Source organism: Salmo trutta, chromosome 7, assembly GCF_901001165.1.
Source record: "Salmo trutta chromosome 7, fSalTru1.1, whole genome shotgun sequence".
Taxonomy (NCBI): domain Eukaryota; kingdom Metazoa; phylum Chordata; class Actinopteri; order Salmoniformes; family Salmonidae; genus Salmo; species Salmo trutta.
The window spans coordinates 10,343,689-10,405,969 of NC_042963.1; the positions used below are offsets into that span (position 1 = coordinate 10,343,689).

At 44.2% G+C, this 62,281-nt stretch overlaps 1 protein-coding gene across 4 annotated transcripts; it reads right to left on the minus strand.

Moving 5' to 3' along the window:
* Positions 1-9,418: 9,418 nt before the first annotated feature.
* On the minus strand, positions 9,419-44,190 carry LOC115196910 (anoctamin-10-like). 4 transcript variants are annotated; one of them, XM_029757928.1, is made up of 14 exons: positions 44,065-44,190; positions 43,462-43,477; positions 33,407-33,612; positions 32,881-33,054; positions 31,249-31,389; positions 30,306-30,425; positions 26,799-27,431; positions 26,485-26,540; positions 12,518-12,592; positions 12,110-12,274; positions 11,078-11,269; positions 10,698-10,835; positions 10,413-10,529; positions 9,419-10,304 (listed from the first exon to the last, which is right to left on the minus strand). In XM_029757928.1, exons 1-14 carry the CDS (start codon positions 44,108-44,110, stop codon positions 10,296-10,298), a joined length of 2,088 nt encoding a protein of 695 aa, XP_029613788.1. In that variant the 5' UTR covers positions 44,111-44,190; the 3' UTR covers positions 9,419-10,295. The 4 variants fall into 4 exon arrangements, with proteins under 4 accessions (XP_029613788.1, XP_029613789.1, XP_029613786.1 ...); XM_029757929.1 differs by lacking the exon at positions 44,065-44,190 and adding an exon at positions 43,554-43,703; XM_029757926.1 differs by lacking the exon at positions 44,065-44,190 and having other exon boundaries at positions 43,462-43,703.
* Positions 44,191-62,281: the final 18,091 nt, after the last annotated feature.

Genomic DNA, 62,281 nt, shown 5'->3' on the forward strand with positions numbered 1-62,281 from the left:
TAGGCCAATTCAAAAAGTTCTTTATTATAAAACAAAACTATTAATTCTAAACAAAGAAAAAGGAATGAGGTGTGGAAATGTCATAATGTAGGGTGTATGTAGGGTGCATGGATGCGTGAATATGTGTGTGTAAACATGACTGAGTGGAAACTAAATAAACCAACAAAGGAACAAACAAAACAGGATCATACCTGGAGGAGCAGGGAGAGAGCGAGCAAGCCCAAAGAGGTTAGTGGAGCAGTTTAAATACCCTGAGCCCAGGTGTCTCCAATCACGCCAGCTCCAATCACTAATGACCCTCCTCTGCCTGCAGGAGGAACCGCCCCTGCACTGCAGAGGAGGAGCCATGACAATACCAATAATTGACTATTTAGCAGTCCTATGGCTTGGGGGTAGAAGGTGTCTCAGAGCCTGTTGGTCCGTGAGCCGATGCTCCGGTACCGTTTGTTGAACGGTAGCAGAGTGAACAGTCTATGACTTGGGTGGCTGGAGTCTTTGACAATTTTTCGAGCCTTCCTCTGACACCGCCTGATATAGAGATCCTGGATGGCAGAGGGCTCGGCCCTAGTGATGTACTGGGCTGTCCGCACCACCCTCTGTGGCGCTTTGCGGTCAAGGGCGGTGCATTTGCCATACCAAGCGGTGATGCAACCACTCAAAATGCTCTCGATGGTCCAGCTGTAGAACGTTTTGAGGATCTGAAGGCCCATGCCAAATCTTTTTAGCATCCTGAGGGGGAAGAGGCGCGGCCGTGCCCTCTTCATGACTGTGCTGGGTTGTGTGGACCATATTAAGTCCTTAGTGATGTGGACACCATGGAACGTGAAGCTCCCAACCCGCTCCACAACAGCCCTGTTGATGTGGATGGGGTCGTGCTCTCCCCTCTTTTCCTTTTGTCCACGATCAGCTCCTTGGTCTTACTGACGCTGAGGGAGAGGTTGTTGTCCTGGTACCACACTGCTAGGTCTTTGACCTCCTTCCTGTAGGCTGACTCATCGTCGTCAAAGATCAGGCCTACCACCGTCATGTCGTCAGCAAATTTGATGATGGCGTTGGAGTCGTGGGTGAACAAGGAGTAGAGGAGGGGAATAAACACACACCCCTGGGAGAACTATGTGTTGAGGGTCAGTGTGGCGTTGCCTACCCTCACCCCCTGGGGCTGGCAGTATGCAAATTGGAGTGGGTATAAGGTGTCTGAGATGGTGTTGATGTGTGTCATGACCAGCCTTTCAAAGCACTTCATAATCACAGATGTGAGCGCTACAGGGCGATAGTCATTTAGGCAGGTTACCTTGAAGCTGTTGGTAATAGAGACAGTGGTTGTCATCTTGAAACATGTTGGGATTACAGACTGGGACAAGGAGAGATTGAAAATGTGAGGACACTTGCCTGCTGGTCAGTGCATGCGTTGAGAACGTGTCCATTTACATAAGTATTCAGAACCTTTACTCGGTACTTTGTTGAAGCACCTTTGGCAGCGATTACAGGCTCGAGTCTTCTTAGGTATGACGCAGCAAGCTTGGCACACCATTCTTCTCTTCAGATCATCTCAAGCTCTGTCAGGTTGGATGGGGAGTGTCGCTGCACAGCTATTTCCAGGTCTCTCCAGATGTTCGATCAGGTTCAAGTCCAGGCTCTGGCTGGGCCATTCAAGGACATTCAGAGACTTATCATAAAGCCACTCCTGCATTGTCTTGGCTGTGTTCTTAGGGTTGTTGTCCTGTTGGACGGTAAACCTTCGCCCCAGTCTGAGGTCCTGAGCGCTCTGGAGCAGGTTTTCATCAAGGATCTCTCTGTACTTTGCTCTGTTAATTTTTCCCTAGATCCTGACTAGTGCCCCTGTCACGTCCTGACCAGTATAAGGGGTTATTGGTTATTGTACTTTGGTCAGGACGTGGCAGGGGGTATTTGTTTTATGTGGTTTGGGGTTTAATGGGATATGTGTTTATGTAGAGAGGTGTTTGATTTTTATGTTCTGGGGTTTTTGGGTAATGTTCTTATTTCGTATTTCTATGCTCTGTCTATGTTGTGTATTTCTTTGTTGGCCTGGTATGGCTCTCAATCAGGAACAGCTGTTCATCGTTGTTGCTGATTGAGAGTCATACTTAGGTAGCCTGTTTTCACCTGTCCCTTTGTTGGAAGTTGTTGTTGCACTGCTGTGTTAGCATGCAATACTGTTCGTTCGTACGTTTTCTTGTTTTGTTAATTAAGTGTTCTAAATAAAATATAAAATGAGCACTCAACCCACTGCGCCTTGGTCCAGTGTATACGACGACCGTTACAGCCCCAGTCCCTGTTGCTGAAAAACATCCCCACAGCATGATGCTGCCACCACCATGCTTCACCGTAGGGATGGTGCCAGGTTTCATCCATCCGTGACGCTTGGCATTCAGGCCAAAGAGTTCAATCTTGGTTTCATCAGACCAGAGAATCTTGCTTCTCATGGTCTGAGAGTCGTTAGGTGCCTTTTGGCAAACTCCATGCGGGCTGTCATGTGCCTTTTTACTGAGGAGTGTTTTCTGTCTGGTTGGTGGAGGGCTGCAGAGATGGTTGTCCTTCTGGAAGGTCCTCCCATCTCCACAGAGGAGTTCTGTCAGAGTGACCATCGGGTTCATGGTCACCTCCCTGTCCAAGTCTGTTCTCCCCCGTTTGCTCAGTTTGCCTGGGCAGCCAGCTCTAGGAAGAGTCTTGGTGGTTTCAAACTTCTTCCATTTAAGAATGATGGAGGGCACTGTGTTCTTGGGGACCTTCAATGCTGCAGATTGTTTTTGGTACCTTTCCCAGGTTTGTGCCTCGACACAATCCTGTCTCAGAGCTCTACGGACAATTCCTTTGACCTCATGGCTTGATTTTTGCTCTGACATGCACTGTCAATTGTGGGTTCTTATATAGACAGCTGTGTGCCTTTCCAAGTCATGTCCAATCAATTGAATTTGCCACTGGTGGACTCCAATCAAGTTGTAGAAACATTTCAAGGATGATCAACGGAAACAGGATGCAACTGGCCTCAATTTCGAATCTCGTAGCAAAGGGGCTCGAATACTTATGTAAATAAGTTTGCATATATGTATATGTGCAAACAATTCTAACAACCTGTTTTCGCTTTGTCATTATGGTGTATTTGTCACGTTGTATAAATGATTGGAGACCGGCACATATATACAATTACTAATCAGGGGAATTGGAATCAGGTGTGCATAATGAGACAGTTCAGTGACACCTAGAGGCCGGTGACGTACAGTTGCAGTCGGAAGTTTACATACACCTTCACCAAATACATTTAAACTCAGTTTTTCACAATTTCTGACATTTAATCTTAGTAAAAATACCCTGTCTTAGAATGTCAGAATGATAGTAGAGATAATGATTTATTTAAGCTTTTATTTCTTTCATCACATTCCCAGTGGGTCAGAAGTTTACATACACTCAATTACTATTTGGTAGCATTGCCTTTAAATTGTTTAACTTGGGTCAAACATTTCGGGTAGCCTTCCACAAGCTTCCCACAATAAGTTGGGGGAATTTTGGCTCATTCCTCCTGACAGAGCTGGTGTAACTGAGTCAGGTTTGTTGGCCTCTTTCCTCGCACACGCTTTTTCAGTTCTGTCCACAAATTTTCTATATGTTTGAAGTCAGGGCTTTGTGATGGCCACTCCAATACCTTGACTTTAAAACAAGTTTTAATGACTCCAACCTAAGTGTATGTAAACTTCCGACTTCAACTGTAGACCTCCGGAATTGGTGCACGGAATGAGCAGGAATCCGTGACAGTATTGTGTGAAGATTGAGGATTTTTGATTTATTTGATACATTTTAGAATAAGGCTGTAACATAACAAAATGTTTAAAAAGTCAAGGGGTCTGAATACTTTCCGAATGCACTCCTTGATGGGTTATACCAAATTCTTTCAACTACTAGCTTCCTTATTTGATTATGGCGGGGCAATGTGCCAGATGATGGCATACCTTAGCTCTCTGTTGTTTATGACTGAAGGTCCTCTGTTCTGAGACCAGTGTCTCAGCAGATCCTAGAGGATATGTACAGTATGCTGTGTGACATCAAACCTTCATTAGCAGCCATTTCTAAAGGCAAAGAATAACAGAATGATCTACAGTTCAGTTCAGTACATCAACATGACTATTAAAAAATTATAGTAGGTTTAGAAGAAAAATGGGCTGGCTCAAAAACAAATAAGACAAGTGATCATTAGAATTATACAGGTATTTATTTACAGATATATCTGCTTTTGCATAGACATTTAAAATTCCCAAATAAAAGTTAAATCTATATTGTGGTAAACAGATTTGGAAAATGATTTAAATGCATAATTTAGCAGATATAGTTTCACTTGACCGAATCAATGTTGTTTATAAATATACAGTGCCTATAGAATGTCTACACCTCCCTTGGATTTCTTCACATTTTATTGTGTTACAAAGTGGGATTCAAATGGATTTAATTGTCTTTTTTTGTCAACGATCTACTCAAAATAGTCTCATGTCAAAGTGGAAGAAAAATGTTCTATATATTTTAAGGTTAATGAAATATAAAACACTAATATACCTTGGTTAGATAAGTATTCAGCCTCTTGAGTCAATACATGTTAGAAACACATTTGGTTGCAATTACAGCTGTGAGTCTTCTTGGGTAACTCTCTTTCCCCTCCTTGCCTCTTTTGACCTCACTATTTCCTAGTCCCCTCCAACTCTCCTACTAACCTCAAGACAACCCCCCTCCAAGTCTTTGATCACTACTTTGTTTCCTTTCGTGTCTCTCTTTCCTCCAACTTTGGCCACTCAGTCACTACGCCAATGGTCATGTGCCGTTGCAATCTTCACTCTCTCTCTCTCCCACTACTTTCTGTTCTTTTATCCTATCATCTATCCCTTCTGCTAAATCCTTCTCCCTGCTGTCTCCTGATTCTGCCTCTTTGACTCTACTCTTCTCCCTTTCCGCATCCTATTACTCGCACAATCCACTTTCCTCCTGGCCGACTCGGCCCTCCTCTCCTGCTCCATGGCTGAGTGACTCATTGCGAGCTTACAGAACAGGGCTGCGGGCAACTGAGCGAAAATGGAGGAAAACTAAACTTCCGGACCTATCATCCTTTCACCCCCTCCTCTCTACCTTCTCTTCCTCTTTATCTGCTGCTAAACCTACTTTCTATCACTCGAAATGTCAAGCTTCTGCCTCTAAACCTAGGAAACTATTTTCAATCTTCTACTCCCTCGTTAATCCTCCACCCCCTCCTTCCTCCTTCTCTGCAGACGACTTTGTCAACCACTTTGAAAAGAAAACTCAGCATATTGAATCCACTGGTCCCGCTCACACAGAACTACCCTACTCCTTGACCTCTGTCTCCCCTCTCTCTCCAGATGAAATCCTGCGACTAGTGAAGTCCAGCCACCTGAAAATTTGCCCGCTCGACCCCATCCCATCCTCCCTTATCTAGACCATCTCTGGAGACCTTCTTCCATTCCTCACTTCCCTCATCAACTCATCCCTGACCCTCTGACTTCAAAATGGCCAGAGTCGCTCCCCTCATCAAGAAACACCAGTCTCAACGTCAATAGTGAAGAGGCGACTCCGGGATGCTGGCCTTCTAGGCAGAGTTGCAAAGAAAAAGCCATATCTCAGACTGGCCAATAAAAAGAAAAGATTAAGATGGGCAAAAGAACACAGACACTGGACAGAGGAACTCTGCCTAGAAGGCCAGCATCCCGGAGTCACCTCTTCACTGTTGACGTTGAGACTGGTGTTTTGCAGGTACTATTTAATGAAGCTGCCAGTTGAGGACTTGTGAGGTGTCTGTTTCTCAGACTAGACACTCTAATGTACTTGTCCTCTTGCTCAGTTGTGCACCGGGGCCTCACACTCCTCTTTCTATTCTGGTTAGAGCCAGTTTGCGCTGTTCTGTGAAGGGAGTAGTACACAGCGATATACCAGATCTTCAGTTTCTTGGCAATTTCTCGCATGGAATAGCCTTCATTTCTCAGAACAAGAATAGACTGAGGAGTTTCAGAAGAAAGGTCTTTGTTTCTGGCCATTTTGAGCCTGTAATCGAACCCACAAAGGCTGATGCTCCAGATACTCAACTAGTCTAAAGAAGGGCAGTTTTATTGCTTCTTTCATCAGAACAACCATTTTCATCTATGCTAACATAATTGCAATAGGGTTTTCTAATGATCAATTAGCTTTTTAAAATGATAAAATTGGATTAGCTAACACAACGTGCCATTGGAACACAGGAGTGATGGTTGCTGATAATGGGCCTCTGTACGCCTATGTAGATATTCCATAAAAAATCTGCCGTTTCCACCTACAATAATCATTTACAACATTAACAATGTCTACACTGTATTTCTAATAAATTTGATGCTATTTTAATGGACAAAAAAAGTGTTTTTCTTTAAAAAACAAGGACATTTCTTAGTGACCCCAAACTTTTGAATGACAGTGTACATATTATGGCAGACAGCAGGGAGATGTGAGGGGAGTGGTTATTGAGGGGAGATATCTTGCAGCCCGCTGGCTCCAGCCCTGAGCCTTATATGGACTGCCTGCCCCAACAAGGCAAGGCTGTGGTTCATTAAGCCAGGGAGTGCTTGGGGATAAAAGAGGAAATGTCCTGCACATACGGGAGGAGCACGGGGAGAAGAAAGAGCACGGGGAGAAGAAAGAGCACGGGGAGAAGAAAGAGCACTAGCTGTGTGATTACCTGTTGTAACCTGGACTGTCTGATTACCCCCCTTGTGTATCGAACTGGATTGGCTGAGGACCTGAGTTTTAGGATTACCCCTGGAGAACGGAATGGACAACGAGACCAGTTTGTGGACTGTGAAATAGTTTGTGAATTCCCCCCCTTTCCCCAGTGTACAAAAATCCCTAATAAACTCCCCATTTGCATTCTAGTTGTGCTACTGGTTCGTGTTTTGTTATTGAACTTGGTGATATGGAAACCCCACACCCTTGAGCCTGCTACAATATGAATATAATATATATTCCAACATCAAGGTCATCATTAATCATTGTTTTAACATTGTAAAATATTCCAGTAAAATATATCATGTTGTCACGTTCTTGGAAATGAGCGGACCAAGGCACAGCGTGAGTATAGTTCCACATATTTAAGTGAAACAAACAAAATAACAAAACTTACAAAGACCGTGAGGACGTAGTGCCCAAACACACTAACAGTCAATCAATATCCCACAAAACACAGGTGGGGAAATAGCTACCTACATATGATCCCCAATCAGAGGCAACGATAAACAGCTGCCTCTAATTGGGAACCATATTAGCACCAACATAGAAATAGACATGGTCATGCCCTGACCTACTACACCATAGAGAATCAAGGGCTCTCTATGGTCAGGGCGTGACAGTAGCCCCCCCCCCAAAGGTGTGGACTCTAGCCGCAAAACCTGAAACCAAATGGGGAGGGTAGAGGGGGTGATTAGTGGTGGTGGCGGCTCCGGTGCAGGTTGTAGCCCCTGCCCAGACCCCGGATCCAGCCATCACACCGGGCTGAACGCCATGCCTGGACTGGGCATTGGCACAAAGGAAGACTCCGGCCATGGAGCTGGGTTGGATGCCGTGCCTGGACTGGGTACCAGCGCAAAAAGGGACTCTGGCCCTGGAGCTGGGTTGGACGCCGTGCCTGGACTGGGCACCGGCGCAGAGGAAGGCTCCCGCCCTGGAGCTGGACTGGACACCGTGCCTGGACTGGCCACCGGCGCAGAGGAAGGCTCCCGCCCTGGAGCAGGACTGGATGCCTTGCCTGGAAGCTCCGGACCGTTGACCGTCGCTGGAGGTTCCGGACCGTTGACCGTCGCTGGAGGTTCCGGACCGTTGACCGTCGCTGGAGGTTCCGGACCGTTGACCGTCGCTGGAGGTTCCGGACCGTTGACCGTCGCTGGAGGTTCCGGACCGTTGACCGTCGCTGGAGGTTCCGGACCGTTGACCGTCGCTGGAGGTTCCGGACCGTTGCCGGTGGTTCTGGACTGGGAACTGTCGCCGGAAGCTCTGGACTGGGAAGCGTCGCCGGAAGCTCTGGACTGTGAATGCGCACTGGAGGCCTAGTGCGTGGAGCCGGTACAGGTGGCACCGGACTGGTGACACGCACTTCAGGACGAGTGCGAGGAGCAGGCACAGGACGTACCGAACTGGGGACACGCACTTCAGGGCGAGTGCGAGGAGCAGGCTCAGGACGTACCGGACTGGGGAGGCGCACTGGAGGCCTGATGCGTGGAGCCGGCACAGGTGGCACCGGACTGGTGACACGCACTTCAGGGCGAGTGCGAGGAGCAGGCACAGGACGTACCGGACTGGGGACACGCACTTCAGGGCGAGTGCGAGGAGCAGGCACAGGACGTACCGGACTGGGGACACGCACTTCAGGGCGAGTGCGAGGAGCAGGCACAGGACGTACCGGACTGGGGACACGCACTTCAGGGCGAGTGCGAGGAGCAGGCACAGGACGTACCGGACTGGGGAGACGCACTGGAGGCCTGATGTGTGGGGCCAGCACAGGTTGCACCGGACTGGTGACACGCTCTTCAGGGCGAGTGCGAGGAGCAGGCACAGGTCGTACTGAACTGGGGAGGCGCACTGGAGGCCAGATGCGTGGAGCCGACACAGGTTTCACGAGACTGCTAACCAGATCTTCTGGTCGAATGTTGAGCAGAACACACTTGCACAACATCTCTCTCATCTCTCTCCCAACTTCTCCATTGCCTCCCTGACAGTCTCTGGCTCTTCCCGCAGCTCAGCCGCCAGCTCCATGTGCCCCCCCAATTTTTTGGTCTGACGACACGCTCCTCCAGAGTTTGCCATTCGGGCTCTGGCACTCTCCTCGGCTCGACCGCGAACCCTGGCATCGTCGCTGTCCTCAATTATTACCTTCCGTCAAGGAAGGGTTTCGGCATCCACCCATCACTTCTTCTCATGTCCAAAACTCCTTTACTTGGTGAACACGCTGCTTGGTCCTGGTTTGGTGGGATATTCTGTCTCGTTCTTGGAAATGAGCGGACCAAGGCGCAGCGTGAGTATAGTTCCACATGTTTATTTAAGTGAAACTAACAAAACAAAATAACAAAACTTACAAAGACCGTCAAGACGTAGTGCCCAAACACACTAAAAATCAATCAATATCCCACAAAACACAGGTGGGGAAATCGCTACCTAAATATGATCCCCAATCAGAGGCAACAATAAACAGCTGCCTCTAATTGGGAACCATATTAGAACCAACATAGAAATAGACATACTAGATCACCCCCTAGTCATGCCCTGACCTACTACACCATAGAGAACCAAGGGCTCTCTATGGTCAGGGCGTGACACATGTGATCTTAGTAGGTTTATAATGTCTCTGAAGCTTACAATGTAACACTCATGAGGTGAAAGTATGTAAACCACTGTGGAGAATATATTTTTAAATGATGCAGCGCTTGTGTGATTAGAGCAAATTAGATACTTGCATTGTATGTGCCACACTCAAAGTCCAAAGCTACCCAGTATTTTAGAAATCTCAGACACCTTAACCTGAAGATGCAAAACTGCATTAACACAATTAACAACGCTCCTAGCTCTTCATTTGGTTTGCCGTCAGTCCCACACCCCCGCCTCTTGTATCTTCCATGACATGAGAGACTTATAAAGCAAAGCAGGTTCAGAATTAAAACCTGAGTTTCTGCATCAGCTGAGATTGCACCAACCAGATGCTAAAAACACTTCCTACCTTAATATGGGGGTCTATTTAAGCTGACCAGGTTCTGCTCACACATCCTCTGCTGCCATTTGCTGCTACTGCTAGTATGCATTTGTTTTTCTTGCTACCCCAACCTCCACCACCACCAAAACCTCCACCACCCCAACCTCCACCTGTTTGGTTCTGTTTTCCTTCCTGCAGGTGGATTGGTATAGTAAACCGTGCTCACTGCGTGTAGTTATTTTGTTATCTATTGACGCTTTGCTCTGACAGTGAGCTACCCTGACGGAGCAGAGCCTATTGCCAAGACATATTGTATTGTTCATATTCTCTAATAAATGGTTAAACGAATACCTGGTGTTTCCTTTCTGAACTGTATTTATGCCTGGAGAGGGAGTCCTCCAGAGGGAGATACTGAGAGAGCTTCTCAGACTGGCTGGCTCCAGGGTTTAGGCTCACAGGCCAAACAGATGTGTCTTTATATCCTCCTGTCCGCCCTCGTTATGGCAGCTGACTCTAATGAGCCCCCTAGTCCAGACCACCACTTGAAGGGCAACAGGACACTCACTCTCCCACAGGGGCTTCATAGCTTCTGTAGGAGTCAAAAGGAGATGTTTGATTGTCAGATGCCAGGTTGTTCCAGTAACTGGCAGAAATGTTCTATATTATTAGTGATTATTCTTGATTAGATAATTCTTACCTGCTTCCCTAGAGCTTGCATAGAGTTAAACTCGATCTGTTCCCTCTTGATTCTGACCCAGTCAGGCTCTGCTGGTATCATAAAGGCTAGAATTATCTTGACCAGGATCAGGACATGCTGACAAACAAACACACATACACCTATGTCAGTTGGGCAGATAATGATACCGTAACATGCTGTGAATAAGACAACTGCTATAAACCATATACTGTACTGTTATGAACAAGATACTGTACCTCCACCAGGAAGGCTCCCCAAACCTAACTCCCCTCCCTCATACTGTACCTCGACCAGGATAGCGAAGAGTATGATGTTCTTTCCGCTGATCCCTCCCTCCAGACAGAACTCCTGGACGCGAGGGGACAGCAGTAGCAGCCAGCAGTTAGACATGACTGAGACAAAGCCCAGAACCTCAAACGCTGTCTGAAACATACACAGGCATACAATAATATGGTTACAGGCACATGTAAGGACAGGAGCAAATACATGCAAATGTACACAGGGACATAGATGGGCACTGATTAGGAAATATCATTAACCACTACACGTTGCTCACATCTATTTATTTTCCAGATTTAGCTTCATAACACATTTCTGTCTGCATTAAAAATACCCCTCTCTGTTTGTTCAAATTCTCACATTCCCTCGCCCAAAACCCTCCTGACCTGCCACACCCCCATATTGGACACTGGTGCAGAGAATGGCTTGCGGAACAGTTTACAAATCTTGTAGGCATCCCCTGGGATCTCTGTGATGTTGTTGAGAAGCAGGAGGACGGCGGTGAGCGGGTACACACAGGAGAACAGACTCAAATATCCAAACTTCACCAGCAATTCAATGTACTCTGCAAACAGGCCCTGAAACGTAGCCACAGACGCAATAAGTTAATCACCAAAACAAAGAGACCCCTAACATACGACATGCAAATGTTACAGGGTTGAAATAGACATCCTTGGTTGTATGAGTTTTGCCATAATTAAGCAGCTAGGTTATGTATATGTGTGTATAGTTGTGGAGCCACCTGCCGTATTATTTGTGCAACTGCATCTCTGTATATATGTGCCTATGATCATGCAGGGTCCAACCAAAGAGTTGCTAAACTTTGATGGAGGTATGTATCGTGATCCATGCTGCACCCAGTGTTTTCACTTATAACATGATATCTAATGTCTGTTAGGCTGAAAAGGATACTGTTTTATAATCCCTATGTTATGTGATAGTGTTACAGTTGTGTCCTGTATTTACAATTTTATTGACATTTTACAAAGTTATCACGTTGCTGTACGCTAAAGGTTAGCTAGCGTCTGTCCTGTACTTTCCTTTCTAATGAGGTGTCACCCTGTGAAGAGTAAATGTATTTTAATTTCATGTCACTCAGATTTCATGACTTATTTGCAGTTGCTCTAAAGTTTGCAGGTACGTGCTCCCACACTGTTATGGAACATTGTTATGTTACTGCACACGTGTATGGCCATCAGATGGAGTTTATAAGATGAGTGCTCCTCTGTAGTCATGTTGTTAAAAATCTAAACAGCATTGTGTCCTTTGTTGGCCAAGCATATGAGAACCGTTACACAAATACACCCAACCCTGATTCTACCCCCTAAGGCACAGATGCAAAGAAACCAAGGCAGACGAGCACAACGAAGAGAAATAGAGAAAAACAAAACAGACAAACACATTTTATATGGACTTACTGGAAAAGGGGGAAGGCTTCTCTGGGCTCTGAGTTTGTCCATCTCTAGGTTGTCCTCCTGCTCCTTCTTATGGGCAGCACTAAGGAAGCGGTCGACTATAAACGGCACCACCACCTCTGTACACTGGTTCACCAGCTGGTTCAAAATTAGCAGAGAGGCAAGCTTCTGTGTGCACAGATCGATAAACAAACATAAATAGTTACATACTGTATACGCACATATACACACACACTGTCTGGGATCAATTACTACAGCCAGTGCACAGAGAGAACGTGATCTGTTCTGTTGTAGAGCTCAAGAAAACAACCTATTTGAGACCCATCTACCCTTTAAAATGAGGTATTTCCACATTGTATAACTTTTCCTCCGGCCACAGACAAACAGTGCTGCCCAGCTGAAATGTTTTACCTTGCGTAGCAGTGGTAGGTCCTGTTTGTAAAAGGCAATGTGGAAGAGCACAGCAAAGTTGTTGAAGAAAGTAAACTGAAAATGAGAAAGGGAGATGTTGGCATATTATTTGACTGTATTATTTGGCATTAATAGACTGGTTTTATGCCCAACAACTTTCTATCCAAGCTGGGAGAGAGCTCATGTTATGCAGGTTCAGTAAGGCTATACAGCACAGTTGTATTTTTATTTTTTATCAGTTGGTGGTTGATTAGTATGCTGTTGTACAATTTGCAATGTTTGAATTTCCAACTTTAATTACTAAACAAGTAATTACATTATTGCCGCCAGCCAGCAGTTTAAATCAGGCAGCCTTGCAACACAAACCTTGCAGGGTTCCACAGAAACTGTGTTATGCGAGTGTACACCTACCTGTATCAGAATATATTTAGCTCTGCACCAGGGTCTATTGCAACACATGTACAGTGCCTTTTGGAAAGTATTCAGATCCCTTGACTTTTTCCACATTTTGTTACTTTACAGCCTTATAAAATGGATTACATAAAAAATATCCTCATCAATTGATAAGGGATTTATATGTTTAAATGTAATGATTAAATAATTCTACCTTGAAACGTAACTAATACTAAACGTAAGTCTCATAAGGTTTAGTAGAGACCCGGGAGGAAGAGAAATGTATGTGTGTATGTGTGTGCCTAAGAAAATAGCGAGAACAATTAGACTGTGTTTGACCCGACCTAGCGAGAACTTTGAGAAACTTATGAGAAGAAAGGGAGTAACTCTCAAGGTTCCTCTAATCTCGGGGGAATGGAACAGACAGCGCTGGGTAGTGATTAACAGTGGTGAGAACTCCGGGGAGGGATACAAACCTTGGGGATTAGTCAAAGCTTATTGATTGTTAGTTATTATCATTGGGATTGAAAACTCTCGTGATAGCTTGGTCCTTCGACAGCCAGAACTGAATACCTGCTTCTGTCGGTCCAGGGAGACACCGAAACCGTGCACGGGCGGATGAAATATCCGTAGATTAAAGACCTGGCCCCTTGCTGAGGGTTCTTCATAGGCCGGTGGCTAACTGGTATGCGACAGAAGCAGTGACGAGATCCTACCAACATTGAAACCTCAGCTGCAAAAAACAAGGTCAGTGTCACGTCCTGACCAGCAGAGGGCGTAATTGTATTAGTTTTGGTCAGGACGTGGCAGAAGTTTTGTGTTATGTGTTAGTTAATTGGGGTTGGACTCCCAATTGAAGGCAGGTGTGTTGAGTTGCCTTTGATTGGGAGTCCTATATAGTAGTGTGTGTTTTTCCTTGGGGTTGTGGGTAATTGTTTCTTGTTTAGTGTGTTTGCACCTGACAGGACTGTTGGCTGTCAGTTTCCTTGTTTTGGTTTGTTATAGTGTTGTTTCTAATTAAATTGAAAGATGAATACTAACTCCGCTGCATTTTGGTCCATTTCTGAAGACAGCCCTCACAGAATTCCCCACTACCAAAGGACCAAGCAGCGGAGGAACGAGGAAGAAGGATGGACGTGGGCGGAGATAATGATGAGCGTTTCCAGGGCTATGGAAGAGTTAAGTAAACTCGAGAGGCAGCCCCAATAAAAATTTTTTTTGCGGGGCAGTTTTGCGGGGCAAGAATGGAGCCCCAGGCCAGCTGCCCGCACTAGCCCTGAGGTGCGTGTCTCCAGGCTGGCACGTCCAGTACCAGCCCCACGCATCAGGCGTCTAGTGTGTCAGCCCAGCCTCGCCAGTCAGGAGCTGCCAGAGCTTCCCGCCAGTCAGGAGTCGCCAGAGCTGCCCGCCAGTCAAGAGTCGCCAGAGCTGCCCGCCAGTCAGGAGTCGCCAGAGCTGCCCGCCAGTCAGGAGTCGCCAGAGCTGCCCGCCAGTCAGGAGTCGCCAGAGCTGCCCGCCAGTCAGGAGTCGCCAGAGCGGCCCGCCAGTCAGGAGTCGCCAGAGCGGCCCGCCAGTCAGGAGTCGCCAGAGCGGCCCGCCAGTCAGGAGTCGCCAGAGCCGCCGGCCAGTCAGGAGTCGCCAGAGCCGCCGGCCAGTCAGGAGTCGCCAGAGCCGCCGGCCAGTCAGGAGTCGCCAGAGCCGCCGGCCCGTCTGCCCGGAGTCGCCAGAGCGGCCCGTCTGCCCGGAGATGCCAGAGCGGCCCGACTGCCCGGGTCTGCCAGAGCGGCCCGACTGCCCGGGTCTGCCAGAGCGGCCCGACTGCCCGGGTCTGCCAGAGCGGCCCGACTGCCCGGAGCTGCCGGGGTGCCCCGCCTGTCCTCCGGCCCAGCCCGAGTGGCCCGCCTGTCCTCCGGCCCAGCCCGAGTGGCCCGCCTGTCCTCCGGCCCAGCCCGAGTGGCCCGCCTGTCCTCCGGCCCAGCCCGAGTGGCCCGCCTGTCCTCCGGCCCTGCCCGAGTGGCCCGCCTGTCCTCCGGCCCAGCCCGAGTGGCCCGTCTGCCAGGGTCAGCTCGAGTGGCCCGTCTGCCCCGGCGCATCTATCGGCGCCACCGAAGTGGACGACGCCAAAGGTGGAGCGAGGTTCACGTCCCGCACCTGAGCCACCTCCAGGATAGGTGGGTTGGGGGAGGGAGGGTGTAGCACAGTGCCGTCGTTGACGGCAGCCACCCTCCCTTCCCTCCCTTATTGTTTAGGGGGTATTGTTTATTGGTTTTGTTGGGGTATTGGGGATTTTTGTGTTTTCTTTTTTTAAGGTGCATTCCGGGGTCTGCACCTTGAGGGGGGTACTGTCACGTCCTGACCAGCAGAGGGCGTAATTGTATTAGTTTTGGTCAGGACGTGGCAGAAGTTTTGTGTTATGTGTTAGTTAATTGGGGTTGGACTCCCAATTGAAGGCAGGTGTGTTGAGTTGCCTTTGATTGGGAGTCCTATATAGTAGTGTGTGTTTTTCCTTGGGGTTGTGGGTAATTGTTTCTTGTTTAGTGTGTTTGCACCTGTTGGTGACCCCTTCCCGTTCTCATCCCGTTAACGGGATTGATTTTGACAACAGCCAGTGGAAAATCAGAGCGCCAAATTTAAAACAGCTAAAATCTCATCATTCCATTTTCTCAAACAATCAACTATTTTACACCATTTTAAAGATAAACTTCTCGTTAATCTAACCACATTGTCCGATTTCAAAAAGGCTTTACGGCGAAAGCATAAAATTAGATTATGTTAGGACAAACTTCACAAGAAACACCACACAGCCATTTGCCAAGCAACTAGATGCATCACAAAAACCCAAAACACAGCTAAATGAAGCATGCCCATTTTTAACTGCCACCTACACCAACTCAGAAGCTAGGATATGCATATTATTACCAGATTTGGATAGAAAACACTCTGAATTTTCTAAAACTGTTTGAATGGTGTCTGTAAGTATAACAAAACTCATATGGCAGGCAAAAACCTGAGAAAACCTGAGAGAAAAAAATAATTTTGTGGCTGTACTATTTTTTTTGAGTCATTGTTTAATAGATACCACAGTGAGAAAGGATTCATTTCGCAACTCCTACGGCTTCCACTAGATGTCAGCGATCTTTATAAAGTTGTTTGAAGCGTCTATGATGAACAGAGATCGAATTAGAATGCAGGGAAGTTGACCTCCCTGGGATGTCGTCACTTCCATTATTGCCTGCACCTGCGCAATCATGTGACGCGAGACATTTTTCAAAAACGTTTTTCTAGACACAGGAGAGGTCGGGTTGAAACATTACTGATGTTTCACGTTAAAAATGGCTCTAAAGATTGATGCTAAACAACGTTTGACATGTTTGAACGAACGTAAATAGATTATTTTTTAAACTTTTTTAACTTTTCGCCGTGACTTCACACCCCCCCGCACTACTTTTTAGTAGCCACCGAAGCGCTAACAACATGGAACAACTTGGAGTTATTTGGACATCAATTATGAACTTTGTCAAAAGAAACCACATTTGTTGTGAACCTGGGATTCCTGGAAGTGCCAATGGATGAAGATAATCAAAGGTAAGGGATTATTGACAATAGTATTATTGATATTACATGGTTACAAGATGATGCTAACCTATATAGCCTAGCCTATTGTTCTTAGCACAGCACCCGGTTTATTGCAACTTGTGATTTCCCAGTAAAGTTATTTTGAAATCTGGCAATACAGTAGCATTTACGAAATGTTAAACTATAATTATTTGAATGACAATATTATAATTTACCAATGTTTTCGAATAGTAATTTTGTAAATTGTAACGTTGTTCACCGGAAGCATTTCAGAGAAGAAAAAAATCGGAATTTCACCGCTATTGTAAAATGCTGTTTTTGGATATAAATATGAACTTGATGGAACAAAAAATGCATGTATTGTATAACATAATGTCCTAGGAGTGTCATCTGATGGAGATTGTCAAAGGTTGGTGCATAATTTTAGCTGGTTTCTGCTTTTGGTGACGCCTGACCTTGAATTGAAAATGGATGTTTGTACTTTTGTGGCTATGTACTGTCCTAACATAATCTAACTTTATGCTTTTGCCGTAAAGCCTCTTTGAAAATCGAACAATGTGGTTAGATTAAGGAGATGTTTATCTTTTAAATGGTGTAAAATAGTTGATTGTTTGAGAAATTGAAATTATTAGATTTTTGATGTTTTGAATTTCCAGCCTTGCTAGCAATCCCGTCTCGGGGTTCATTGCTACCCCTCTTCTTATGGCCATAAGGGTACAATACTTTTTCTTTGTGGAGTTGTTCAGATTAGGGATTTTGATCTGATTATGTTATTTTAATATCTTTTGACCAGTAGTGGTATTTCTATACATTATCTAGCTAAGTTTATTTGCCCTTAGGTAGTCAGCTGTTGTTGTATTCAGTGGAAGAGATTTAACACAACAAGGCTGTGGAATTGATATAATAGTATTATTATATTTTGTTGTTAAATAAGGTAATAGAGATGGCAAGAATAAGTTTAATAATGGTAGTCTTATGTTAAGTATTTAGGACATATTCTAAGCCAACAGGACAGGGATATATGACATCTGTGGTGATCCAGGATCATTGAGAGTATCAGATAAACTTACTTAACTATGCAATAATCTTGATATTACTATCATAGACATGTTGATTTTTCTAAAATCCAGAAGTGCAAACAGGGAGACAGTGAGACAGTTAGTCAATAGGTGGAAACAGAACGAATATTTGACACTGACTGTTATGAGAAAGAGCGACGGACAGATAGAAGGAAGGGCAGATGGAGAAGACCTCCCCTGCACTGCTGAGACCTTGATGGTTTGGGAGTAGCAGGAGGAGAGCATAAGCCAGGGTTGAGGGAAGATAGAAGTGACACAGAATGGGTAGATAATAGTTATTAAGTGGAGACCAGCATAGTTAAATTAAAAACAGGATTAGATGGCAGAGTGTAAGGCTCTCCCGAGAAATGGGGGACAGAAATAATACCGTGACAGACAGAAAAGACAGAATAAGAATTAAAGGGGAAGAGAATTTGGTTCGCTTAGCTTTAGGATATTAATTCATGGAGAGACTATCGGCTCCATTGGTTTTAAAAAATATGAAAAGTTAGGAAGAGAGGCAGGAATTTTAGTTTTTATTTTAAGTTTATGTTTAGTAAATTCGCTAGGAAGAGATATGATGATTTTGTTGAACGTAGTTGTTACCCTAACTAAAAGTGGAATGAAAGCTTAGTTGGTTTCAAGAACTAAGGTGTTAGACACTGAACCATTGCCCAGAAATTATTCGGCACAGCAGGCTGAAATAGTAGCACTGACTAGAGCCTGCGAAATAAGAAAGGAGAGAACGGTTACTATTTACACAGACAGCACATAAATGCATTTAAAACCATACAAAGCAGCACAGATCTTACATCTAGCGGAACCCCTAGCCAACAGCCAATGGGATCGCATGCGCGAAATACAAAAACCTCAAAAATCCAATCATTTTAATTTTTCAAACATACGACTATTTTACACCATTTGAAAGATAAACCTCTCCTGAATCCAACCACGTTGTCCGATTTCAAAAAGGCTTTACAGCGAAAGCAAAACATTAGATTATGTCAGGAGAGTACCCAGCCAAAAATAATCACACAGCCATTTTTCAAGCAAGCATATATGTCACAAAATCCCAAACCACAGCTAAATGCAGCACTAACCTTTGATGATCTTCATCAGATGACACTCCTAGGACATTATGTTATACAATACATGCATGTTTTGTTCAATCAAGTTCATATTTATATAAAAAAACTGCTTTTTACATTAGCATGTGATGTTCAGAACTAGCATTCCCACCCAAAACTACCGGTGAATTTACAAAATTACTCATGATAAACGTTGACAAAATACATAACAATTATTTTAAGAATTATAGATACAGAACTCCTTTATGCAATCGCTATGTCAGATTTTAAAATAGCTTTTCGGCGAAAGCACATTTTGCAATATTCTGAGTACATAGCTCAGCCATCACGGCTAGCTAATTTGACACCCACCAACGTCGGGGCAAACTAAACTCAGAATTACTATTAGAAAAATTGGATTACCTTTGCTGTTCTTCGTCAGAATACACTCCCAGGACTGCTACTTCCACAACAAATGTTGTTTTTGTTCCAAATAATCCATAGTTACGTGAAAATATCCCCGTTTTGTTTGTGCGTTCAGGTCACTATCCAAAGGGTAACGCGCAAGCGCATTTTGAGACAAAAAATGTCAAAATGTTCCATTACCGTACTTAGAAGCATGTCAAACGCTGTTTAAAATCAATTTTTATGGTATTTTTCTAGTAAAATAGCAATAATATTCCAACCGGACAATGCTGTATTCATTCAAAAAGGAAGAGAAAAAAGGCAAGGTCTTGTGAACACGCATTTCCTTTCCCTTTGTCCTCAGGCAGACCACTGACAAACAGAGTTACTATACTTTGCCCAGAGACAGGAGACGCCCTAATCCGCTTTCTGGCGGCTTTAGAGAGCCAATGGAAGCCTTAGAAAGTGCAACATAACCCCACGGATACTGTAGTTTCGATAGACAAGCAAAAGGAGAACTACAAAATCGCAGACAGGCCACTTCCTACTTGGAATCTTCTCAGATTTTTGCCTGCCATATGAGTTCTGTTATACTCACAGACACCATTCAAACAGTTTTAGAAACTTTAGGGTGTTTTCTATCCAAAGCCAATAATTATATGCATATTCTAGTTTCTGGGCAGTAGTAATAACCAGATTAAATCGGGTACGTTTTTTATCCGGCCGTGTAAATACTGCCCCCTATCCCTAACAGGTTAAAAAGGCCCTAAAGATTGATGCTATACAACGTTTCACATGTTTCTACGAACGTAAATATAACTTTTTTTTACTTTTCATCGTGAAATTTTCGGCACGCTTCCTACATTTGGAGTAGCTTACTGAACGCGCAAACAACAAGGAGGTATTTGGACATAAATTATGGACTTTATCGAACAAAACAGCATTTATTGTGGACCTGGGATACCTGGAAGTGCCTTCTGATGAAGATCATCAAAGGTAAGTGAATATTTATAATGCTATTTATGATTTTAGATGACTCCAAAATGGCAGGTATCTGTATTGCCTGATGTATTTTTCTGAGCGCCGTACTCAGATTATTGCGAAGTGTGCTTTCCCCGTGAAGCTTTTTTGAAATCTGTCACAGCGGTTGCATTAAGGAGATGTTTATCTATAATCCTTTGAATAACAGTTTAATATTTTATGATGAGTATTTTTGTAAATTGTTGTGCTGATTCACCGGCAGTTTTGGAGGCAAAATATTTTCTGAACATCACGCGCCAATGTAAAATGGGGTTTTTGGATATAAATATGAACTTTATCGAACAAAACATACATGTATTGTGTAACATAGAGTCCTAGGAGTGTCATCTGATGAAGATTGTCAAAGGTTAGTGCTTAATTTTAGCTGTATTTCTGGTTTTTGTGATCCCTCTCCTGCTTGGAAAATGGCTGTGTGCTTTTTCTTGTGTAGGCACTGTCCTAACATTATGCTTTCGCTAGCGTTCCACGTAGCCCATAGAAGTTAACAGAGCAAATTACAGAGAGATCCTTGATGAAAACCTGCTCCAGAGTGCTCAGGACCTCAGACTGGAGTGAAGATTAACGTTCCAACAGGTCAATGACCCGAAGCACACAGCCAAGACAACGCAGGATTGGTTTCAGGATAAGTCTCTGAATGACCTTGAGTGGCCCAGCTAGAGCCTAGACTTGAACCCGATCGGACATCTCTGGAGTGACCTGAAAATAGCTGAGCAGCGACGCCCCAATCCAACCTGACAGAGTTTGAGAAGATCTGCAGAGAAGAATGGGAGAAACTCCCCAAATATATGTTTGCCAAGCTTGTAGTGTTGTACCCAAGAAGACTCCAGGCTGTAATCGCTACCAAAGGTGTGTGAGCGGACCAAGTCATTTGGTGTCACTCTGAAGTGGAAAGGTGGAATAAACGAGTCCAGAGTAGGTTATCTTGATTCAACACAGTTCTCTATTGAGGGATTTCTGACAATACAAACACTCCAACACAGTCAATGAGAATCTCCAAAGGAACAACATACATCTTCTTTAGATGACACAGGATCACATTACGATTATCTTCAAACTATAACAACAATCACATATTCGTCACCGTCTTAATGGCTCTTCATGGATAGCACCTCTCTCTCCGTAGCCATTCTCCAAAGATAGTTTATCTTCTCCTCTTCTTGCTGGTTCCATCCTCCCTCTTGTAGGGGAAAGAGAATATCTCATTAGTACCGTCAGCTGTGCTTAATTGACTCTGGTTACCTGGTCTCACATGCCTTGTTGGGCTACTATCCGTGAGCCCAGCCTGCCCTCTGGTGGTCCTTCCACATACCTCCCCCCTCAGGACCGGACCGGAGGATCGGGCGCCAGACACACCGTCTTGGTCGCGTCGGGACAGCGCGTCTGCATTCCCGTTCCTCGATCCGGCCCTGTGGATGACATGGAAAGAGAACGGTTGTAAAGCAAGAAACCATCTGGCTATTCGGTTGTTATTGTTTCTCTTACCAGCCATCCACGTGAGGGGCGCATGGTCCATAACTAATGCAAACCTCCGACCCAGTAGGTAGTACCGGAGATAATCGAGGGCCCACTTAATGGCTAGGGCCTCTTTCTCTACGGTAGCATATCTCTGTTCCCGATCGCTGAGCTTTCTACTTATAAAGAGAATCGGCCTCTCAGCTTCACCTTCACCCTGAGCTAGTACGGCCCCGAGCCCCGTATCCGAGGCGTCTACCTGTACAATGAACTCTTGTGAGAAGTCCGGAGCCTGTAGGACGGGATCAGAACACAGGCCCTCTTTTAGGAATTGAAAGGCCTCCTCTGCCTCATCTTTCCACTCTACCCAGTTTGGCAAGTTTTTCTTGATGAGGTTTGTGAGGGGGTTGGCAATGGTTGCATATCCAGGGATAAAACGGCGATAATATCCCGTTATCCCTAAGAAGGCCCGAACGTCCCGCTTGGTCTGGGGTCGAGGCCAGTCCCGAATTGCCCTGGTCTTCTCTGCCTGTGGGCGTATTTTCCCATTCCCCACGGTGTACCCCAGGTATTCCGCTTCGGACAGACCCAGGCAGCATTTTTTTGGATTGGCCGTCAACCCTGTGGCTTCCAGACTCATGAGCACCGCCCGCAGTCGTAGGAGGTGACTATCCCAGTCCTCGCTGTGGATGACCACATCGTCTATGTACGCCGCTGCGTACTCTTGATGGGGCCGTAGAATGGCATCCATGAGGCGTTGGAAAGTTGCAGCAGCACCATGCAGTCCGAAGGGCATCCTCACATACTGAAAAAGCCCCTCCGGTGTGGCGAAGGCGGTCTTCGGGCGGTCCTCTGGAGCCACCGGCACTTGCCAATATCCCTTCGTGAAATCCAGGGTGGTGATGAACTTGGCCTTTCCTAAGCGCTCCAAGAGTTCATCCACGCGGGACATGGGATACGCGTCGAATGTAGAGATTGCATTCACGCTCCTAAAGTCGTTGCAGAGTCTCATACTACCATCGGGTTTGGGGACCAGGACTGGACCACTCACTCGTCGATGGCTCGATCACACCCATCCTCAGCATCTCCCTTACCTCGTTCTTGGCGATGACTCGGCGGGCCTCAGGAATCCTGTAAGGACGGATATGCACCTTCTTGCCAGGTTCAGTGTGGATATGGTGGAACAAGACATCTGTTTGTCCTGGGAATGGAGAGAATACCCGGCCGAAGTGAATAATCAGCTTGTCTAGCTGTCTCGACTGTTCCGGCAAGAGAGTTTGGCCATGGCGCACCTGTGGTAGAACCTCCTCTTTTCCTTGGCCCTCCATGGCCATCAAAGCCACCTCCTCCTCTCTTCCATGGTACTTCTTCAACAGGTTTATGTGATAGAGTTGGACCTTCTTTCTCCTGTCGGGTTGTTTGATGAGGTAATTGACCGGTGAGACCCTTTTCATTACCTCGTAGGGCCCCCTCCACTGCGCCAGCAAGCGGTGTTCAGCTGTGGGCACGAGCACCATCACTTTCTCTCCCACGGAGAACTCACGGGATGTCGCGGACTTATCGTAGGCCCAGCCTTGGGTCCTTTGCGCCTTCTCCATATGCTCCTTTACTATGGGCCACACTGCCGACAGGCGGTCTCTCATCAGGGTAACATGTTCTATTGTGGATCGAAAGGGACATGGTTGGGTCTCCCAGGTCTCCTTGGCTAAGTCGAGGATCCCTCGACAGGGTCTGCCGTAGAGCAATTCAAACGGGGAGAATCCAGTGGACGCCTGGGGTACTTCTCGCAGGGCAAACATTAAGTGGGGGAGAAGCATGTCCCAGTTTTTCCCGTCTCTGGACACCACTCTTCTCAACATGCTTTTAATCGTTTTGTTCAAGCGTTCGCACAACCCGTCTGTTTGAGGGTGGAATATGCTTGTACGTATCTGTTGAACCTGATATAACCGACACAAGTCCTTCATCAACCGGGACATGAACGGGGTTCCCTGATCGGTTAGGATCGTCTTGGGAAGGCCTACCCGAGAGAACATCATGAACAATTCCTTGGCAATTCCCTTGGACGACATGTTACGCAGGGGTATGGCCTCTGGGAACTCGGTAGCGTAATCTACGACCACTAGGATGTACTCGTGTCCTCTGGCAGATTTTGGGAGGGGTCCCACGAGGTCCATAGCTATGCGTTCAAAGGGAGTCTCTATGATGGGGAGAGGAATCAAAGGGTTACGTAGGTGTGGCCGTGGAGCTGTACGCTGACATTGATCACACGTCCTACAATACCTGGCCACATCCCGGGTGACACGGGGCCAATAGAATCTCTGCATGATTCTGTCGATAGTCTTGTCCCGTGCCAGGTGTCCTCCTAGGACGTGGGAATGGGCTAACTGTAGGACTGTATCCCTGTATGGTCTAGGCACCATTAGTAATTCCTGGATTTCCCCCCTTCGTTGCACGATCCAATATAAGAGACCCCGCCTGATTGCATAGTAAGGAAGAGGGGGCTCACCTGATCCATCGACGTTCCTCCCGTCGATCACCTTCACCTTCCTCATGGCCTCCCTTAGGTCTGGGTCTCTATGCTGCGAGGTGCCGAACTGTCCCTTTAATTCCTGGGGCAGGTCAACCTCGGTAGAGGGGTGTGGAGGTTGTTCCCCATCCCCTCCAGGGGTGACCGAGGAGAATCCCTTCCAGGTTCCCTCCTCGGATGGGGCTTCAAATATATCTCTTAGCGCCTGGTTGCTCCTTCCTTCCTGCGTCGTGTATAACCCTTCACAGGTGTCTTCATCGGTAGTTTCCTGGAATATCTGTCGTAAACGTTGGGTCTCTATTTCTTCCTCTGCTCCAGAGGACAAGGACGAGGCTACGTCGCCTTGTAGGACTACTACCTCAGGCTTGGATTTGTTTTTTTTCTTCTTTCCTGTCCCCCTTCTTCCCATGCATAACGTCATCTGCCGCAGCTCTTTATATAGAGGACAGTCTCTCCCTATCAATAATGGCACCTTCAGCTGGGGTACTTTCCCTGCCCTGACTGTACACCTTCCTTTCGGAGTGAGAATAGACAGATTCACAGTGGGGTAATAGTGGGTGTCTCCATGGATACAGGACACGGCTACTTTGTCTGGTAGCAGTGTTGCTGAAGTCACCATCCGCTCCTCTACTAACGTAACCATACTTCCCGAGTCGAGAATGGCTACCACATCTTGTCCTTCTACTCGAACCGGAATCTCTGGGGCTGGGGCTATTTCTGTTAACCAACAGTGTTGATCATGTCCTCTCGAACCGGGATGCGTGGGGATGGGCAGCGATGACTCCGTGACCATGGACTCGTCCTTGCTAGGACATTGTGAGGCATAATGGTCTGGAGACTGACATTTATAACACCGACCCTGCTGTGTGGGGGATGACTTCTCCCACCTCCGAAGGGGGTTTGGAGGTTTCGGTGGCGGACGTGCCGGGGCGAGTCGTGGTACGGGATTTGCAGAATCCTTCCGTTCCTTCTTGTCCCCTTTTAACAACTCCCCTGTAGATCGGTATGTTTCCACCGCCTGGGCTATGTCGTCGGCTGACAACGGGTTGGTTTGACCCACAACCCTTTTTAAGTCACTGGGTAATTCCCTCAATATCTTGTCCACAACGAGGGTCTCTATTACATGTCCTACTCCCTTTCCGGGTTCCAGCCACTGTTTCATCAGTCGTATTAGAGCGAAGATCTGGGCACGGACGGGTTGGTCAGCCATATAGGTCCACTGATGGAACTTCACAGCTCTATCTCTGGCAGTCAGCTGGTACCGGGACAGGATCTCGGTTTTTAGTCGCCCATAGTCCGCAGCTTCGTGGGAATCCAGGTCAAAATAGGCTTCCTGGGCCACCCCGGTCAAAAGAGGGGCTAATGCGCTCGCCCATTCTGTGGGCGGCCACTCTTCCAAGGTGGCCGTCCTTTCGAAGGTCATGAGGAAGGCCTCGATATCATCCTCCTTGGAGAGACGAGGTAAGATGGCATGAGCAGCCGCTCTAGGCTTCACTCTAGGTTCTTCTCGCCCACTCAGCTGTCGTTGCAGGAGTTCTATGGTTGTCTGCTGTGCCGTGATCAACTGTTGTAGTAGGGCGTTGTCCATCGTTCTTGAATGGTTCCTCTGTCTACTGGAAGAATCTTGATTTACTCACTTATCCTTGTGTCACTCGTCCACCTAGTGCCCACATTCTCCACCAATGTGAGCGGACCAAGTCATTTGGTGTCACTCTGAAGTGGAAAGGTGGAATAAACGAGTCCAGAGTAGGTTATCTTGATTCAACACAGTTCTCTATTGAGGGATTTCTGACAATACAAACACTCCAACACAGTCAATGAGAATCTCCAAAGGAACAACATACATCTTCTTTAGATGACACAGGATCACATTACGATTATCTTCAAACTATAACAACAATCACATATTCGTCACCGTCTTAATGGCTCTTCATGGATAGCACCTCTCTCTCCGTAGCCATTCTCCAAAGATAGTTTATCTTCTCCTCTTCTTGCTGGTTCCATCCTCCCTCTTGTAGGGGAAAGAGAATATCTCATTAGTACCGTCAGCTGTGCTTAATTGACTCTGGTTACCTGGTCTCACATGCCTTGTTGGGCTACTATCCGTGAGCCCAGCCTGCCCTCTGGTGGTCCTTCCACAGGTGCTTCAACAAAGTAGCGGGTCTGAATACCTATGTAAATGTGATATTTCTGTTTTTTTTTATTCTAAAAAACAGTTTTTGCTTTGTCATTATGGGGTATTGGGTAGATTGATGAAGAAAACATTTTTTTCATACATTTTAGAATAAGGCTCTAGCGTAACAAAATGTGGAAACAGTGAAGGAGTCTGAATACTTTCCATATGCACTGTATATATTCAGTAAGAATATACAGTAGAGAAAGGGGTGACCAGAGGAGAGGGAGGAAGAGGAGAATAGACTGACAGATGGGGAAGGAAGACTGACTGACCAGGAGGACTTTGGTGATATGATGGTTCTGGAAGGAGGACTCCTCTCTGTGGTTTTCTATGAGGGGAAATCAGACTGATTTTCAGTGGACTTATCACACACAAACTGTGATACTTTGCATCCAATTGCATTCTCTATTATTCTATGAATCTGATCTTTGGTGAACTTAGCTCTGTGTTCCCAAACATTCTAACCCCTACTGCAATTATTCATCAACCTCACACTTATTTTCTCTCTCCCTCTTCTCTAACCCCTTCTATCATCTCTTCCCTATCTAACTCATCTCCCTCCCCATTGCCCAGTGCCCTCTCTCACCCCACTTGGTGAGTTGCATGGCCACAGCGTGGTACACATTCTTTAATATGTTGGTGTAGACTGTGTGGGCCATGGAGGGCAGGTAGAGCAGAGCTCCAGAGAACAGGGAGCCGCTGTCCTGATGGAAGCCCTGTACCAGGGCCTCTCCGTGGTAGAAACCTGTCATCCCCAGGACCACCAGTCCCAGGAACAACCCCACTAGGGGCAACGACACCAGGCCCACACGCAGCTGCCTCTGCCACTCCGGGAACAGGGGCTCCAGCCGGCCTGTCACGGGGTTGAGCCCCAGGGTGCCTTGGAAGCCGGGGCGGGGCTCGGCGAAACGCTCAGTCAGGTGCCGTGTGCCCCAGCGGTGGGAGAGGGAAGAGCTCCGGCGCTTCCAGAACTCGATGAACAGCGTGGACCACAGCATGCTGAATACAGCCTGTACCATGTGACCGCTGACTGAGGGGCCATAATCTTCCTCCTCCATCACCCCCTCCACGGCCTGCTCCTTCACCACCCCACCACCTCCAGGCAGCAGAAAGGTCAGGACCAGGCCCAGGAAGGCAGGGGGCACCAGGGCCCAGGTATAGAATTGCAGAAAGCTGAAGTAAAACGCCATGGTGCCTCCGAAGTATGACTGGATCGCATCTGCACAGGAAGAGAGCGATCATTATTAGGACAAATTAGTAAATATTTGTGGAGGTGCCAGAGCTGGGCGATATGGACAAAAAGTCCTATCGCGATAAATTGATCTATTTTGCTCGATAACAACAAATACAACGATAAACCCCCAAAAATAAATGGACAGTTACTTTACATTAGCGGCAGGGCTCTGGATTTTTCAGTAAGACTACTGAGATGGTAGCCAATGATTAAAACAGTAAGCTATTTCACCTTTCAAGCTACAGGACTGCTTATGTTCCGGAATTCTTCCGATGGCATTGAGGAGTACAGCACATCAGTCACTGGCTTCATGAATAAGTGCATTGATGACGTTGTCCCTACAGTGACTATACGTACATACCCCAACCAGACGCCATGGATTAAAGGCAACATCCGCGCTGAGCTAAAGGGTAGAGCTGCCGCTTTCACGGAGCAGGACTCTAACCCGGACACTTATAAGAATCCCCTTATGCCCTCCGATGAACCGTCAAACAGGCAAAGCATCAATACAGGACTAAGATTGAATCGTACTACACCGGCTCCGAAGCTCGTCGGCTGTGGCAGGGCTGGCAAACTATTACAGACTACAAAGGGAAGCACAGCCGAGAGCTGCCCAGTGACACGAGCCTACCAGACGAGCTAAATAACTTCTATGTTCGCTTCGAGGCAAGTAACACTGACACATGCATGAGAGCATCAGCTGTCCGGATGACTGTGTGACCACGTTCTCCATAGCCGATGTGAGTAAGACCATTAAACAGGTCAACATTCACAAGGCCAGACGGATTACCAGAACTTGTACTCCGAGCATGTGCTGACCAACTGACAAGTGTCTTCACTGACATTTTCAACCTGTCCCTGACTGAGTCTGTAATACCAACATGTTTCAAGCAGACCACCATAGTCACTGTGTCCAGGAACACTAAGGTAACCTGTCTAAATGACTACCAACCCGTAGCACTCACGTCTGTAGCCATGAAGTGCTTTGAAAGGCTGGCCATGGCTCACATCAACACCATTATCCCTGAAACCTTAGACCCTCTCCAAGTTGCATACCGAACCAACAGATCCACAGTTGATGCAATCTCTATTGCAGTCCACACTGCCCTTTCCCACCTGGACAAAAGGAACACCTATGTGAGAATGCTATTCATTGACTACAGCTCAACGGTCAACACGATGCTGCCCTCAAAGCTCATCACTAAGCTAAGGACCCTGGGACTAAACACTTCCCTCTGCAACTGGATCCTGGACTTCCTGATGGGCCGCCCCCAGTTGGTAAGGGTAGGTAACAACACATCTGCCACACTGATCCTCAACACGGGGGCCACTCAGGGGTGCATGCTCAGCCCCCTCCAGTACTCCCTGTTCACTCATGACTGCATGGCCAGGCACGGCTCCAACACCATCATTAAGTTTGCCGACGACACAACAGTATGCTTGATCAAAGACAAAGATGAGACAGCCTATAGGGAGGAGGTGCCAGGATAACAACCTCTCCCTCAACATGATCAAGACAAAGGAGATGTTTGTGGACTATAGGAAAAGGAGAACCAAGCACGCCCCCATTTTCATTGACCGGGCTGTAGTGGAGCAGGTCGAGAGCTTCAAGTACCTTGGTGTCCACATCACCAACAAACTACCATGGTCCAAACACACCAAGACAGTCGTGAAGCGGACACGACAATGTCTATTCCCCCTCAGGAGACTGAAAAGATTTTGCATGGGTCCTCAGATTCTCAAAAAGTTCTACAGCTGCACCATCGAGAGCATCCTGACTGGTTGCATCACTGCCTGGTACGGCGACTGCTCGGCCTTCGAACGCAAAGGCACTACAGAGGGTAGTGCGTACGGCCCAGTACATCACTGGGGCCAAGCTTCCTGCAATTCAGGACCTCTATACCAGGTGGTGTCAGAGGAAGGCCCTAAAAATTGTCAAAGACTCCAGCCACCCTAGTCATAGACTGTTCTCTCTGCTACCGCACGGCAAGCAGTGCCGGAGCGCCAAGTCTAGGTCCAAAAGGCTTCTTAACAGCTTCTATCCCCAAGCCATAGGACTCCTGAACAGCTAATCAAATGGCTACCCATACTATTTGCATTGTCTCCCCCCCTCTTTTACGCTGCTGCTACTCTCTGTTTAGTATCTATGCATAGTCACTTTAACTCTACCTACATGTACATATTGCCTCAATTACCTAAACAAACTGTGCCCCCACACATTGACTCTGTACCGGTACCCCCTGTATATAGCCTCATTACTGTTATTTTACTGCTGCTCTTTAATTATTTGTTATTTTAATTCAAATATTTTGCTGATCTACTTTTTGCTTAAGACTTATTTTTCTTAACTGTATTGTTGGTTAAGGGCTTGTAAGTAAGCATTTCACTGTAAGGTGACAACTGTTGTATTCGGCGCATGTGACAAATAACATTTGATTTGATTTGATATGATATGATTGATATTTTGATGTGCAACCTGTCAAAATAGGATCCAAAATTATGAGATTTATTTAGTTGACATTTTTGTGCATATTGGCCTAGAGCCTATACACGCTTCGAAAAAAAGGTTTTATCTAGAACCTAAAACGGTTCTTCTTCTGTCCCCATAGGAGAACCCTTTAAATAACCCTTTTTGGTTCCAGGAAGAACCATATTGTGTTCCATGTAGAACCCTTTTCCCAGAGTGTTCTACATGGATCCCAATGGGGACAGCCAAATAACCATTTTGGAACCCTTTTTTCTAAGAGTGTATTATTCAGCACCTGAGGAAGTGGGAAATCAAAACACTTAGCTAGATTGCTAACTCTAAAAAAATGATGTCACTTTTTTTGTTTGTGTTTACTGTATGTTGTTGTTTACCGAGAGGCTGTCTCCATATCTGCTTCTTAGAGTACCACCTTCTGCAGACGTCATTCAGTCTCTGCTGGTCATGTAGAGGGAAGATGTCCTTTATCACTCCTGCCCTCACCAGCTTCTGACCTACAGCACAGAGACAGGACGGAAGGGCTACATCAGGGAACTGTACAATACCTCTACCATTGTTACACATACAGACGGGTAACATAGCCAGAAGCTTGGCTGTATTACATTGTTAACACTGTCCAGCATACGTAAGGGACAGTGAGTTGTAGTTCTCAGACGAATACAGATCACAGAGCAGTGAGAGAGGACCGGAGAGAGCACTGAAATGATGAGCCAGAGGTGGTGCTCTGCTCTGCTGCAGAACAGCTTAGCTAAGCAAGATCATGACATAGAAGACAGAACATGCTGAGGCAAGCAAATGGCACACATGTGCACAAGCAATATATTGACAGATGTGCCAAATTGTATACTTTCAATTTTCATGTTTATATTATTAAATGTTCATAAATTAATGTAAGAAATGTGTTATTAAAATCAAAATACCACTCATATTACAGAGCAAGCGGTAAAGCTTTATATGACACCAACTTTTGATTTGTAGCACCTTGTATCACACCATTACAGTCTTAAAGGAGGCCTGGGTAAGTCCACAAATATCCTAACTTCAATTCATTATTTCTCAAGTATGTTTAAAGATACAAATGTCAAATATATGTAAACAATACCTTCTCCAAAGGAAAATCCCCCAAATCTTGGTCCTTATTTGTTTTAGTTTTGAAGGAATCACCCAACATCCCCATTTACATCACTCTATTCACATACCTACACACACACACACACACACACACACACACACACACACACACACACATACCTACCTACGCACACACACACACACACACACACACACATACCTACGCACACACACGTAAAGACTCACAGATGTTCTCCCAGGCCTCCAGGACCCCCGGAGCCTCTGGGACTCCAGGGATTCTCTGCTTCTTCTGGGCCTGTAGAGAGTCCAGCTCATTCTTGACTATGTACTGACGCTCCGCTAGCGTCAGGAACTCCTGCATGTCATCTGGTAACACAGAGGACAGGCGTCAATCAAGACTGTCATATACAGTACCAGTCAAATGTTTGGACACACCTACTCATTCAAATGTTTTTCTTTATTATTACTACTTTCTACACTGTAGAAATAGTGAAGACATCAAAACTATGATTTTTTATTTAACTAGGCAAGTCAGTTAAGAACAAATTCTTATTTACAATGACAGCCTACTGGGGAACAGTGGGTTAACTGCCTTGTTCAAGGGCAGAACAACAGAGTACCTTGTCAGCTCAGGGATTAGATCCAGCAGGCTTTTGGTTACTGGCCCAACACTCTAACCACTAGGCTACCTGTCGCCTCCATCCCTATGAAATAACACATGGAATCATGTAGTAACCAAAAAAGTGTTAAACAAATCTAAATATATTTTATATTTGAGATTCTTCAAAGTAGCCACCCTTTGCTTTGATGACAGCTTTGCACACTCTTGGCATTCTCTCAACCAGCTTTTTGAGGTAGTCACCTGGAATGCATTTCAATTAACAGGTGTGCCTTGTTAAAGGTTAATTTGTGGAATTTCTTTCATTATTAATGCGTTTGAGCCAATCATTGTGTTGTGACAAGGTAGGGGTGGTATACAGAAGATAGCCCTATTTGGAAAAAGACCAAGTCCATATTATGGCAAGATCAGCTCAAATAAGCAAAGAGAAACGACAGTCCATCATTACTTTAAAACATGAAGGTCAGTCAATTCGGAAAATTTCATGAACTGTCTGTGATTTATTTAGAATTCTAGGCACACTTATCCAGCATGACTACGAAAGCATTCTGCAGCGATGCGCCATCCCATCTGGTTTGCGCTTAGTGGGACTATCATTTGTTTTCAACAGGACAATGACCCAAAACACACCTCCAGGCTGTGTAAGGGCTATTTGACCAAGGGGAATGATGGAGTGCTGCATCAGACGACCTGGCCTCCACAATCCCCGACCTCAACCAAATTGAAATGGTTTAGGATGAGTCAGACCGCAGAGTGAAGGAAAAGCAGCCAACAAGTGCTCAGCATATGTGGGAACTCCTTCAAGGCTTTTGGAAAAGCATTCCTCATGAAGCTGGTTTAGAGAGGGTGAAGCTGTCAAAGGCAAAGGGTGGCTACTTTGAAGAATCTAAAATCTCAAATATATTTTGATTAGTTTAACACTTTTTTGGGGTTACTACATGATTCCATGTGTGTTATTTCATAGTTTTGATGTCTTCACTATTATTATACAATGTAGAAAATAGTACAAATAAATAAAAAACCTTGAATGAGTAGGTGTGTCAACTTTTGACTGGTACTGTATATTACATTTAATATGTAATGTTGTCTATATTACCACACTATTACAACATTGAATGTGTATTTTGTTGATTCTATTCCTACAGAAGGTATTGGGTGCTGAAGATCTGTTACAACTTGTAACTGCTATTACCTTTAATATCCCTTTACTCTTCCCCCAGTATTACCAACATTCTTACCGACATTGGTGAAGTTGTCTCTGTCGTGGTAGGAGAAAGAAGCCATCTCTTTATTGCGGTATTTCTTACACAGACCCAGGTCCTCCGTGGCTCTGAGAAGGGTGCAGCGAGGAGCAGACACCACGATCACATCCCCACACTCATCCTCTCCAGGGTGGGCCAGCAAAGCTGCTCCTAGTCCAGGGAGGAGGAGAGGGTCAACTACAGTACTCCGGCCTCTACTGCAGTGATCTTAGTATATGCTTTGGTTTCAGCCCAGTAATTATTGACACTTAATTCAGCTAATAAACTAAGACACACGGATTTCCCCTGCAGTTGTATTGTGCAACGTTTCATCAGGATTAACCTGATGTGGGTACACTACTTTGAAACTAGAGACTCAACTAATAAGCTAATCATCAAGCCCAGGTGAATCAGTTGAATCAGATTTGTTACTAGCACTCGGATGGAACAAAACAAGCAACACAGACTGAAGAACAGTCAGACCTCTGATCTGCTGCTGTCCGTATCCGATATGACCTCTCACCTCCATGTCTCTTTGAAGCTTCAATCAGGGAGATGAGCCACCTCTTGGTGACAGGCTGGACGTTGTCTGACAGCTGGATGAGGACCAGGGACTCCACCTGCTTAGACACGCAGCAGGGACAGCTGACCTGCGTCCATGAGTCCTGGGGCAGGACCTTGGTCTGTATCTGGACAGAGCCTTTATCATCCAGCGACATCATCATGTCCCTGTGGAGAGGCAATGTGAGGAAGACAAGGAGTTTTACTGTATCTGTTAAACACTCTGTAATCCACACATTTATATAGGTCATTCCATGGGTCATTCCATGGGTCATTCCAACAACAGCAACAAAAAGGTACAACAAAGAGTATTCAACACCCACCGTCTGAGTGTTCTAAAATGGTTTCTGTAGTTAGACATTATTTGGTTGAAATATAATTTGATTAAGCTAATAGATTGCACCTAAATTGGCCAATTTAATTTATAGGATTTATATAATATTCAATAAATATAGTACCCAACATCCAATTTGGACTAACCTTCTTCCTAACTGAAATGACATGGGGGTCATACGGGGTTTTGATTGCTCTGGGTTTTGTTCACCTGCATCTGGTTGTCTTGACTTACAGAGTTGCAGGACTGAGATGAAAGGTCTACTTGTTTGGCTTGATAGCTAGCTAGCTGACTATTTGAACAACAAATGCATGCGGTGGGCGGGGATGGCAGAGAAGGCTAAGGGTCTAGTTCCTAACCACTGTCGATGTGTAGTGGCTTTTCAGAGCTATTTCAGCAGCCGTGACACATTATCGGCAAGGGAGGACCAGTATTGTGGATTTTGTTATATTCCTGTCACGTTTTTTTATATGTATGTACCGTGTGTTTTTTTTTAACTCAATCAATCAATCAATCCATCAACGACTCACATGGAGATCTCAAATGGCCATAGAAGGCTGTGGCTACAGGTTAGAGAGCAGTCCCATTTGCATGTGATGCGGAGAGGAGAGGGTAACAGCCCACTAAGCACAGACTGGCCTTGATCTAAATGTCCATGGACATTGGTCCGGCCTATATTTGGCCCAAATATCGACGTCTAAAATTGGTTCCGATTTGGTCTGGACCAGCCTTGATTTTGCCCAAACATAGACATCTATGTTTCACAAGTTTGGACAGCACCATACAACACAATAGAGCACAGCAGAGTACAGTACATTACAGTACAATAAAGAAAAGTACAGTACAGTACAGTACAGTACAGTACAATACAATACAGTAGAGTACAGTACAGTACAGTAAAGAAAAGTAAAGTATAGATAGGTACAGTAGAGCACAGTAGAGTATTGTACAGTATAATGTACCCTACTTTACTCTAATGTACTCTACTCTACTGAACTAAACTGTACTGTACTCTACTCTACTGAATTGAACTGTACTGTACTTTACTGTAGTGAACTCTACTGAAATAAACTGTACTGTACTACACGCTACTGTACTTGAATCTACTGAAAACAATTCTACTGTACTGTACTCTACTGAATAAAACTACACTGTTCTGTATCATACTGTACTCTACTGTACTCTGCTGTGCTCCACTGTTCTGAACTGTGCCGTACTGTACTGTGCTGTTCAAACTTGTGAAACAAAGCCTAGACGTCTATGACTCACAAAAATTTGGTCTGGTCCCAACTACCCAATTTTGTACATGTTTGGGGGCGGAGTTCAGTAGAATAATACCCAGTATCCTTTTCAAGTGTTTGTTTTTACATTTACATTTACATTGTGGTCGTTCAGCAGACACTCTTATCCAGAGCAACCAGAGCAAGTATTGATGTCAACTGCACAAGTACAGTGAAATGCATTTTTTGCAAGCTCTAAACACAGCAATGTAGTAATCAATATCAATATAGTACTAAAAATAACATAAGGTAGAACAAAAACCCAAATAAAAAAAACACATGAAAGTAAGAAGCTAAACTCAGCAAAAAAAGAAACATCCTCTCACTGTCAACTGCATTAATTTTCAGCAAACTTAACATGTAAATATTTGTATGAACATAAGGTTCAACAACTGAAACATAATCTGAACAAGTTCCACAGACATGTGACTAACAGAAATTGAATAATGTGTCCCTGAACAAAGGGGTGGTCAAAATCAAAAGTAACAGTCAGTATCTGGTGTGGCCACCAGCTGCATTAAGTACCACAGTGCATTTCCTTCTCGTGGACTGCACCAGATTTTCCAGTTCTCGCTGTGAGATGTTACCCCACTCTTCCACCAAGGCACCTGCAAGTTCTCAGACATTTCTGGGGGGGAATGGCACCAGCCCTCACCCTCCGATCAAGCAGGTCCCAGATGTGCTCAATGGGATTGAGATCCAGGCTCTTCGTTGGCCATGGCAGAACACTGACATTCCTGTCTTGCAGGAAATCACGCACAGAACAAGCAGTATGGCTGGTGGCATTATCATGCCAGGATGCAGGAAGGGTACCACATGAGGGAGGAGGATGTCTTCCCTGTAACGCACAGCGTTGAGATTGTCTGCAATGACAACAAGCTCAGTCCAATGATGCTGACACACACCGCCCCAGACCATGACGGACCCTCCACCTCCAAATCGATCCCGCTCCAGAGTACAGGCCTCGGTGTAACGCTCATTCCTTCTACGATAAACGCGAATCTGACCATCACCCCTGGTGAGACAAAACTGCGACTCGTCAGTGAAGAGCACTTTTTGCCAGTCCTGTCTGGTCCAGCAACGGTGGGTTTGTGCCCATAGGCAACGTTATTGCCGGTGATGTCTGGTGAGGACCTGCCTTACAACAGGCCTGCAAGCCCTCAGTCCAGCCTCTCTCAGCCTATTGCGGACAGTCTGAGCAGTAATGAAGAGATTGTGCGTTCCGGATGTAACTCGGGCAGTTGTTGTTGCCATCCTGTATGTGTCCCGCAGGTGTGATGTTCGGATGTACCGATGCTGTGCAGGTTTTGCTACACAGGGTCTGCCACTGCGAGGACAATCAGCTGTCCGTCCTGTCTCCCTGTAGGGCTGTCTTAGGCATCTCACGGTACGGAGATTGCAATTTCTTGCCCTGGCCACATCTGCAGTCCTCATGCCTCCTTGTAGCATGCCTAAGGCATGTTCACACAGATGAGCAGGGACTCTGGGCATCTTCTTTTTGTGTTTTTCAGAGTCAGTAGAAAGGCCTCTTTAGTGTCCTAAGTTTTCAGAACTGTGACCTTAATTGCCTACCGTCTGTAAGCTGTTCGTGCCTTAACAACCGTTCCACAGGTGCATGTTCATTAATTGTTTACGGTTCATTAAACAAGCATGGGAAACAGTGTTTAAACCCTTTACAATGAAGACCTGTGAAGTTATTTGGATTTTTACGAATTATCTTTGAAAGACAGGGTCCTGAGTTTATATACAAACATAGTCTGGGACAGTTGTGGGATGCAATAGATCCCAAATTAATACAACCACTAGCATCAAAAAACCTTTTTTATGCAATGCGGCTGACGCAACAGATCAGAATATTTAGCTTAAAATGTTGATAAACTATTAGGCTATTTCTTCACATTATAAGTGTAGCAATGCGCACATGGCAGTAGGCTATAAGCGCAAATGTTCCATTAGTAGGAAAACACCATTATCAAAAGTGACCGCAAATGTGATTATTCATGTAATGCTTTTATAATAAAGATGCATTTTTATGGTGAAAATTATCTTCCCCAAACTTGAAACTCAAACGCTGTTTATGTATGCCAGTTAGGCTTTAAACCCCTTGGAAAGCTGATTGATATGCTTAATTTTAAGAAGTTGTTTAGCCACTTTAGTTGTGATACAAACCTTATCAAAACATATAGGCCTATGGGCTAGGCTACATGAGATGTGCGACTATGATTAGAAAAAGTCGCAAAATAAAATTATGTTTCTTATGCTGGGCATCATTTACAAGTGATAGTATATAATTCACAAGTGAAAGGCTAATATTGTCACCCATCAGACTATTCTTGAATTAATCTCGTCTTTACACATACGAAATTTGTTTTGATTTAAAATGGACCATTATCATGCACCTGTCTTGAATCTGGGGCAGCGGTAAAAAAATACATTTCATCTATGCACGTAAATAGCGAATGAAGAATGCTTTTCCCGTGGTTCATTTTCATGGCAACCAAGTAGGCTATACTCCTGTTGTAAAGATAAACAATGTGCTTAATATTAGGAAAGTAGATAAATAAATATAGTAGGCCTAGTCTATAGAAAGCTGATGGGACCCTCCTCTTTTTAGTAGAGGCCATCACTCTGTTTTCTCGTGCAATTGCATAGCCTATAGAAATGTTGAGCAACATGAGCTCATGGGCTCTCATGAAGTGTTTGATTAGATTTTTGAACATATCTACATTGATGTCAGAGTGATTACAGGGACAATAGAGTGCTGAGTACCAGGCAGTTAGTACGTTTGGAAGGCTACTAATGACCACAGCAGCATCAGAGCTTGGAAAAGCCTAATTACCGTGACTAAACGGTCACGTGGAATTTGACTGCCTTCATGACTTGTGACCGCCGATGTGGCAGTAATACGGTCACCGCAACAGCCCTATCCAATTCTCCAGTGTCCAGTGTTTTCGTTCTTTAGTTCACTGCAACAGCAGTTTCTTGTTTTTTTACTGAAAGATGTGGAACTCTGTAAGGTCGTTGGCTGCCATACCCCATTTGTGTCAAGGTACGACGAGTTGTGCATTCTTTTATGGGTCTTTGGGCACCAATGTTACACTATACTGTCAGTTGACTAACTGTCTTTTGCTCTGCACAATTCATGTCAGCCTCCTTTGTCCTTTTTCATCAATGGCCAGTTTTCAACCACTGGCCTGACGTTGGCTGGATGTTATTTGTGTGGTGGATCATTCTTGACACAAACTGATACACGGGAGAAACTGTTGAGAGTGAAAAACCCAGCAGCGTCGCAGTTCTTGACACAAACTGGTGCGCTTGGCACCTACAACCATACCCTGTTCAAATATTCTATATTTTGTCTTGCCCATTCACCCTCTGAATGGCACTCATACACAATCCATGTCTCAATTGTCTTAAGGCTTCAAAATCTTTCTTTAACCTGTCTCCTCCCCTTCATCTACACTGATTAAAGTGTATTTAACAAGTGACATCAATAAGGAATCATAGCTTTCTCCTGGATTTACCTGGGCAGTCTATGTCATGGAAAGAGCAGGTGTTTCTAATGTGTTGTACATTCAGTGTAAATATGTTATGTGTGTGTTGGAGTGTCAGTGTGTGTGAGTGTGTAGATGCCTGAGAGTGTGCATAAAGACAATGCAAAATCTAAATAAAATACAAGGGTCAACTCAGATAGGCTGTGCAGCCATATTGTTAGCTATTTAGCAGTCCTATGGCAGGGAAAGACGCTTTTCAGGAGCCTGCTGGTGTCAGACTTGATGCACCGGTGCCTCATGCCTTGCGGAAGCAGAGAGAACAGTCTATGGCTTGGGTGGCTGGAGTCTTTAACGATTTGCAGGCCTTCCTTTCACACCACCTGATATAGATTCCCCGGGCACCGGAGACGTGGATGTCGATTAAGGCAGCCCCCCGCACCTCTCTGATTCAGAGGTTGGGTTAAATGTGGAAGACACATTTCAGTTGAAGGCATTCAGTTGTACAACTGACTAGGTATCCCCCTTTCCCCAATACATGTTAGAATCACCTTTGGCAGCAATTACAGCTGTTAGTCTTTCTGGTTAAGTCTCTAAGAGACTGGATTGTAAAAATTCTTCAAGCTCTGTCAAGTTGGTTGTTGATCATTGCTAGACAGCAAGGTCTTGCCATAGATTTTCAAGCCGATTTATGTCAAAACTGTAACTAGGCCACTCCGGAACATTCAATGTTGTCTTGGTAAGCAAATCCACTGTATTTGACCTTGTGTTTTAGCTTATTGTCCTGCTGAAAGTAGAATTTGTCTGCCAGTGTTGGAAAGCAGACTGAACCAGGTTTTCCTCTAGGATTTAGCCTGTGCTATTCCGTTTCTTTTTATTAAAAAAACCCTCCCTAGTCCTTGCCAATGACAAGCATACCCATAATATGATGCACCCACCACCATGCAGAGTGGTACTCAGTGATGTATTTTGTTGGATTTGCCCCAAACATAACACTTTGTATTCAGGACATGAAGTACATTTCTTTGCCAATGTATTTGCTGTTTTACTTTAGTGCCTTATTGCAAACAGGATGCATGTTTTGAAATATTTTTATTCGGTAAAGACTTCCTTCTTTTCATTCTGTCATTTAGGTTAGTATTGTGGAGTAACTACAATGCTGTTGATCCATCATCAGTTTTTAACCTATCACAGCCATTAAACTCTGTAACTGTTTTAAAGTCACCATCGGCCTCATGGTGAAATCCCTGAGCAGTTTCCTTCATCTCCAGCAACTGAGTTGGGAAGGATGCCTCTATCTTCGTAGTATTTGGGTGTTATGATACACCATCCAAGTGTAATTAATAATTTCACTATGCTCAAAGGGATATTCAATGTCTTTTTTTATTTACCCATCTACCGTTAGGTCCCCTTCTTTGCAAGGCATTGGAAACCCTCCCTAGTCTGTGTGGTTGAATCTGTGTTTGAAATTCATTGCCCGACTGAGGGACCTTATTGCACACAGAGTGTGTCCATGCAATTGATTATGTGACTTGATAAGCAAATTATTACTCCTGGACTTAACTTATTTAGACTTTCCATAACAAAAGGGTTGAATACTTATTGACTGAAGACATTCCAGATTTTCATTTTTAATACATTTGTTAAAACTATTATTATTTTTAAATCCACTTTGGCATTATGGGGTATAGGCCAATGACACAAAATCTAAATGTAATAAATGTTCAATTCAGGCTGTAAATCAACAAAATGTGGAATAAGTCAAGGGGTGTGAATACTTGCTGAAGGCACTGTATGCAGTCACATACACACACTCCTCAATGACTGATGAACTGTCAAAGCGGTTGACACAACTGTACAAGATATACTGAACGAAAATATAAATGCAACATGCAACATTTTCAACGATTTTATTGAGTTACAGTTCATATAGGGAAATCAGTCAATTGAAATAAATTCATTAGACCCTAATCTATGGATTTCACATGACTGGGCAGGGGCACAGCCATGGGTGGTCCTATGACGGCATAGGACCTCTATGTGGGTGTCACGACTTCCGCCGAAGTCGGTCCCTCTCCTTGTTCGGGCGGTGTTCGGCGGTCGACGTCACCGAGCTTCTAGCCATCGCTGATCCATTTTTCATTTTCCATTGGTTTTGTCTTGTCTTCCTTCACACCTGGTTCCAATCCCATCAATTACATGTTGTGTATTTAACCCTCTGTTTCCCCTCATGTCCTTGTCGGTGATTGTTTGATTGTATGTTATGTTCTGGTGTGCGACGCGTTTTGTACCCACTTTTATTATTTTTGTATATTTTGGTTTTTGGAGTTTTGTGAGCACTTATTAAACGACTCTGTTTATACCAAGTTCATTCTCTTGCGCCTGACTTCCCTGCCACCAGCACGCACCCATTACAGTGGGAGCCAGGCCCACCCACTGGAGAGCCAGGCCCAGACAATCAGAAATCGTTTTTCCCCTCAAAAGGGCTTTAATACAGACAAAAATACTCCTTAGTTTCATCAGCTGTCTGGGTGGCTGGTCTTAGACAACGTGTAGGTCCTGGGCTGGCGTGGTTACACGTGGTCTGCGGTTGTCAGGCCGCCCCCAGGTGGTGAGGGTATGTAACAACACATCTGCCACGCTGATCCTCAACACTGGAGCTCCCCAGGGGTGCGTGCTCAGTCCCCTCCTGTACTCCCTGTTCACCCACGATCGCATGGCCAGGCATGTCTCCAACACCATCATTAAGTTTGCAGACGACACAACAGTGGTAGGCCTGATCACCGACAACGATGAGGCAGCCTATATGGAGGAAGTCAGAGACCTGGCCGGGTGGTGCCAGAATAACAACCTATCCCTCAACGTAACCAAGACTAAGGAGATTATTGTGGACTACAGTAAAAGGAGGACCGAGCACGCTCCCATTCTCATTGACTGGGCTGTACAGTCGTGGCCAAAAGTTTTGAGAATGCAAATGAACTGAATCCCCCAAAAAACATTTCCACTGCATGTGGAAATGCCCTGCCACAAAAGGACCAGCTGACATCATGTCAGTGATTCTCTCATTAACACAGGTGTGAGTGTTGACGAGGACAAGGCTGGAAATCACTCTGATGCTCTCATGCTGATTGGATTCGAATAACAGACTGGAAGCTTCAAAAGGAGGGTGGTGCTTGGAATCATTGCTCTTCCTCTGTCAATCATGGTTACCTGCAAGGAAACGTGTGCCGTCATCATTGCTTTGCACAAAAAGGGCTTCACAGGCAAGGATATTGCTGCCAGTAAGATTGCACCTAAGTCAACCATTTATCGGATCATCAAGAACTTCACGGAGAGCGGTTCAGTTGTTGTGAAGAAGGCTTCAGGGCACCCAAGAAAGTCCAGCAAGCACCAGGATTGTCTCCTAAAGTTGATTCAGCTGCGGGATTGGGGCACCACCAGTACAGAGCTTGCTCAGGAATGGCAGCAGGCAGGTGGGAGTGCATCTGGCACGCACAGTGAGGCGAAGATTTTGGAGGATGGCCTGGTGTCAAGAAGGGCAGCAAAGAAGCCACTTCTCTCCAGGAAAAACATCAGGGACAGACTGATATTCTGTAATAGGTACAGGGATTGGACTGCTGAGGACTGGGGTAAAATCATTTTCTCTGATGAATCCCCTTTCCGATTGTTTGGGGCATCCTGAAAAAAGCTTGTCCGGAGAAGACAAGGTGAGCGCTACCATCAGTCCTGTGTCATGCCAACAGTAAACCCTCAAGAGGTTCTACAGCTGCAACATCGAGAACATCCTGACTGGTTGCATCACTGCCTGGTACGGCAATTGCTCGGCCTCTGACCACAAGGCACTACAGAGGGTAGTGCGTACGGCCCAGTACATCACTGGGGCTAAGCTGTCTGCCATCCAGGACCTCTACACCAGGCAGTGTCAGAGGAAGGCCCTAAAAATTGTCAAAGACCCCAGCCACCCCAGTCATAGACTGTTCTCTCTACTACCGCATGGCAAGCGGTATCGGAGTGCCAAGTCTAGGACAAAAAGGCTTCTCAGCAGTTTTTACCCCAAAGCCATAAGACTCCTGAACAGGTAATCAAATGGCTACCCGAACTATTTGCATTGTGTGCACCCCCAACCCCTCTTTTTACGCTGCTGCCACTCTCTGTTTATCATATATGCATCACTTTAACCATATCTACATGTACATACTACCTCAATCAGCCTTGACTAACCGGTGTCTGTATGTAGCCTCACTACTTCTATAGCCTCACTACTGTATATAGCATGTCTTTTTACTGTTGTTTTATTTCTTTACCTACCTATTGTTCACCTAATACCTTTTTTGCACTATTGGTTAGAACCTGTAAGTAAGCATTTCACTGTTGTATTCAGCGCACGTGACAAATAAACTTTGATTTGATTTTATTATGTTTTTACTTTTCTTAACTCTATTTTTTGAACTGTATTGTTGGTTAAGGGCTTGTATGTAAGCATTAGATTTACAGGGTGGTCCAGTTCTTGGGAACAAGAATGATCAGTAGTGTAAAAAGTACCAGAAAGTCATACTTGAGTAAAAGTAAAGATACTGTGGAAGGACCACCAGGAGGCAGGCTGTGTCCACTGATAGTATCCCAGCCCGGCACGTGAGTACAGGGGATCAGAGGCAGTTAAGCACACCTGGCAGCACTAACAACCTATTCTCTTCCTCCTACATAAGATACAGGAGAACCAGAGGAAACTAGTGGAAAAAGGAGGTGTTGATTCTCCAAACAGATGACTTACCTGACAGACGACAGAAGAAAGGAACGGACTACCTCACGGGAATGGCAAACACTGATTCTCACCACCACCAGAAATGAGCTCTCCAACGTATAGTTAAGACGGTGACACACCCGTGATTTACGCTATAAAAAAGTTACTCACCTTGTTTTCCTAATTCCTGTAAAGAAGAAGATTTGTGTTATTCTTGTGAGATCTTCCTTGGTTGTGTGGGCATGTGGGAGAAGAAAAGATACCTCAATAGAGAACTTTGTTCTATGACAAAACCTGCTCCCGACTTGTTTATTCCACCTTTCCGCTTTAGAGCAACAGACAAAATACTTGGTCCTCTCACAATACATTCAAGATACCTAAAAGTAAAAGTGAAAGTCACCCTGTAAAATACTACTTAAAATTATTTGGTTTTAAATATACTTAAGTATCAAAAGTTAACGTAATTGCAAAAATAATTTCAAATTGCTTATATTAAGCAAACCAGACGGCACAATTGTATTACTTTTGGGTGTAAGGGGATATGTATGGAGTAAAAAGTAAGATATTCTCTTTAGGAATGTAGTGAAGTAAAAGTAATCAAAAATATAAATAGTAAAGTAAAGTACAGATACCCCCAAAAACTACTTTAGTAGTACTTAAAAATATTTTTACTTAAGTGCTTTACACCACTGGGAATGATGGTAGTCATCTTAAAATGTGGGAATTACAGACTGGAACAAGGAGAGGTTGAAAATTACCATGTACAGTATATACCTGCCAGCTGATCTGTGCATGCTTTGAGAGCGCCCTGGAATACCATCTGGCCCCGCGACCTTGTGAGTGTTGACCAGATTAAAGACCTTACTCATGACGGCCTCAGAGAGCGAGATCACCCAGTCCTCTGTTTCGGTGGGGTACCTCACACACGGTACGGTGTTGTTAAAGCATGCATAAAATATGTAGAGTTCGTCTGGTAGAGAGGCATCGTTGGGCAGATCATGGCTGGGTCTTTGTAATCCGTAATGGACTGTAGCCCCTGCCACATGCGACGGGCGTCGTACCCTGTGTAATATGAATCCACTTTATTCGTATATTGTCCTTTTGCTCCTTTGATGACTCTGCGGAGGTCGTAGGGAGAATTATTGTACTTGTTCCTGTCCTGAGCCTCAAGGTTGCTTGTGAGGGCCCTGTGTGTGGTAGCCCTTTCCTTTAGCTTAGCTTCAACGTCTGTGTTAATTGGGGTTAATTGGGGAGGCAGCGATCCTTCACTATGGGGATAACCCCCTCTCCCTCTCAATTTCCCTAACTCTACTGTCCTGTCCTCTGTGAATGGAGAATGCATCGAGTTGGATAGCCATAGGGGGTATTTTGTCTGAAAGCCATGTTTCACCGAAAGCAGTGTTCCCTTCGCCTTAATCTTGCTAGGATTCCCCCACTCTTTCCTCTATAACAGTGGGGATTTCTCTTGGGCACTCCAAAAATTGGGTCGGAATTGCAGAAAGAGCCCAGGATGATGAGTTGAAGATTAAGCCGGAATTGGGGTAAATAACTGTTGATCTGATGTTCAGAAGTTGTTGTTAGTTATAACAAATGATAGCGGATACATTTCGTGAAATTAAAGTTTAAAAAAAAGCCAAAATCATCACAAAATAGCAAAGCTGGGTCAGAACTCACAAAACAGCTTTGGGTCAGAGCTTGCAGTACCGCGCCATCTTAGTCCGAGGAAAATGAAAGATGGATAAAGAAGGAGGAAGGAAGTCGGGGAGAGAAAGAATAAGGAGAGTGAACGAGGGACTGTATGGTGCCTGATAATATGCTGAGGTTTAGTTCAATAGGCGTATGTGGATGGCTGGCCCACACCCCCTCCGATGTTACGTTTTAGCACACACACTAACATACACACACTGTGGTCCTGAGATCAAGGTGGGGCCTGGTCAGGGGTCCTGAACACAGACCTAAACACACACACACACACAACAAATATGTCCTTGCAAAAGGGTGAGAATGATTTGCAGGACAGGAATGCAGTGAAACTTTTACCTCCCTTCAGGGTGTGGAGCGCTGTCTGTTTTATTATTCCTCTCTGACAAGCACCTACCAGCTCTGCCTGCTGTTCAGTACCTTACTACTTTGCCCATCATTGACTCTGCTAGTAGCAGAAGCGCCGCAGGCGAATAGGCAGTGCGAACAATGCTTGGATTGTATTGCCAGCTATTTGCTATGAGGGGGAACTGCCACAGCATACATTTTAAGAGCACAAAGTAAATGGGGCGTACTCGGGTGCTTAAATGTGCGCTCAGTCAGAACTTACGCCAGATGGTCTACTTCCGCACGTGAGACTAGATCTGCTCTATCAAGTAAAGATGGTGCTAAAGCAAAAATCACATTGTAATTAACTTGTAAATACATTATCATAACAGTCATGGAAGCTTGGTACCTGATAAACCAGACATCTACATCCAACAAGAGTTGAAGGACAGAGGGATACACTAGCTAGAGGGATATACTAGCTAGAGGGATATACTAGCTAGAGGGATACACTAGCTAGAGGGATATACTAGCTAGAGGGATTTACTAGCTAGAGGGATAGACTAGCTAGAGGGATAGACTAGCTAGAGGGATACACTAGCTAGAGGGATACACTAGCTAGAGGGATACACTAGCTAGAGGGATACACTAGCTAGAGGGATATACTAGCTAGAGGGATACACTAGCTAGAGGGATATACTAGCTAGAGGGATACACTAGCTAGAGGGATACACTAGCTAGAGGGATACACTAGCTAGAGGGATATACTAGCTAGAGGGATACACTAGCTAGAGGGATACACTAGCTAGAGGGATACACTAGCTAGAGGGATACACTATCTAGAGGGATAGACTAGCTAGAGGTATATACTAGCTAGAGGGATACACTAGCTAGAGGGATACACTAGCTAGAGGGATACACTAGCTAGAGGGATACACTAGCTAGAGGGATACACTAACTAGAGGGATAGACTAGCTAGAGGTATATACTAGCTAGAGGGATACACTAGCTAGAGGGATACACTAGCTAGAGGGATAGACTAGCTAGAGGGATAGACTAGCTAGAGGGATATACTAGCTAGAGGGATACACTAGCTAGAGGGATAGACTAGCTAGAGGGATAGACTAGCTAGAGGGATAGACTAGCTAGAGGGATATACTAGCTAGAGGGATACACTAGCTAGAGGGATACACTAGCTAGAGGGATAGACTAGCTAGAGGGATACACTAGCTAGAGGGATAGACTAGCTAGAGGGATATACTAGCTAGAGGGATAGACTAGCTAGAGGGATAGACTAGCTAGAGGGATAGACTAGCTAGAGGGATAGACTAGCTAGAGGGATAGACTAGCTAGAGGGATATACTAGCTAGAGGGATAGACTAGCTAGAGGGATAGACTAGCTAGAGGGATAGACTAGCTAGAGGGATATACTAGCTAGAGGGATACACTAGCTAGAGGGATACACTAGCTAGAGGGATAGACTAGCTAGAGGGATAGACTAGCTAGAGGGATACACTAGCTAGAGGGATACACTAGCTAGAGGGATAGACTAGCTAGAGGGATAGACTAGCTAGAGGGATACACTAGCTAGAGGGATACACTAGCTAGAGGGATAGACTAGCTAGAGGGATAGACTAGCTTGAGGGATAAACTAGCTAGAGGGATACACTAGCTAGAGGGATAGACTAGCTAGAGGGATAGACTAGCTAGAGGGATATACTAGCTAGAACCTTCTTATCATGGATCTGGTAGGACAAAAAAGCATGACTGTGGCTGGCCAATTGTATTGTTTCCTGCGGTGGTCATAATGTTCTATTGTAGGTGACAGGGCAACATGCTATGGGGACTAATACAGTATAACACCTGGTGTATCACAAAGCATGGTCAAATTAATTTGCCAACTACAGTAATTTTGAGAAACATTGAGAAGTTGTTTGGTAATTTTGTTTGTCAAATTAACTAGTTGAACAATAACTGGAATAATTTTTTAACTGGCTAGTGCATCATGCTTTGTGACATTATGTGTTAGCTATCCCTACTTAGATCATATATTTGTACTTATTGCATCTGCATGCTTGTTGCGTTCTCCTTGGTGCGCTCATCTGTGAGCTGTCTGCTCCTTCTAAATAGTATCATCTAATCTGTTCAAAACAGTGGCAGAATGTGCAGAAGTGATCATTCTGGGTTTAAATGCAAAAGTGAAATAGGTGTATTTATGCTCTTGTTCAAATGCACAGATCACTTTATATATCTTCTCAAAGTAACTACCAGTAGTTCGAAAACTTGCCATCATATTTCTGTCATGCTGCTTTGTTGACAACTCCAACCACCACCACCCTACACCCTTACAGCCGCTATTCAATGCATTCTACATGTAAGCACTTGCGGAAGCATAGACATAGGCCGTTAAACTCAGACTAGTAGTCTAACATAATAAAGTTAAAGTATGATATTCTGTTCTTTTGAAATAAAATGTACATATGTTTTAAACGTTTCTAAAGACCTGCCTTTTCAAAAATAATAATGTATTTATTTGTGAAGGTGTATAACACTTGAATTGTGGTGTTTTGTGTTTTTTTGTTTTTACATATAGCCTACAGTAACATAAATGAATGAACATTTTATTTCGTATTCTAATGGTAGGCCTACCCAAAACCTTCATAAACACATCCAAACAGTGGCGATTTTTGCATGTAAATCTTGGTGGGGCAAACTCATGTCACAGCTGTCGTGGAAGAGAGAATGGGACCAAGGCACAGCGGGTTGCGTGCGCAACATATTTATTAAATAAAATGAGAACACCACGGAAAAACAATAAACAAACTAACGACAGGAACAGAGAAGCAGGCTCAACAAAAGCAATGCTCTCAAACATAGACCAGTGACCAAAAAAAAAACGTAATACATAAATAAACTACCCTCTACCACGTCCTGACCAAACTACAATAACAAAATATCCTCTATACTGGTCAGGACGTGACAACTCATCATATATTTTTTAGATGCATGCCAGCAAAGCCACTAATACACAACATCGCACAACACTAAACAATACATTAATTTCACTATAAAGGTGATAAACTGTGCCCACAAACTGTTAGGGCCTACATAAAGCTGTCTCAACAGAAAAGCTTTCTTTTCAGCACCATGGACTGAATCCTTACCACCACTACACCTATCTATCAGTGGAGCCTTGTCTGGCAGCGAAACAGTTCATTCAGCATCATTGCTGAATTAACTGCCTGTAAAAAAACATAGCTGATGTGGCTGACTTGCTTAAACAAATGTGGTTTCTATTGACAATTGAGATGTATAAACTATAGCATAAGGGAATGATGAGTGGATTAGAAGCAATCCGTAATTTCGATTAAGACATTAATGAGCGAGCTAAGACGGACGTAGTCAATGTAACAATTTGTTTAGCACTTTTAAAATGTACAGCAACAGAATTCAGAACATGGGTCGTTCTTACAGTATTCTCACTGTACACCAAGTCAGAACCGTATGATAAATAAAGGTGGCATATAAGCAGACAATGAAAGCTCTTACAATATTCGATGATGACATTTCTCTAAAACAGGCTATAGGCTACATGTGCACCACCATGTCAGAACAGTAGGCTAAGTTATGAGGGGGAAAGGGACCAACTTATCAGGGTGAGGCACAGCTTACTACACAACATACACTTAGTATTACTTTCTTAGCTACAATATACATATCTCCCTGGCATAATACATAATTTATGGACTCACCTTGTTGTGCTGTGCTCTCTTGAACAGGAAGGTGGTGAGGCAGTCCTTCTTGTGGGCAAATTTTGGCATCAAACTTTGTCATCAAAGGCTGGCATTCTCATGATTTATGCTGCTTTCAAGGCAACTGGGAACTAGGGAAAAGAAACAGTGTTCAATCATGACGTCAGTGATCTTCAGCTCAGAGCTCTAGAAAGAGGCCAGAGTTCCCGACATGGAATTCCGAGTTGGATGACCGTTCAAAATGTATTTTCCCAGTCGGAGCTCATTTTTTCAGAGTTTCCAGCGGTCTTGAACTCACTGAAGTCTGAGATTTCTCAGTTCCAAGTTTCGAGTTGTTCTGAATGCGGCAGAAGTCATGCTGGATTGTCAGCATGGCCAATTTATTCAACCATTTCTAGCCCATGGAATGTTTATCCTTTTAAACTTGGAAAAGAGACCCTTAAACCCAGACTTGGACCACACCATCTCCACTGAAGAGCAGGCTAGTGATTGCTTTGCAACTCTTGCAGTTAGTCACTGATTCATTAGAAAAACAACTCATTGTTGAATTTACGATTTCCAACTTGTTGTGTAATGTTTACAGTGCATTCGGAAAGTATTCAGACCCCTTGACTTTTTCCACATTTTGTTACGTTACAGCCTTATTCTAAAATGGATTAAATAAAAAAATGTCCTCATCAATCTACACACAATGCCCCGTATTGGCAAAGTGAAAACAGGTTTTTAGAAATGTTTGCAAATGTGTAAAAAAAAAAAGAAATACCTTATTTACATAAGTATTCAGACACTTTGCTATGAGACTCGAAATTGAGCTCACGTGTGTCCTGTTTCCATTGATCATCCTTGAGATGTTTCTACAACTTGATTGGAGTCCACCTGTGGTAAACTCTATTGACTGGACATGATTTGGAAAGGCACACACCTGTCTATATAAAGCCCCACAGTTGACAGTGCATGTCAGAGCAAAAACCAAGCTATAAGGTCGAAGGAATTGTCCGTAAAGCTCAGAGACAGGATTGTGTCGAGGCACAGGGAAGGGTAACAAAAGAAAAGACTCTTCCTAGAGCTGGCAACCCCGCCAAACTGAGCAATTGGGGGAGAAGGGCCTTGGCCAGGGAGGTGACCAAGAACCCGATTAAGACACATGTCAGCCTGCTTGGAGATTACCAAATGGCACCTAAAGGACTCTCAGACCATGAGAAACAAGATTCTCTGGTCTGATGAAACCAAGATTGAACCAAGTGTCACATCTGGAGGAAACCTGGCACCATCCCTACGGTGAAGAATGGTGGTGGCAACATCATGCTGTGGGAGTCCCTAAAACATAATGGAGATCTATTGTCAATGGTGAAAAATGGGAGGTGCAATGTAAGCCCGCTTCAGACATGAAACTGCCCTCGTGGCCCCAATGGGTTTTGGCCATTGAGAAAACACGAGCAATATTGGGCACCTCATTATCAACATCCCATGCATAATACCAGTCACAAAACTCAGACATTAACATCAATTGCTCCCCCTCTTCCTCCTCTTCCTCATGAATAACGGTTACACCGGTTCGGCCAGATGTTATGTTGATGTCCAGTTTACACAGGAGGTCCCTGCCCATCAGATTGACAGGACAGTGGTCAGAGTAGAGAAATTGATGTTGACACACAGAGGCAAAGTTACCTGCTCTCTGAATGGGAGGCCTGGAGCCCCTACAGTTTTGACTGTTTCACTAGACATGGGAGGCTTTGTCATAGCCTTGCAATTAATGACAGACCTAGCAGCCCCAGGATCAACAAGAAATATTAGTGACTCACCATTGACGCAAGCCTCGGTTGGCTCTACTCTCGGAAGCGTGTGACACTTTAAAAACAAATGCTCTTGTTGCTCTGAGGATTTTAGCACGAAATACAAATACCTCAAAAATGCTATAACTTCAATTTCTCAAACATATGACTATTTTACACCATTTTAAAGACAAGACTCTCGTTAATCTAACCACATTGTCCGATTTCAAAAAGGCTTTACAGCAAAAGCAAAACATTAGATTATGTCAGGAGAGTACCCTGCCAAAAAATAATCACACAGCCATTTTCAAAGCAAGCATATATGTCAGCATCAGCCCATATCGGTAAAAAGAAACTGGGACTCAGGTGGACGGATGTACAGGGACAGTTTGATTGCAACTACCTGTGGGCAGTAAATGGTGGCTAGGAAAACTCCCTAGAAAGGCCAGAACCTAGGAAGAAACCTAGAGAGGAACCAGGCTATGAGGGGTGGCCAGTCCTCTTCTGGCTGTGCCCGGTGGAGATTATAACAGCACATGGCCAAGATGTTCAAATGTTCATAGATGACCAGCAGGGTCAAATAATAATAATCACAGTGGTTGTTGAGGGTGCAACAGGTCAGCACCTCAGGAGTAAATGTCAGTTGGCTTTTCATAGCCGACCATTCAGTGTATCTCTACCACTCCTGCTGTCTCTAGAGAGTTGAAAACAGCAGGTCTGGGACAGGTAGCACGTCCGGTGAACAGGTCAGGGTTCCATGGCCGCAGGCAGAACAGTTGAAACTGGAGCAGCAGCACGGCCAGGTGGACTGGGGACAGCAAGGAGTCATCAGGCCAGGTAGTCCTGAGGCATGGTCCTAGGACTCAGGTCCTCCGAGAAAGAAAGAAAAAAGAAAGAAAGAGAGAGAGAGAGAGAGAGAATTAGAGAGAGCATACTTAAATTCACACAGGACACCGGATAAGACAGGAGAAATACTCCAGAAAAACAGACTCACCCTAGCCCCCCGACACATAAACTACTGCAGCATAAATACTGGAGGCTGAGACAGGAGGGGTCGGGAGACACTGTGGCCCCATACAACGATACCCCCGGACAGGGCCAAACAGGCAGGATATAACCCCACCCACTTTGCCAAAGCACAGCCCCCTCACCACTAGAGGGATATCTTCAACCACCAACTTACCATCCTGAGACAAGGCCGAGTATAGCCCACAAAGATCTCCGCCACGGCACAACCCAAGGGGGGGGGGGGGCGCCAACCCAGAAAGGAAGATCACGTCAGTGACTCTACCCACTTAAGTGACGCACCCCTCCTAGGGACGGCATTGAAAAGCACCAGTAAGCCAGTGACTCAGCCCCTGTGTGGGTTAGAGGCAGAGAATCTGGGTTAGAGGCAGAGAATCCCAGTGGAGAGAGGGGAACTATTGTATTTATTGTATTGTATCTATTGTATTTCATGAACATGTGTACATGTCTAGACGTTAGTGACCCATCCACTTACTAGATGTGTCTGGGGGGTGGTTATAGCGTTTCCTTCACATGACCCATCAATTTAGACAAGTGTGTCTGGTAAGTGTCATCTAATAATTATAAAATATTTATAAAATATTTTTATCTGGACACTTTCTGTTTTTGATATTGCTCCTATGCAAGTAACCACTTCACTCTACCATTTACACCTTCTGTATCCTGTGCCTGTGACAAAAAAAACGTTGCAAATTTTCACCCAACATTGGACACCCCTAACATTGACACTCTCTAGGGGTTGGAGGACTAAATCACCTCAAGCTCAAAATTTAAATGGACTGGAAAATAACGTTACGTTTTCAGACTAAAGAGACCCTTCTAGCTAGCTGACCAACAATTTTCATTGCAATTTATGTAAATTAACTTCTTACATCTAGACGTTCTGCTAGCGGAACACCGCTCCAATATCCAATGATAGGGCGTGGCGCGAAATACAAACTCCTCAAAAATCCGAAAACTTCCATTTTTCAAACATATGACTATTTTACACCATTTTAAAGACAAGACTCTCCTTTATCTAACCACACTGTCCGATTTCAAAAAGGCTTTACAACGAAAGCAAAACATTAGATTATGTCAGGAGAGTACCCAGCCAGAAATAATCAGACACCCATTTTTCAAGCTAGCATATAATGTCCCAAAAACCAAAACCACAGCTAAATGCAGCACTAACCTTTGATGATCTTCATCAGATAACACTCCTAGGACATTATGTTATACAATACATGCATGTTTTGTTCAATCAAGTTCATATTTATATCAAAAACCAGCTTTTTACATTAGCATGTGACGTTCAGAACTAGCATTCCCACCGAACACTTCCGGTGAATTTACTAAATTACTCATGATAAACGTTCACAAAAAAACATAATTATTTTAAGAATTATAGATACAGAACTCCTTTATGCAATCGCGGTGTTCGATTTTAAAATAGCTTTTCGGTGAAAGCACATTTTGCAATATTCTGAGTAGATAGCCCGGCCATCACAGGCTAGCTATTTTGACACCCACCAAGTTTGGTACTCACGAAACTCAGATTTACTATAAGAAAAATTGGATTACCTTCGCTGTTCTTCATCAGAATGCACTCCCAGGACTTCTACTTCAACAACAAATGTTGGTTTGGTTCCAAATAATCCATAGTTATATCCAAATAGCGGCGTTTTGTTTGTGCGTTCAAGACACTATCCGAAGGGTAACGAAGGGTGACGCACCCGCGCGTATCGTGACAAAGAAATTCTAAATATTCCATTACCGTACTTCAAAGCATGTCAAACGCTGTTTAAAATCAATTTTTATGCGATTTTTCTCGTAAAATAGCGATAATATTCCGACCGGGAGTCGTTGTTTTCGTTCAAAGACTGAAAATGTAAAATGGACTATTGACGTGCACGCGCGCACCCGTCTCATTGTTCTCAGATCGACCACTATCCAAATGCGCTACTGTTTTTCAGCCATGGACTGCAAAGTCATCATTCAACGTTCTGGCGCCTTCTGAGAGCCTATGGGAGCCTTAGAAAGTGTCACGTTACAGCAGAGATCCTCTGTTTTCAATAAAGAGGCTAAAGAAGGCCAAGAAATGGTCAGAGAGTGTCTAGTTTGAGAAACAGACACCTCACAAGTCCTCAATTGGCAGCTTCATTAAATATTACCCGCAAAACACCAGTCTCAACATCAACAGTGAAGAGGTGACTCCGGGATTCTGGCCTTCTAGGCAGAGTTCCTCTTTCCAGTGTCTGTGTTCTTTTGCCCATCTTAATCTTTTCTTTTTATTGTCAGTCTCAGATGTGGCTTTTTCTTTGCAACTCTGCAAGCTGTTCATACTAAATCAGTTGTCCCTGCCTGGTGCCAGGCCCAACAGATGCAGCTTCAGGCTCAGCAGCCCTGTCTCCCAATCCCCATAACCCTGAACCAGCCCTCCCAACTGAAGAAGGTGAGCAGCATTGTGTTGAATGACATGTCAGTTGGCATAATTGCAGGGGGTCCGTGGGAATTTCTTTTTTTATTGTTATGAAAAAAAGAAAAATTAATAAATCCAATGATAAGAATTCAAACACTGTCATTATTTTTCCACATAATGATCGTTATATGAAACAAAAAAAGCCTGTAGTCTTATTTGGATGCTGGACGGTTTGAAGCATTGAGCGACTCAGTCTGGTCGTTTACTGACAGTCAATGTTAAAATAATACCTTCAAGTCATATGGCCAAGGTGTGTCTCCATGGCTTTGCTGCAGACTGAAATATGGTCGTTTACTGACGTCTAGTGGTGGTGATACGCAACTGCAGGTAATTTGGGTCAATATTCTGCAAGATTCAGTGCTGTTTAATTTTTTCCATGGTGCGTGCAGTTAATTTAAGTCAACAAAATGGTAGTAACTGAAATGTTGGTTATGATGTTATTACAAATGGTATTATATTATAGGATATATTTATTATAATATGCGTCATGTACACTACAGAGCCAGGACCCTCTTCAAGTGATACAGTTTTGTCAGGAAGGAGTGTGGAAGTGGAGGAAGAGGTGAAAGACAGTGCCGGCAGTACCAACACAGATGATGAGGGTGGAGCAAATGAGAGAAGGTGCACAGAAAGAGACAGACAAAGTGAGGATGTTGAAAAACAAGCTGATCAGTGACTTTGCTAGCAAGAAGGCTCAGCAATGGGCTCTTGGTAAGTAAGGCTGAGCAAGGGCCAGTGATAACTGTTAAATGGCATGGCTATGGATATTGGATCACTGCACACATGATGCCCACAGGCTGAGAACAAGACTGAGAACAGACTGAGAACGAGATATATTTCAAAGTAATGGCTGGATTGCCATAAAATGTGTTGTGCACAATCAAGACCCCAAGTGGAAGAAACCTATTGATTTGGTGACCACTTGACCTTTCCTCTAGCGCCACCATCAGTCCTTTTCATTTCCTTTTTGTTTCCCATTTCCATTTTTACAGCTGCTGATTTTCTAGTTGGTATGTATACTTAATCATCTGCTACTGATTTTATTATTTAGCTTGTTATATCATTCTATAGATGATAATGTCAATTATCTTAATTGAAAAGGTTAATGTATATTTAAGTTATATATATTTTAAGTCATTCATTAATGTTAAGAGAATTTTCCATTCAAGAATTTTACCATTAAAATTACATTTAGACTGTAAAAGATGGCCTTTAGCACATTTCTTATAGAGGGTATCAGGCTTGCATCAAATAGTGAATTCCACTGTATGCAGAATGTTGCATGCATGTCTGCACAGTTATACTTTCACAGCTCACTGTCAGTAAATATCGTACAGTAAATACTTAACTACAAGAGAGTTGCAAGCCTGCAAGGTTGTCACATCCTGACCAGTAAAAGGGGTTATTTGTTATTGTAGTTTGGTCAGGGCGTGGCAGGGGGTGTTTGGTTTGTGTGTTTCAGGGTTTTTGGGTTATGTTCTATGTTAGTCTATTTCTATGTTTATTCTAGGTTGTCTATGTCTAGGTTGGAAGTGTTTGGGATTGGTCTCTAATTGGAGGCAGCTGTATCTCGTTGCCTCTGATTAGAGATTATATTTAAGTAGTTTTTTTTCCCCTCATTGTGTTTGTGGGTGGTTATTTTCTGTTCAGTGTTTCGTGTACCTGACAGTACTGTTTGGCTGTCGTGTTTTTCTTGTTTTGTTTAGTGTTCTAAATAAAGTAAATTATGAGCACCCAACCCGCTGCGCCTTGGTCTACTCCCTTCGACAGCCGTTACAAAGGTAGAGTTATTTAAAGCTTTGAATGGGTCGATTGGGTTCTGGAGGTGTGTGGTTACAGCAATTGGGCAGGGTTGGTGTGGCCTGTGTTGGTGGGGCCCAATGTGATACAGTTGAAGTTGGAAGTTACGATACACTTAGGTTGGAGTCATTAAAACTTGTTTTTCAACCACGCCACAAATTTCTTGTTAACTAACTAGTTTTGGCAAGTTGGTTAGGACATCTACTTTGTGCATGACACAAATACATTTTCCAACAATTATTTACTGACAGATTATTTCACTTATAATTCACTGTATCACAATTCAAGTGGGTCAGAAATGTACATATACTAAGTTGACTGTGCCTTTAAACAGCTTGGAAAATTCCAGAAAATGATGTCATGGCTTTAGAAGCTTCTGATAGGCTAATTGACATAATTTGAGTCAATTGGAGGTGTACCTATGGATGTATTTCAAGGCCTACCTTCAAACTCAGTGCCTCTTTGCTTGACATCATGGGAAGATCAAAAGAAATCAGCCAAGACCTCAGAAAAAAATTGTAGACCTCCAAGTCTGGTTCATCCTTGGGAGCAATTTCCAAACGCCTGAAGGTACCATGTTCATCTGTACAAACAATAGTACGCAAGTATAAACACCATGGGACAACGAAGCCGTCATACCGCTCAGGAAGGAGACGCGTTCTGTCTCCTAGAGATGAACGTACTTTGGTGAGAAAAGTGCAAATCAATCCCAGAACAACAGCAAAGGACCCTGTGAAGATGCTGGAGGAAACAGGTACAAAAGTATCTATATCCATAAAATAAGTCTTATATCGACATAACCTGAAAGGCAAGGAAGAGGCCACTGCAAGGAAGAGGCCACTGCTCCAAAAGTCGCATAAAAAAGCCAGACTATGGTTTGCAACTGCACATGGGGACAAAGATCGTACTTTTTGGAGAAATGTCCTCTGGTCTGATGAAATAAAAATAGAACTGTTTGGCCATAATGACCATCGTTGTGTTTGGAGGAAAAATGGGGATGCTTGCAAGCCGAAGACACCATCCCAACCGTGACGCACAGGGGTGGCAGCATCATGTTATGGGGGTGCTTTGCTGCAGGAGGGACTGGTGCACTTCACAGAATAGATGGCATCATGAGCAAGGAAAATTATGTGGATATATTGAAGCAACATCTCAAGACATCAATCAGGAAGTTAAAGCTTGGTCGCAAATGGGTCTTCCAAATGGACAATGACCCCAAGCATACTTCCAAAGTTGTGGCAAAATGGCTTAAGGACAACTAAGTCAAGGTATTGGAGTGGCCATCACAAAGCCCTGACCTCAATCCTATAGAAAACTTGTGGGCAGAACTGAAAAAGCTTGTGCGAGCAAGGAGGCCTACAAACCTGACTCAGTTACACCAGCTCTGTCAGGAGGAATGGGCATAAATTCACCCAACTTATTGTATGAAGCTTATGGAAGGCTAACCAAAACGTTTGACCCAAGTTCAACAATTTAAAGGCAATGCTTCCAAATATTAATTGTGTATGTAAACTTCTGACCCACTGGGAATGTGATGGAAAAAATAAAAGCTGAAATAAATAATTCTCTCTACTATTATTCTGACATTTGACATTCTTAAATTAAATTGGTGATCCTACCTGACCTAAGACAGGGAATTTTTACTTGGATTAAATGTCAGGAATTGTGAAAAACTGAGTTTAAATGTATTTGGCTAAGGTGTATATAAACTTCCGACTTCAACTGTATGTTTTCATGGGGCCCAAAGTCTCTGGCGGTGCCTCTGAGTAGGATACCGAACTTGAAGCAGTGAATGATGTTAGTATGTGAATAATGCAACAAAGATAGGCTAAGGCATACAAAACAGAAAGACGATCGTTTCAAAATATATTTCTGACCGCCTGCTCCCGCCCACAGCATAAAATGTGCACTGCGCCACAATCATTTCTGTCGGGGCCGCGGTTTACGTGAGTATCTTGCAGGAATGCAGTCCTCTACTCTGTGTGACAGTAGGAGGACCCGGGGCTGCAGACAGACCGAGGCAAGCAGCTAGGAGGTGCCTGTTAGAGAGTAAAAATAAACACACAAAGCTCCACACCCTGAAGGGAAGAAGTTTCACTGCATTCCTGTCCTGGAACTCTGACTCACCCATCTGCAAGGACGTGTGTGTGCGTGTACAGTTGTGTTCATGACCCCTGACCAAGCCCCACCTTCATTTCAGGACCACAGTGTCATTCTCATGAAACTGACATTTGACCAAAAATTCTCATGTCATTTTTCACAAAATGCCCTCTTGGATCACTGAGATTATAATCTTTATTTATCGATTTCATAATTGTTATAATGTTTTTTGATCAGATAGTCTGAAAAAGTAATAAAAAAAATCAATCTAATTCTAATGATTATTTTTTACATTGATCCCTTAATGGATACTGAGTTTAACATAAGACTGAAAATAAAAATATTTAAAATGAAATTATAAAATTATAGTGAAATTAAATCAGACTTTTTCCAAATTTTAGATATTTCGGTAATGAGAAGGGCAAGTGGTGTAAAGGGGGTGTTTGAGAAAAAGAGACTCATTCTGAAGGCATATCAGAAAAAATTACTTAACTTCTACTACTCTTCTAGATGATGCATCACGGGTGAATAAAACTTAGTGCAAAAACTGCAATCAGTTTTTAAACAAACTTGAAAAATTGTTAAGGTAATGAGACACATGTCCACAGGTACTGTGTTTGTATGAAATACATATGATAGTTTAATGTGAACTTCAACTAGTATAGCATTTTTATGATTAATGGACAAACTACAGCAACATATTTTGTGTTTTCTTGAAATACTGTACAGTCCCTCATTCCCTCTCCTTTTTTCCCCTTCCCCCACTCCTTTCCTCCTTACCTATCTAGCTTTCATTTTCCTCAGCCTTGATGTAACATGTTGTATCTCTGTATACAGAGGCAAAGCCTCACAATTGTGACCGGCCGCTTCGATTCGGTCTTATGTAGCAAAAGTTTGAAATTGTGTTTTTTACATTGGATAAAAGTAGACTCAGAGCTAGAAAATTGTATATCAGTTGACGAACAATGAGAAAGTGATTCTGCTTTGAAAGTTGATAAACCTGTAACCCCACTTTCGAGAAAATGGCATTTGAATGTTTTGGAACACCTACTGGAGAGCACTTTGACTATACACATTCAGCATCGTTCACACCCTCTTAAGCCTTAGCCCCACCCATCTCTTTAAGGATTCACATGTGAGGCCATGTGGTAAACACACGCTAAAATCTAGCAATGGAGGCAATGCCCATGATTTTGGAATGAGATGTTTGTGTAGTGTACCTCACTTCGTTGTTGAAGTGTAAAGACATGAGTTCCAAAACACGCTTGCAGCGTTGGTTAACTCTTGAGGTTCCTCAGGTCTCCACTGAATTGGATAGATCCACTTTTAGTTTTGATGAGCCCCACTGCTGGAACAATCTTCAGATCTCGTTGAAATGGGATGTTCTGGTGCCGCTCAGGCAGTTTAGGGTATTGATTGAAGACCTGGTAGCTGAGAGATGTAGATGTTATCCATGACTGTATTTTTTATTTCTGTTTACTTCTGAGTGTTTCAACTGTTGCTTGTGTTCTATAAAATGTGTGAATTGTAAAATGCAGGGCTCCCTTGTAAAAGAGACCTTGGTCTCAATGGGACTCCCTTGTAAAAGAGACCTTGGTCTCAATGGGACTCCCTTGTAAAAGAGACCTTGGTCTCAATGGGACTCCCTTGTAAAAGAGACCTTGGTCTCAATGGGACTCCCTTGTAAAAGAGACCTTGGTCTCAATGGGACTCCCTTGTAAAAGAGACCTTGGTCTCAATGGGACTCCCCTGTAAAAGAGACCTTGGTCTCAATGGGACTCCCCTGTAAAAGAGACCTTGTTGAAATAAAGGTTGTTGTAAAAAAAAAAATGTAAATACAAATATACAGAATAAAATATTCCTAAATATATTTATGCAATATTCTTGAATGAAACACGGCACTAAAGTAATATTCCAATAAAACACTGTAAAGGAATACACGTTTTGGCCTAAATGCAGCCTTATGTTTGGGGCATATCCAACAAAACACATCACTAAGTAACTACCTCCTTGTGTTCAGGCATGGTGGTGGCTGAAGCATGGTATGGGTATGCTGGACATCTGCAAAGACTTCTATATTTTCTTTATTTTCTTTATTTTTTAATTCAGTTTTTTTAGTAAATACTTTAACACTTATTTTTCTTTAAACTGCATTGTTGGGTAAGGGTAAGTAAGTATCTACACCTGTTGTACTTGCGTGACAAATACCATTTGATTTGATTTGATCCCTGTTAGAGAGCATTTCTCCTTTGCTAAAATAATCCATCCAGCTGACAGGTGTGGCATATCAAGAAGCTGATTAAATAGGATGATCATTACACAGGTGCACATTGTGCTGGGGACAATAAGGGCCACCCTAAAATGTGCAGTTCTCTCACACAACACAATGCCACCGATGTCTCAAGTTTTCAGGGAGCGTGCAATTGACATGCTGATCGCAGGAACGTCCACCAGAGCTGTTGCCAGAGAATGTAATGTTAATTTCTCTAACATAAGCCACCTCCAACCGGCCTCACAACCGCAGACCATGTGTAACCACGCCAGCCCAGGACCTCCACATACGGCTTCTTCACCTGTGGGATTGTCTGAGACCAGGCACCCAGACAGCTGATGAAACTGAGGAGTATTTCTGTCTGTAATAAAGCCCTTTTGTGGGGAAAAACTCTTTCTGATTGGCTGGGCCTGGCTCCCCAGCGGGTGGGCCTATGGCCTCCCAGGCATGTGAACTCCATAGATTAGGGCGTAATACATTTATTTGACTGATTTCCTTATATAAAATGTAACTCAATGAAATTGTTGCATGTTACATTTATATTTTTGTTCAGCATACAGTGCCTTCGGAAAGTATTCAGACCTCTTGATTTTTTTCCCACATTGTTAGGTTACAGCTTTATTCTGAAATTGACATAAGTTTTTTTCCTCAATCTGCATACAATACCCCATAATGACAAAGCAAAAACAGGCTTTTATATACATATGACATTTACATAAGTGTTCAGACTCTTTACTCAGCACTTTGTTGAAGCACCTTTGGCAGCGATTACAGCCTCGAGTCTTCTTGGGTATGACGCTACAAGCTTGGCACACCTGTATTTGGGGAGTTTCTCCCATTCTTCTCTGCAGATCCTCTCAAGCTCTGTCAGATTGGATGGGGAGTGTCGCTGCACAGCTATTTTCAGGTCTTGGCATTCAGGCCAAGGAGTTGAATCTTGATTTCATCAGACCTGAGAATCTTGTTTCTCATGGTCTGAAAGTCTTCAGGTGCCTTTTGGCAAACTGCAAGCGGGTTGTCATGTGCCTTTTACTGAGGAGTGGCTTCCATCTGGCTACTCTACCGTAAAGGCCTGATTTGGTGTAGTGCTGCAGAGATGGTTGTCCTTCTGGAAGGTTCTCCTATCTCTACAGAGGAGCTCTAGAACTCTGTCTGAGTGACCATTGGGCTCTTGGTGACTTCCCTGACCAAGGTCCTTCTCCCCAATTGCTCAGCTCTAGGAAGAGTCTTGGTGGTTCCAAACGTCTTCCATTTAAGAATGATGGAGGCCACTGTGTTCTTGGGGACCCTCAATGCTGCAGAAATGTTTTGGTACCCTTCCCCAGATCTGTGCCTCGACACAATCCTGTCTCAGAGCTCTACAGACAATTCCTTCGACCTCATGGCTTGGTTTTTGCTTTGACATGCACTGTCAACTGTGGGACCTTATATAGACAGGTGTGTGCCTTTCCAAATAATGTCCAATTAATTGAATTTACCATAGGTGGACTTCAGTCAAGTTGTAGAGACATCTCAAGGATGATCAATGGAAAAATGATGCACCTGAGCTCAATTTTGAGTCTCATAGCAAAGGGTCTGAATACTTATGTAAATAAGATAATTCTGTATTTTATTTGTAATACATTTGCAAACATTTCTAAAAAACTGTTTTCACTTTGTCATTATAGGATATTGTGTGTAGATTGCAGCTGATTTCTTTATTTTATTTAATCAATTTTAGAAGAAGGCTGTAACGTAACAAATGTGGAAAAGTCAAGGGGTTTGATGCCATTCCATTAGC

What these genes read in the sequence shown, in the direction of transcription:
- LOC115196910 (XM_029757926.1), bottom strand. Translation starts at nt 43,658, where the DNA reads ATGTATTGTGAGAGGACCAAGTATTTTGTCTGTTGCTCTAAAGCGGAA. An exon ending in GATATGGAGACAGCCTCTCG is followed by an intron (nt 27,432 to 30,305) that starts GTAAACAACAAC and finishes CTTCCTGTGCAG; the next exon opens with ATGCGATCCAGTCATACTTC. An exon ending in ACCTACCACTGCTACGCAAG is followed by an intron (nt 12,275 to 12,517) that starts GTAAAACATTTC and finishes CTGTGCACACAG; the next exon opens with AAGCTTGCCTCTCTGCTAAT.